Source organism: Hibiscus syriacus, unplaced genomic scaffold (genome assembly GCF_006381635.1).
Source record: "Hibiscus syriacus cultivar Baekdansim isolate YM2019G1 unplaced genomic scaffold, ASM638163v2 tig00008013_pilon, whole genome shotgun sequence".
Taxonomy (NCBI): Eukaryota; Viridiplantae; Streptophyta; class Magnoliopsida; order Malvales; family Malvaceae; genus Hibiscus; species Hibiscus syriacus.
In genome coordinates, this window is record NW_024062150.1 from 2,123,237 (window position 1) to 2,195,325 (window position 72,089).

General features: G+C 34.7%; 3 protein-coding genes, 1 long non-coding RNA gene and 2 pseudogenes across 6 annotated transcripts; 3 read left to right on the forward strand and 3 right to left on the reverse strand.

Annotated features, from left to right (window-relative positions):
* The first annotated feature begins 3,530 nt into the window (after positions 1-3,530).
* Positions 3,531-4,318, forward strand: LOC120201786. The gene is made up of 2 exons (XM_039202323.1): positions 3,531-3,688; positions 4,003-4,318. Exons 1-2 carry the CDS (start codon positions 3,565-3,567, stop codon positions 4,260-4,262), a joined length of 384 nt encoding a protein of 127 aa, XP_039058254.1. The 5' UTR covers positions 3,531-3,564; the 3' UTR covers positions 4,263-4,318.
* A 2,886-nt stretch (positions 4,319-7,204) lies between these two features.
* On the forward strand, positions 7,205-12,667 carry LOC120201916 (annotated as a pseudogene).
* A 578-nt stretch (positions 12,668-13,245) lies between these two features.
* LOC120201917 lies at positions 13,246-13,599 on the reverse strand. Its single transcript, XR_005523689.1, has 2 exons — positions 13,400-13,599; positions 13,246-13,326 (listed from the first exon to the last, which is right to left on the reverse strand). It is a non-coding gene; the product is annotated as an uncharacterized LOC120201917 (long non-coding RNA).
* A 15,712-nt stretch (positions 13,600-29,311) lies between these two features.
* Positions 29,312-32,020, reverse strand: LOC120201787 (putative vesicle-associated membrane protein 726). Of its 3 annotated transcripts, none has more exons than XM_039202326.1 (5): positions 31,755-32,020; positions 30,622-30,763; positions 30,230-30,350; positions 29,995-30,057; positions 29,312-29,455 (listed from the first exon to the last, which is right to left on the reverse strand). In XM_039202326.1, the coding sequence occupies exons 1-5, from the start codon at positions 31,828-31,830 to the stop codon at positions 29,312-29,314; spliced, it is 546 nt and encodes a 181-aa protein (XP_039058257.1). In that variant the 5' UTR covers positions 31,831-32,020. The 3 variants fall into 3 exon arrangements, with proteins under 3 accessions (XP_039058257.1, XP_039058256.1, XP_039058255.1); XM_039202325.1 differs by having other exon boundaries at positions 31,641-32,020; XM_039202324.1 differs by having other exon boundaries at positions 30,622-30,772; positions 31,626-32,020.
* Positions 32,021-56,593: 24,573 nt separating this feature from the next.
* LOC120201964 lies at positions 56,594-63,764 on the forward strand (annotated as a pseudogene).
* Positions 63,765-68,478: 4,714 nt separating this feature from the next.
* On the reverse strand, positions 68,479-70,991 carry LOC120201794 (proline-rich receptor-like protein kinase PERK8). Its single transcript, XM_039202333.1, has 3 exons — positions 70,872-70,991; positions 69,024-69,737; positions 68,479-68,537 (listed from the first exon to the last, which is right to left on the reverse strand). Exons 1-3 carry the CDS (start codon positions 70,936-70,938, stop codon positions 68,506-68,508), a joined length of 813 nt encoding a protein of 270 aa, XP_039058264.1. The 5' UTR covers positions 70,939-70,991; the 3' UTR covers positions 68,479-68,505.
* Positions 70,992-72,089: the final 1,098 nt, after the last annotated feature.

Consider the following 72,089-nt stretch of genomic DNA (forward strand, 5'->3'; position numbering starts at 1 on the left):
ACAAGTATCTCATACTGTGACAAAGAGGATGTAAATATGTTTGAGGTACAAATAATAACTAATGTGATGTGTCGAGAATCGAGATCGTATCTTTGAACGATTTTGGTATTTCAATAATGGAAGGACTTCGACTTTCTTGTATATATATACATATTCTTTTTTTGCAATATGGGTACTTTGTATTAAAAAGATACAAGGTACACCACCCCATGGATCTCATTAAAAAACCTCCCTAAACCTATTGGAGGAAAAAGAGTGTACCATGAGGTGGAAATAAAACTAAGGCCAGAACACAATTACATCAATCACTAAAGCAATCCACACCGACCATCGTAATAATTCTAGCCGTGCTACAAAGAAACACCACTGCCTGAGATAACAAAGTTCTTCGAAAGCCTCCATAACAAAGTTCTTCGAAAGCCTCCAAAACGACCCTTCCACGAAATTCCCCAATTAACCAAACAAATTACCACGAGCTGACCACATCAACCAAGAACAATAAAACACAAACTAAATAAAACAACTAACAACATCACCTTTCCACCCATCAAACCTCCACTGAAAAGAGCTAAACTGAATATAATTATTCGTGATTTTGTCCACTGAAAAGAGCAACACACATGAAACCTACTAAACCAAAACAATCGCCCACCAAAAAATAAAAAGCCCATCAAAAGACAGTATGGGCACCACTAAAAAACTGACTCCAACAACCTCCTAAAATCCCACAAAAAGAATGACATGTGGGAATCAACATGTCAGAACTCCACCAACACACCTCTTCCTCAGCTTCATCGAATCTATCTTCAACTAAACTACCTCGAAACTAACAATTGCATCGGAGCCCTCCTACAACCAAGAGGAAATCCCATCACCATCAACTGTTGTGATCATCGCTCCACCGCCGGCCAAAGTGTCAACAATGCACTTACTATCTTCTTCATGAACCACCGAAAGGAAAAAGTGGAAAAATCCCTGCCATAAAAAGTAACTGAACATCTCTCCATTACCACCGAATCACACTGCACACCCAAAAACAATATGGCTTCAACAAGACGGACTCTAAAACTCGTTTCTTCATGGATTAAACGAACAGAACTCCACTAGATCCCTAAATCAATGAAGAAATAAATGCTCCACCCTGACACAGGAATAACTATAAAAATAGCCCATATAATCCTATTGAAACTAAGCTCATACCATTCTAAAAATGAAGGGTAGCGATCTATCGAAAAGCTGACAAGGAACAATGCACCCGAAACAACTAACCTAGAATGCTAAAACACTGAAACAAATTCCTGAAACCGAACACCAACAACATATCACCCGCCCAAAACGACCTTAAAAGACCTGGAATAACGTAGAGCCCGCTTCCACACCCTCTTCGCCAAATTGCCAAAAACAAATATGATGCTTTTAGCTTTCGAAGATCTAACAAGAATAGCTTTAAATCTGAACCCCTCCCTCAACCTCCCATCTGCCCCCCAGACTGCAAAACTGGCTTTTATGCTTGCTTCTGAACCTACCAAACACAAACGAGGATCCAACACATAGACTCCTTCCACTTCTAATAACAATGAACACTAACGACACTGAACCTAACTCCAAAAATGCTTCTATAATAGAAGACAGGAGAATATTCTTACTAACTAATTTGATAGACGAAAACCGAAGCAGCTGAGCAATCAACCAGTGCGGCGGAGGCGGATGGGAGAAAACAAAGCTAACAAGGAACGTTTTCCACGTTACAATATACAATATAAACAGAAACCTTTTTTGCATTACAACATTAACATGTACTAACATATATTTTTTTCTAAAATATTCATTTTTGTATAGTATCGAATCAGATTTCAATCTATAAATTTATTTTGACAAATCCATCTTTCTTTTAGAAAATTTCTCTAGATTTGACCAAGATCTTTCCCAAAAATATCATCTATCTCATATGTACCTATAATATGTTACAAGCTCAAGAGCGGCATTAACAAATTATTAAACAGGTTGAGAGGTTGTGGACTCACAAGATTGTTTGAGCAGGGGATGTAAGGTTTCATTTCGACTGATTTTTTTATCGGGAAGTGTTTCATGTTCATCACATCAATTATTGTCGAAAATAAGTTTGTCTTGTTAGTCATTAGAAGTTTACCACTTCTAATTTGGATGTAGAGTAGTCGTCGATGAAGTTTCGACTATGAATAGATATTTTTTTATGAAAGATATGAAAGCATATAGAGGGAATGAGAGTGAAGAAAGTGGAAAGAGAGTCTCTCTATCAACCTTCCCTCATGATATAAGTATTCAGTTATAGGATGGATGGTATCAAACTTATAATGACGATAATTATTCTTAGATTAGTTTAAACAAAATGATTTTAGTTGTTTAAGTTGGTTTACTTCTAATAAATTACTCCGTTCGTCCCATTAAATATGTTTTTTTTAAAGTTGACTCATTTAAAGTGTCTTATTAAAAAAATCAACAAACAACACTTATATTTTTTTTACTCTTATATCTCACTATTTTATATCTATCAAAATAAGTATGTTAAATATGTTAATATTTTTTAGAGATAATTTTATTATTTATTCTAGTCAAATATATCATCTAAAATGATGTGTATAGTATACGGGATTAACATAACCTAATCGTGGGGCTGTTGTTATTTGAGGAGAACGAACTTCAAAGAGGATGATTTCAAAAATGATATAATATCACCTGGTACGTCGGGTCCGGAGGCACTAGAGATTTTCAAAGATCTTTACTTATGAATAGGGGTGTTCATTCGGTTAATTCGGTGGCCGAACCGACCGAAATACTATTTTCGAATTAACCGAATTTTTTTTTTCTTTAACCGTTAACCGAATCGATTTTTTTTCGAAAATATTAACCGAACCGAATAAATTTTGGTTAATTCGGTTAATTTTCGAATTAACCAAAAATTTTTAGAATTTTAGAATTTAATATTTTTTTAATTAAAATTAACAATTTACAATTAATTTAAATAATATCTAATTATAAATAATATCTAATTATAAATAATATCTAATTAATTTGATTCAAACATTTTGTATTTAGTTTTGATATTATTTTAATTAATTAATTAATATTGATTTGGGTTTTAAATGGGTTTTAAATAGATTGGGCATCTTAATATAATTATATTTAAAGGTTAATTCGGTTAATTAACTGATTTCGAACTGAATTAACTGTTAACCGAATTTCAAAAAAATCCTTAACCGTTCTCCAACCAAATTAATTCGATTACCAACCGAATTAACCGAACTAATTCGATTCGATCGATTAATTTAGTTAAAGATTATCATAGACTTACACGTAAAGCTTCAGAGTCTCGAGATTTACCGTAAATCTTTTTTGAGTGTTGTTTTTCACACGCGTACGAAACATAGTTATTTGGCGGTGGATTTCACACGTGTGAATCAGTTTCAATCACCTGCAGTGATTTCTTTGTGAACTCAGTCTTATCCTTTTTTTTCTTCCTGCTTCGGTTCTTGTTTATTTTGAGTCCTGTTTTTTTCCACCTGATCGTCTTTGTAGCTTTCGATCATGGCGTATATTTCTCGCAACGTTTTGAAAACTGATCGACGCCTCAATATTGGAAGATTCCTAATGAATTTGGGCAAATCTGCCCTTGATTCAGCCATTAACGTCTCCCTCAAAGGTTTCACTGGTTCGTTCTCTCTCTCTATCATCTGTGGATTCGCTAGAATTTCACATCAATTAAACTTTAATTGAGCTTGATTTTTTCCATTTTTGCATAAAATCACAGTGGTGACTTCTTTGTTTTTAGCCGATATCCGTGATCGAATTTACAATTATTTTTAGGTTTAAAAATCATTACAAATTGTGTGATTATAATTATGATTGTTATATATTAATATCAAAATGTTGTGATTCTAATAATCGTGATGAACAGGATAGCTTTAATTATATTGTTTTAATATGCTAATTAATTTGTTCCAATATTTGGTGCGAGAATTGCAGGTGGGAAGAAACTGTACCAAACAATTGTGCAGGAAAGGTTAAAAGATGAACGAAAGAGATTGAAATTGGAAAATGTGAAAATATCGGAGGAGGAGAGACAATTAACAAAAATGGAAGACATTAAACTACAAAGTAAGACTGTTGCAGACAAAGTTGCTGGAGGATCAAATCCATCGAAGAAGAAGATACCTCAAGGCTCAAAGGAAATGGAACTTCAGGATTCTAAAAGGAAAACAATTTTCATTCGATCTCGCTTGTAAAATCCTATGAAAGATTAAAAACGTAAATTGGTAGTTGAATTATTAATCTCGTTTTATTAAGATGTACTCTTTTATTGTACCTTTTGAAAGTTCATATTTTATTTTTATTTAAAGTTATTTTATTTACAAGATAACCCTTCCTTTTTATTTAAAAGGAAAAAAATATTAGTATCTAAACTATAATAAAAGCTTACAACTATAATGGTAAACTGGGACACATAATAAGAATATATTCCTAAAATCATTAAAAATCAATTAAGATCAACTTAAATCAATTTATTTTAGTGATTAATGAAAGAGAAAATAACTTGAGTGATTGAAATATCTTATAATATACGATTTTAACTATTTTTTTTGGGTTTTCAAAAATAACCAATGAATTCGTAATTCAATTCCGAATTCGCAACACGAAGTCAAATTCGCAACAAGAATTTACATTTCGCAGCACGAATTTACCAAATTCGCAATTCATTTTTCAAATTCGCAACTCGAATTTTAATTTCGCAACTCGAATTCGAATTTCGCAACTCGAATTCACCAATTTCGCAACTCAATTTTTGAATTCGTAACTTGAATATGGATTTCGCAACTTGAAAATCAAATTCGCAACTCGAAATTCATGTTGCGAATTTAAAAATCGAGTTGCGAAAAAGAAATTCGTGTTGCGAAAAATGTCAAATTCGAGTTGCGAATTCGATTTATGTGCTGCGAATTCGGAAACTGTGTTGCGAAATTGGCTTTCGTGTTGCAAAATTGACGAATTCAAGTTGCGAATTCGTTGGTTATTTTTGCAAATCCAAAAAAAGTTGGTTAAAATCGTATATTATAAGGCATTTTTGGGTCACTAAGTTATTTTCTCTTAATGGAATCGTTGTTATTTCTAATGGTTATGGGTTTGAGTATCGGTACTTATAGCAGAGTGATTGAACGTTTATTGTCAAATGGTTGATAATATTTATATAACTTTGTAATCACTTTAGCTTAATAAAAAAAATAAAACTTAAGATCATACAAGTATCATATAAGAAAAATGTTAAAGATTTAATCAAATAAACTCGAATAAAAGATTTGACCCTCGAACAAAACTAAAAGACCTGTTTTATCCATATGCCATAATTGATTATCGCGTCAATACCGTAAATTGTCACGTTAACATCGTGAACTGTCACGTCAATACTGTAAAATCAATTATAAAAAATATTAGTTAAAAACCCCATTAAATTTATTTTTTTGAGTTGAAAGATTATATTAATATTTTAAAAGAGTACATGGTCCTGATGCATTTTTTTTTGTTCTTGTTAGGCAAGCTCTCAAGATTGTCTACATTTAAATGTAATGTCTTCACAAAGATCTTTCTATTTGCTCTGTCTATTAAAGAACCTCCAATATCAGAAAACAAATTATCTGGTCATTTGACAGATTGTGCACCTATAAATTCCAAATGAATTTTGGGTTATAAAAACTTTCGGGTTTTAATGCTCTTCAGATGTCTAAGTTTTACTAGGCTTAAATTTAGACAAGACTCATACATTGTTATATATATATATATATATATATATATAAATTTTTCTTTTTAAAAATATTAACGATAATGTTAACATGTAATTATAAGATAATATCATATTATTATTAAAAAATGTTATATAAGTAGTTTTATTTATCTTTTAATGATAGATAATCAAAACATAATTAAAATATAACGTTCGGTATAATTTAAAAATAGGTGGATGAATAGAAATGTAGTTTTTTCCTTTTAATTTTTTAAAAAAATGTATAAATCACATATTAAATGATTGATTTTTTAATTGACCTAAATAATAACTTTGAAAATGTTATACATATATTTTAGGGAAAACCATTAAACATATAAAATTAAAAATATAAGAAAATCTTTTTTAATTAAACCAAAAAAGAAGGATGAAGAAAAGTTGATTTTGCATTTTGAACAGAAGCATATTAAGATAGCGGCAACAGTTTCCTGCCACGTATACATGGTAACTAGAATCACCGTCCACTCTGTTGACAAAAATATGTATTTACCAAACCCCAGCGTATCAAACCTTACCCAATTCACTGACACATTTGGTCATTATATTGCACGGGACCGAGAAAGATCAAAAGGATAGAAGTCTGTCTCTTCATTTCTCTTCCTCGGGACTCCCTCTGATTGGAAATAGAAATAACCCCGATGCATATGGATGTTCATTCTGTTAAAATGGTGATCGGTCGAACCGTATTAATCATAACTGAATTAATTAATTTTTTTTTCTTTAACCGTTAATCGAACCGAATTTTTTTTGAACATATTAATTGAACCGAATAAATTTCGGTTTCGAATTAACCGATTTTTTTTTAAAATTTTCTAATTTATATAAAAATTAAATATTTTTTTAATTCAAAAAAAATTTATAATTAATTTAAATAATATATAATTATAAAATAAAAATTTTAGATAAATTTTTTAATTAATTAATATTGATTTAAGTTTAAAAGTTATTGGATCTTAAATTATTAATTGAATTTTAAATAGTTTGGGCTTAGCCCATATATTATATATAATATATTTAATATTTTTTAATTAAAAAACAGTTTAAAAATAATTTAAATAATATATAATTATAAAATAAAAAATTTATATAATTTTTTAATTAATTAATATTAATTTAAGTTTAAAAGTTATTAGATCTTAAATTATTAATTGGGTTTTAAATGATTTGGGTTGAGCCCATATATTATATAATATATTTAATATTTAAAATTTAATTTCGGTTAATTCGATTAATTAACCGAATTCAAACCGAATTAAACGTTAACCGAATTTTAAAAATTTTTTTAACCGTTAACCGACCGAACTAATTCGATAACCGAATCAAATTAATCGAACTAATTTGATTCGGTCGGTTAACCGAATTAGTTCGGTTATTTGAACACCCCTACCGATGCATCCGCTAAACGCGGTTATGACGGCCAGGATGCTGTTCAACACGGCGTCCTCGTCCCCCGGAGAAGGGATTCCGTTCGGATCTCCATGGTGGTTCATCTACGCCGGCATTTCTTGCTTTTTAGTTATTTTGCGGGGATCATGTCCGGTCTTACTCTCGGACTCATGTCGCTTGGTCCCGACGAACTCGAAATTCTACAACGGAGCGGCACTTCCTCCGAGAAAAAGCAAGCTGGTAGAGAAAATATGGTTTTTAATTTTTGTTTTGGTTTTGGTTTTGATTTGGAATAGTTGTGGAGGAATGACTGGATTTAGATTGCTATTATTGTTTGATTTGGAATTTGATGATTAAGAAAATCGCTTTTGGTTTTCTTCAGCTGCTATTTTGCCAGTAGTTCAAAAACAGCATCAGCTTTTGGTGACATTGCTTCTTTGCAATGCTGCTGCTATGGAGGTAAAAACTTTTTAACAACTTTCTTCTGTTCAGTTTGGTATAAATTTGAGTGGAAATGCCATGTTTGTTTGTTTGATTGATGCTAAAAAAATTATAGTTGGATAAATTCAAAGTTTTGACCAAGCAATGTTTTGTGATTGGAATAAGATTTGCTAGAAAGCTGATCTTCTAATGCATTTAAGAAATTAAGATAAAAAATGAAATTTTTTGTTTCTAGTGAGGTCTCAATAATGACTTGATGATACTTAATGCTGTTCCTTAATCCTTACGTTACATGCAAGTATGTTGGAGCATTGTACGGGGAGATGAGTGCCAAAACCCTCACTATGTACTTTTAAGAATGGGGTTTCGTTTCTGTCAAGTAGGCATTTAGGCTCAGATTACTAAGAAGTGTTTAACCTGGAGTAGTTATTCTATTTTATAGCTAGGTCATTCCTTTTCTAAGCAATTAGTATATCATATAAAGTAAGATTTTTGGTAGTTCCCCATTATTAAATAACTAGCTGTGAAATGCAATACCTTGGTTTTTAACTGATTCATCACCTTGTCCGTAAATAGCGTGCTAGAAACTTAGAATCACTACCTTATTTATGCTTGCTATGTTGTGGAGGCTATCTATTGATAATGAAGTTGCTTCGTGACTATCAAGTATTACTTTACTTGAAATTTACCATGTATTTCATATTCTAAGGATGTTTGAGAGAAGGTTGACTTTCGTTGACAGCATTGATGTTTACTGCTTGCAGGCCCTCCCTATATACCTGGACAAGCTTTTCAATCAATATGTTGCTATCATACTTTCTGTGACTTTTGTTCTAGCTTTTGGTGAGGTAGGCTGTTCTACTTTTATTCCTTGACCAAAATTAGTTCTTTTGCTTTTCAGGTTATTCCACAAGCAATATGCTCAAGATATGGGCTTGCAGTAGGTGCAAATCTTGCAGGCCTTGTGCGGGTTTTGATGATCATTTGCTATCCAATAGCTTATCCCATTGGAAAGGTAAGTTCGAAGGCCATCAGTACACGAGTTGTACTCTTGAAATGAGAAAATTCTTAAAATTCTTGTCAAAATGGTTGGAAAGAAATTTAAGATGTATACTTTTTGAAAGTGAAATTTAAGAAAAAATTTAATGTTGAATGGAATAAAATTTTATGAAAATTTATTTAAGATTGTTTTAGGCATTATATTTTTTTTATAAAATATAAATTCATATAAATTGCTAAACACAACTAACAAAAATATTAGTGAAATTTAAGAAAATGTATTCTATGATTTGCCTGTTATAATGTTCTTGTCTTTTCTTTCCTAATTATTTTCTTTGGGGGAATATCAAGGTTCAAATGTGAGGTGGTATGGGTTTTCTCCCTATCCGAGTTTATGCAACTATTTCAGTTTGACCCTTTTCCATCTCGAAGGTGGAAGAAATCATGTAGGCAGGGGAGGGAAGAGGGAGGAGGTAGAATCAGAGAAAATGATCATTTCTTTCATTTGCTTTCCTCAATATTAGTGTAGAATGAAAGCTTCATTTTCCCCTTCCCACCCACATCTGATATAAAGAGAAGGAAGAAGGAAATGGTAGAGAAGATCTAATCTAAACATATTTCTGTTATCAAGGCTGCCAAAAAAAGTCCAAGTAAAATAAGGCACAAATATGTCTAAGATATTTTTGTATGCGACTATGTACATTATATGTAATAATAACTTGAAGCTATATGGTTGTGGTAATAAACTCTATACGTGTAGTTTCATCTAAAACCAATGCAACTTTTCTTTCTTCTTTTGTTGCTGATATGCATGTCTTCCTTATTGTCTCATGGCTGTTGTTTAATACTCAAAAATCGAGAGGTAAAAAGTTAAAAATAAAAGAAATGAAATATAACTTTATTCAGGCGGGCTTCTTGTGCCTATTGCACTAAAAAGCCCATGTAATCGCACCAGGCATAAGCCTGATTAAATGCTCCTTGCCTGAATTGGTTCGAGGCTTGAGGCGCTTTCGTTTTTTGGCTCTAAGGTGTAATGCCTAGGCGCATGCCTTGACAACAGTAGTTCCTGTTAAAGTTTGTTTTTCCATTTATGTGGTTTTAACAGACCCTTATAATTGATGAAGCACTAAAGTTGTATATATTTTCCAGATTCTTGATTGGGTGCTGGGGCATAATGAAGCACTATTTAGGCGTGCTCAACTAAAAGCCCTTGTCTCCATCCATAGCCAGGAGGTAAATCAATTTTATGTCGCTGCACATTACATGATATAATCCCATGATAGAAGTTTGCTAAATTTTGAAGAGTCCTATAAATGGCAGAAGATTACTGTTACATTCATTTCTTTTTCTTGATCTAACTATTTAGGCTGGCAAAGGAGGTGAGCTCACACATGATGAGACAACAATTATTAGTGGAGCACTAGATTTGACTGAAAAGGTATGCATCAAGAAGTAAATATTATCATTTTTTGGATAAGTGATTTTTTTTTCATTCTATAAAGCAGTTCAAAAACTGCTACATCATCAAAACAGAGGCAGAAGTGAGCTACAAAAGTAATGTTATTCCTTAGTTAAAATCTCTTTCTACAGAGGTGATGTGGTTGATGACTGTTACTGATATAGTGGTCACATGCTGTGCAAAAGTGGAAAATTATAGTTAGTATAAATTATGGTATTTACATACTTATTTTTTTCTATCATGTGGCTTCATTAAAATCAGTTCAAAACAATTTATCAATTTTCCTTGGCATCTTAAACTAATTTTTCCTGTTCTGTTATAATACTTGGACAGACTGCTGAAGAGGCTATGACACCTATAGAGTCAACTTTCTCTTTAGATGTCAATTCAAAGTTGGACTGGTAATATTTGCTCCTTAATTCATATTATAGTTTGATACAAGAAGGATTAATACATCAATCATTTTAAGTGCTAAAGTTTGTGTTTGATACAACTTATACCCTCCTCCAGATCTGTCATAAAGAAAGATTAACAAGTTAAAGCTTCCTTATTAACTGATTCCTGTTCATTAGCATGTTTATATTAATAGTTTCTATCATAAAGCCTCTATATGTGTCAATGAAGTCCAATATAACTGTCAAATCTGTTTGTTTTGTGTTGTTTCCTTAATCTTAGTTGAAATGCTAAAAGAATTTATGTAATAAATTTCTATTCATCACTCTCTATCTGATCTTCAATCTTGAATGAACTACCCCAGGGAGGCAATGGGTAAGATCCTCGCTCGTGGTCATAGCCGAGTCCCTGTCTACTTAGGGAATCCCAAAAATATTATTGGACTTCTGCTGGTATGTGTTAGACTTTAAACGTTAGATGAGGTCTCATAGCAGTCATGCATTTGGGTCTAAAGTTTTTTATGATCTTGTTGGTTATTTTGCTTATTCCACATATGTAATATTTTTTTATTGAAATTGGAATAAGGTGAAAAGTCTTCTCACTGTACGTCCTGAAACTGAGACACCAGTCAGTGCAGTTTCCATCAGGAGAATCCCAAGGTTTCTTACTTATTGATATATGCTTATTATTTTTGTGCAGGTATAAAATATCCAGCTAGTTTAGTGTTCATGTTCGGGATGTTTGACAGGGTTCCGGCTGACATGCCTCTCTATGATATTCTGAATGAGTTTCAAAAGGGCAGCAGTCATATGGCAGCTGTTGTGAAGGCAAAAGGAAAAAAATAAGAACCTTCCTCCAACCCTTGATGAACTAAAATCTGAGGAAAACAAAGTCGCCAGTGCAGATTCTCAACTGACTACTCCGCTGCTATCCAAGCTGGATGAGAAGCCAGAGAGCGTTGTTGTTGACATAGATAAGTCATAGCGAGTTACCAATACAATCAGGCAAGATGCTGCAACAAATGGACTGTCTGCCACATCAGGGGATATTGAAGATGGTGAAGTGATTGGTATTATCACACTAGAAGATGTTTTTGAAGAACTTTTGCAGGTAAATATCAGTAAAACCTCAATAAATGAATGCTGAATAAATTCATAATCTTGGTTAACGAATAAAATCCCAGTCTTCAGACCACTGTATTCAATACCTCTTCTTATAATATAACAATGTGACTTGCTTGAAATGTCTCTCCTGAAGAGACAGTTCTCTGGCTTTTGTTCGTTTTCAATCAACATATTTGTCACCTTTTGAATAATTTCTTCATTTGTAAAGGATTCCATCACTGTATTTAGTGTTCCTTATTCATATGTCATCTATCCTAGTAAAAGAAAACGATTATATATATAAGGATTGAAAATATAAATTCTATATCAATTAATTTTATCGGTAATGAAGTAAATTGTTTAAAATGATATCTTTTCTTAGTCCAAATAGCATTAAGGGGTTTACTAGCTAACCATTTTTTACTAATGCAGGAGGAGATAGTGGATGAAACCGATGAATATGTTGATGTGCATAAGAGGTATTGGACTGTTTGAACTTTATTCTCATTCAATTACACCTGAAAGAATGAAAAATAAGAACGGATGCAAATATCATCTGTTTTGCAGAATCCGAGCTGCCGCAGCTGCCGCTGCTTCATCAGTGGCACGTGCACCGTCAAGTAGGAGGCTAACTGTTCAGAAGGGAGCGGTAAGGAAACTTTAATTTTAGCACTTTCCGTCTTTTATTCGTCACAGATGGATATGCTTCATCTGTTCTGGAATCTGGAGTCGTTTGCATCATCAGAAAGTTTTGAAACATCAATTTCTAAAAATAAAAAGAGGAAAAAAGAAAAGAAAAAGGGGTTTCAGATTTATTTATAAAAATCAAAGCTTTAATAATTTCTTTTCCTTTGTGCAAACTAAACCGAAAACAGGAAAAAGAAACGAAGACATTTTTATTATTATTTGTATGGTGTTTTAAGTAATGTAATTTGATCCAGGGAGTCCAAAGCAAAGGTCAAGCCACAAAGAAAGCTGCCTAGAGTGATTCAGACTCTTCTACTAGCCTGCTGAGAACAAGTGATGAAACGAATTTATAACTTTCAGGATTGATTCCAGTGATGAGGCGTGAGTATGAGTGTCTTTAATGATTTTTATTTTTGTGCATAATGGTTTTTCTATATATATTCAGATAAAGGGAATTGTAATTATAACTCCCAAACAATCTGAAACTACTTTATTTTTCAGCTTAGGTGATGAAATATGGAGTTGAAACATGATTTTGTGAAGATGGATTTGCATTGAGTTTTTGACGAATTTTGTCTCGGGAAATGTACTATTGATTTTTTAATAGTATTGGACGACTATAAGATAATATTTGTATGGAGTTTTTTTTAGTTACTCAAGGCTCATGCCCGAGGTTTATAGGGAGAACAACACTTTAATTATTGATGTTAGATGATACATAGGAGTGAAAACCATGTTTTATACGGAAACCTTATAGGTGATATACTGCAAACCCTATATTCATAGAACACGGTTCTGATGCCATTGTTGTAATTTCTATTTATCAATTTCTCATTCTTCAACCATTAAAAAGAGAATAAATAGATAAATTAACAATAAAAGATGTTCCTTCAAAAACTTCGGACAATTTTTGCTTTCCCTAAGCTTTTAAAGATAGTAGGAAACACTTTTTGAGGATAAATTTGAAAGCAAACACCTCACATTTTACAATTACTACATCTTGTACAAATCTGTATACGTTCTACCTAAGCAAGCCATCATTTGCGCTGATTCTAACCCCCCCAAAAAAAACAATCAGTATTAGAAGAAGCCAGCAAACCTTTCAGTTGATTTACAAACCTGCAAATATACAAAGATTCTAAATATTCCAGCTAAAGTTAAACCTTCAAAACTTCACTCCTCCCAACGTAGAAGCAGCACCGTACATCTCCATATAATGTAAAACCGTGTTTTCTTCTCCTTCACAAGCCTTGAGCACCTCCGCCATAGTCGAAGCTTTGGGATCCCTGCTGATTTTGAGCACAAGGCTGCCATATTCAAGCTGATATATTTGTTCTTAATGGAACAAAGCTTCTTCATGGTATTATATAGAGGGGAAGATCAGTGCACTTGGAATCAGAAAATGACAAGGCTGGCTTAGTCCCATCAGCTTGTCTGCCTAACAAAGCAACCCTGGAAAGGGACTATCGAATGCTTTTCAACTTATCCAAATTATTGAAGGCTTTTTCCTCCTGTTTGTAAAGATAACACAACCAGACCCACCATCTGCCATGATTCCAGGATATGTTTGGATGGATTCTCCCACATGTTTCTTCCATAGTTTAGATTATTGGATTGACAACTTTCCCAAGTCACACGCTCTATTACTATTAAATGGCGTAGGATGTTATGTGAGGAGAATAAATTTTAAAATAAACGAACTTAAAAAATGTTATGCAATTAAAACATGTTATTCGTAGAAAATATCAAAAAAGTTAAACATATGATAATTTAAAAATTTTGAGGGATCGCTATCCCTGGTAACCCAATTATATGGAATATGTTCACTTGATTTGAGCCATAAATTACGCTTCTTGCAAGCCCAAATATTTGTTTTCCTGTGCTGTCGTCAAAACAAAAGATAGGAACTTCAAAATATTATTAACAGGTTACCTCGTAATTAATAAACCAAACTAATATAACTCGCATGATGGATGTTTAGATAAAATGGAAATTTAACAGTGATTGATGTAATAATTTGATTAGGGACATCGGTTCTCTTTCTTCAAGCTCAGGCATATGAAAGGACTTGCTGTATTCATCTCAAATGTTGTGGCTTATTTATAACATCTCATGTGAGAAAGTTTGCTTTAGAATTCCAGAGATTTACAAGCTGTCTCATTCATCTTCCCCTGAGTAGGGATGGAAAACGGCCGGGTTCGGGCCGGGTATTGATCCCCCGTCCCTGTTTAAAAAATTCGTACCCGTCCCCGCTTAAAAAACTGCGAGAATTTAAACGGGGATCCCCATCGGGTAATCGGGGAAAACCGCTGGGAAACGGGTATCTCCGTTTAGCATAAACGGTTATTTAAACGGGTATCGGACCGGGTATCAGGCCGGAAATATATATTTAAATTAAATATATAAATATTATATATATTTTTTAATTTAAATTTAATTTATTATTAGTATGTATATATATATAATTATTTTTAATATTTATCGGGCCGGGTAATCGGGTAATTGGGGCGGGGATTACTAAACCCGTCTTCGTTCCCGTTTAACATAAACGGTTTTTCCCCGTCCCCGTCCCCGTTTAGCATAAACGATTTTTTTCCCGTCCCCGTTTAATTCGATTTTCGAATTTTCCTGTCGGATTCGGATTTTTTTGCCATCCCTACCCTGAGAAAGAACATTATGACTGGAATTACATATATACATGCTATCACAACTAATGCTAAGCTTCCGGCTGTAATTTTGTAATGAAATGTAGGTATTTTAAGTATTTTGGTAAAGAGGATACCGACGTCACTCTCTCATTTTTCTTCATTTTAATTCAAAACTTACAAGAAGCCGCCTATTGATAGGCTGATTAAATAGCGACTATTACTTTAATTATCTTCACTTTAGATAAGATAAAGAATATTACACTTTAGATCATTGTTTTGAAAACCGGACTTAATTGGCCGGTTCAACCGGTTCAATCGGAAATCGTATGTTAGTTCGGTTCAATTTAAACCGGTTAAATCGTTATTAGTGAGCCGGTCAGAACCGTTAAATCGTTCGAACCGGACCGGCTAAAAACCGAAAAAAAACCGGAAATTTTGTTTTTAAAAAAAAAATTAAACCAAACAACGTCGTTTGTTAAACGAGCCAAGTCGAACTCTGGTATTGCTGAGCTCGACTCGAACTTGAAAACTTTAAAAATAAGCTCAACTCTACTCAAACTCACAAGTTAAAAATTATCAAGTTTAACTCAAACTCGAAATATAATATTGAAACTTAAACTCAAAAAGGCTTGAACTAAAAAAAAATTTAGAAGCTAGATTGAAGCCTAAAATTCGAGCTTGATTGAAGTAAAATAATAGTTCACTTAATGCTCACCCAAAGGCTCTATGATTTTAAATGCAAAATTACCTCTATTATTTATAGAAGTTAGTTGTGATGCTCTTCTATGTTTCTTAGCAATGTAGGATTGTTTTATTCTCATATTTTTACTCTTTAGACTTTTGGGATGCTCTTCTATGTTTCTTAGCCATGTGAGATTGTTTTTAAAAAAAAATTAAACCAAACAATATCATTTTGTTATGATTTTTTTAACCCTAAATTTATTTTTTTATTATAGTTATATAATTATAGTTATTATTTAATATGTTTTACCTTAAATATTATGTTGTAGTTAATTTGAATCATTTTGTTTCACTTGATTTTATGGTTTTTAACTTATATATGTTATGACTTGCTTTGAATATGACTTGTAATATAAAAAAATATTTTTTATTAAATATTTTTGGTATTTTTTTTTTAAATTTTTTAAATAATTATGACGTCGTCCGATTCTTCCGACCGATCAGACCGGTTTGACCAGTTGAACTAATAAACTGGTAACATGATTGGTTCGCTAACCGATCCGATTCTGAAAACCATGCTTTAGATCATTAGACGTGAGTATTACTAGCATACAATAATTAAGGCAGTAAATAAAATATTTACACGCTTTTAACCTACACTTCCTCTTAAACCCGTGAGTAATGAGTATTGTTAGCAGATCAACTGTATTTAGCTTTTAAGTCCTCGTTAGATTTGATATGAGTATGAGTTATATAAACTCGACAATTGTAAAATTGCAACTTTATTCAAGTTTATTTTCATATAGATATTTTCTCCCAAATTCCTATCCGGATACGTCAATTCGTTGAGGGATGGATTATAATGGTTAAATAAAATGTTATTTTCTCTTGAGATTTTGAGTTTGAGCAACTGTCTGTAGAGTGTGCGCATCATCATAGTTAAAAAAGATTATAAACAAATACTACATTATAAAAACACTCCGGACTATAAAAAAATATACATTATTATATCCAATTGCTAAGTAACTAATCTTCATTTATTTTCAACAATAATAACACTCTAATTGTATTCAGTTTTGCAACTGCTACAAATTAGATTTTATTGATTTTAAAATTTATTTAATAATCACTTTCTGAAATAAGAAATATTTTAAGATTGTTTTAAACCAATAGACTATTTAAAGGGACAATATATTAGAATTAAATCAATAATTAAGTTTTCATCATTCTAGAGCGTTTTAACAGTCGACAAAAATTATATCATTAAAAAATTATTATAAAGCTATAATACTTGGAAAAAATATTTGAAATTCAATAAAATAAAATATTTTTATTTTATGATTTATATTTACAATAAAATTTGAAAGTGTTATCGTTTGATTTTTTTTTTGAAAAATACAGGTGTTAAAGAAAATATTTTGTGATATGAATCATTTGGCACAATACACATATAACTCGTAATCTTCACACGATGAATTTCATAAAATATATTAAAAATAGAACTGGTCATGTAGGTTGAAAGAAAATTATATGAAACTCGTCATATGAACGTAACGAATTTTAATTATTTATCATATTTTATAAATTTTATCATTTTCTCGTAATAAATTTTCAAATGTCAATATTTCTCCAAATATTTTTTTTCCATTTGGATTATTTGGCCATCAAAGTTGGATTTAATGTCTCTAAATCCAAAGTCAAATTTAATAAAATATTAAAAGAAAGCCCACAGCCTGGGCTAACCCGTCTTTGGAGACTCAAAATATAGAAAAGGCCATACGCCGGAAACCCAAATCAAATCCCAAAACAATGTGTCTGGCTGACAAGTTCATCTCTTCTTCCCCATACCATCTCTCATTTATTTAAAATCTCACTCGTCTCTCCCCACTTCTGCCATTGAAAGAAGGAAAAAACTAAAATATCCTTTAAACATCTCCAAAATCTTCCATTTCTTTGTTTCCTCAGATCCTAAGAGCAAATGAAAGAGAAAAAACAGTTGCAGGAGCCTCCTTACCACGCCCTTCACAAGCTTCTTCCTGGGAACAGCCCTTACGTTCGAGCTAAATATGTTCAGGTATTCCTAATCTTATCGAATTATGTTTATAATTATACGCATGGATCCTTCATTTTTTCAATAAATCGTTGCACGATGCGCTGTTTATAGGCGCAGTTTGATTTGCTTTTGGTTCTGTTGTCTTGGTATTATTCATCCCGGTATTATTAAGTTAATTTATGTTTTAATATTGTTTGAAATTATTGAAGAGCCCTTGAATGTTAGATTAATTTCTGTGCAGGGTCTTGTTAGATATGGTCCCCAACAACAAGCTACATCAATGGCTAGTATAAGAGGCTCAACTAGAGCTTTTGGTGCCCCAATTTGTGATCATGAACATTATGGAGTGTAGAAGAGCATGATGTGCATGTTATGGTAGTAGTTTGCAGGATCATTTTCTCTAAGATTGTCCCAAGTCACCGGAAATTGAACCTGAATACATCAAGAGGTCATACCAGCGAGGAATCGTTCAAGAAATTCATCAAGAGGTCGTATACCAGCGAGGAATCGTTCAAGAAATTCATCAAGAGGTCGTATACCAACGAGGAATCGTTCAATTGAGACGATACCATGTGGTCGCATGTACATTTTGATTATTTGATACATCAGTAGTTGTCAACAGTACTTTGGCTAAAGTCTGGCCGTTAACAAAGTGACCCATAATTAGTGAAAGCAAATACAAGTTTACTGATTATTTAACAGTTTAACTAGTTGTAAGTTATATTATTATATTATTTATAATGTAAACGATATTAAGCATTAATTGATAGTTTAAATAAGTTTTGTATGAAAGTTAGTATTTCAACATTGATTTTTACATGAATCAAACTTATCGTGATAAGCTTTCGTCTCTGAAATCTCTTACCGTCAATTTTTGGAGTAAGCTCTTGACTAATTTAGTAATTTTTTTATTTATTATTAACTTTATGGTAATACTCTTACTAAGTATTTTTTAATCACGATTCTACTAAAACTTTGCTAAAACATTATAGGTGTGTGACTTGTTAAGTTTTGAGAGCTAATTTCATTAGCATATTATGTTCCAAACGATAAAGGACAAAACAAGTCACTAGTGGTTTACATTGTAGCCATGGTTTAGAACTTTAAATCAAAACGTAATTTCTTTAGAATTAATTGTAATAGATATTCTTTTATACGTTAAATTAATTTCTAGATTTCAAAATATTTTGATTTAATTTTTCAAAAAAAATTATCAACCTATTTATTAGTATGAGTATTTTACACTAGCTTAGATATGATACATAATATTTTGTTTTGATTAAGCTAAAGTGATTATAAAGTAGTATCTGTTATAAATACTCTCAACCATTTGATAATGAACGCTTAATCATCTTGCTACAGTTGTTGATGCTCGAATTAGTGATCTCTAGGAATAACAACGATTCTTTTAACAACTGAGGTAAGTTGCTTCGTGCATAAATGATACATAATATTTAAAACACGTTCAAACTATAAACATTATTCACATATTGTTAAGGATTGCATCACGACAAGTTTTTGCTTATCCTAAATCGGATCTGATTTGATACTAATAATGTTGAAAGTAAAAAATAATGACTGATTTTGGGGCAGCTGATTAGGTGGTCTAAGTTGGCTGCAAATTTGAACTTAGAATTGGCAAGGGAAAATTACCCAATTTATTCCCTGCACTTTAGGATATTTACAAGATTAGTCCTTAAGCTTCAACTATAATACTCTAACCCATTTAGCTTCAGAACCATCCCAAATCATTCTAGGTTTCTCCCAATACTAGAGAATTTAGAGAGTTTTATTGAGAGTTGTTTTCTCATTTTTATCAAGACAGATTTGTTATTGTTTTCTCCTTGTTAGATCGAGAGAAGTTGTAATTCCTATTTTCTCATAGTGAAATTCTTCTACTGTTGCCCGTGGTTTTTACCCTACGTTATTTAGGGGTTTTCCACGTAAAATTTGTGTCTTCTTTATCTTCATTTTATTTTCTCAAATTATTAGTTGCGATTTTGCTATATCCGATAGCCGTATTCCGCAACAATTGATATCCGAGCCAGATTTGAGTGTGTAATATTTACTTATTGTCTTTGTGGTTGTGACCAAAAGGTGGATCCTCCAACATAAGAAAGTAAGAAGATATTACCTATTCTTTAAAGGTTCCAGAGAACTATTCATGATAGTGAAATAGTGGGAGCTATCCGTAATAGAAGCTATCATAACGAAATTTGATATTGAAAAGTTCAATGGGAGAAATTTCTCATTGTGGAAATTGAAGATGAAGGCCATCCTGAGGAAACATGGTTGTCTAGCAGCTATCAGTGAAAGGCCGATAAATTTCACAGATGACAACAAATGGAATGAGATAGATGGGAATGATATGGCAAACTTTCATCTAGCATTAGCAGATGAAGTATTGTCAAGCATTGAGGAGGAGAAGACAGCTAAGGAGATATGGGATAAAAAAAATTCAGGAAATGCAAATTCTTGGGGTATGCTGATGGTGTAAAGGGGTATCGCTTGTAGGATCCCGCTGCCCGCAAAATGATCATCAACAGGGATGTTATCTTTGTAGAAGATAAACTACAAAGAAAAAAAGACAATGATAGCGCTGAAAAGTCAGAGACTACACAGATACATGTGGAAAAGGAGTTTGAACAAGGTGATTCTTCTGAAGCAGAACCAACACATGATGAACAAGAACCAGAGAGTTCTGAAGATCCAACAACTAGTCAATCAGATCATGTGAGAAGACGTCCCAATTGGCACTCAGATTATGTTATAGAAGGAAATATTGCATACTGCCTTTTAACAGAGGACGGTGAGCTATCAACATACCAGGAGGCAATAAACAGCTCAGATGTTTCACTGTAGATGATGGCCATGCAAGAAGAAATTGAAGCCCTTCATAAAAATAATACATGAGACCTTGTGCCACTACCACAAGGAATGAAGCCAATTGGTAATAAATGGGTCTTTAAAATCAACCGAAATGGTGACGATCAAGTTGAGAGGTATCATGCAAGACTGGTGGTAAAAGGATATGCTCAAAAAGAAGGTATTGATTTCAATGAAATCTTTTCTTCTGTGGTTCGACTAATAACAGTTCGAGTAGTTTTGGCAATGTGTGCTACATTGAACTTACATCTAGAGCAGCTAGATGTTAAAACATCTTTTCTTCATGGAAATCTTGAATAAGAGATTTACATGTTCCAGCCTGAAGGTTTTGAAGAAAAAGAAAAGAAGAACTTGGTTTGTAGGTTGAACAAATCTATGTACTGTCTAAAGTAGGCGCCGAGGTATTGGTATAAGAGATTTAATTCATTCATTATGTGCCTTAGATACAACAGACTTAATGTAGACCCTTGCGCTTATTTCAAGAGGTTTGGTGATAACGATTTTGTTATATTACTGTTGTATGTGGATAACATGTTGGTTGCAGAACCCAACAAAGATCATATTGAAGAATTGAAGGCACAACTGGCTAGGGAATTTGAAATGAAGGACTTGGGATCAGCAAACAAGATTCTAGGGATGTAAATTCACCGAGACAGAAGTAATAGGAAGATTTGACTTTTACAAAAGAATTACTTGAAGAAGATCTTGTCACGATTCAACATGCAAGATTGTAAGCCAATTTCTACCCCTCTTCCTATTAACTTCAAATTATCCTCCAGTATGAGTCCTAACAGTGAAGACGAGAGGATAGAGATGTCTCGAGTATCGTATGCATCAGCAGTGAGAAGTTTAATGTTCGCTATGATATGCACAAGACCAGATATTACACAAGCAGTGGGAGTGGTTAGTCGGTACATGGTGAATCCAGGCAAAGAGCATTGGAATACAACAAAGAGGTACAAGGTAGAAAGAATGATGTGAAGATATGATTGTTCCAATCAAATCTTCAAGCGGGAGATTGTTGAAAGTAAAGAATAATGGCTGATTTTGGGGTGACTGATTAGGTGGTCTAAGTTGGCTGCAAATTTGGACTTGGAATCGACAAGGGAAAATTACCCAATTTAGTCTCTGCACTTTAGGATATTTACAAGATTAGTCCTTAAGCTTCAATTATAAATACCCTAACCCATTTAGCTTCAAAACTATCTCAAATCATTCTAGCTTTCTCCCAAAATACTAGAGAATTTAGAGACTTTTATTGAGAGTTGTTTTCTCTTTTTTCTCAAGAGAGAATTGTTATTGTTTTCTCCTTGTTAGATCAAGGAGAAGTTGTTATTCCTATTTTCTCATAGTGAAATTCTTCTACCGTTACCCGTGGTTTTTACCCTATATTATTTAGGGGTTTTCCACGTAAAATTTGTGTCTTCTTTATCTTCATTTTTATTTTCTCAAATTATCAGTTACGATTTTACTCTATCCGATAGCCGTATTCCGCAACAAATAAAACCCAACACGAGCTCAAATATGATTTTGCATACCTCCGCAATTTAATTAAAACTTGAATTGAATTAATTTTAATATAAATTTTCATTTTTCACATACTTTTTAAATAAAAAAGTAATTGAATAAAATACTAATGTATTCAAGATAATATCATATATTTTTTTAAATCTATAATTCTGGTATAATATATGTTGAACTTTTACATATGTTTCTTTTATCGAAACTTAGTACAATGTATAAATAAATTAGTATTTTTGTAATTAATCCAGGTTGGACAGGGCATATTCCCTTAAATCTGACCACGAATATTAAAAAAATAAAAATTGTATCAATATTGATTGGATTACGATATTTAAAAAATAATTAAATTAAATTTTAATAACAGTCTATTTTTTTTTTATTAAATTTTATCAATATTGATTGGATTACGATATTGATAACTTAATAGCTCAATTAAAATATTTTGGAGTTCTGAGTATATATATAACTCTTACATTTTAGTTGACTTATTCACTGGTTTTACATACCAAGTTAGATTCAATCATATTCATGTGAAAATGATAAAACTATACTCAAATTTAGCTCAAATTTTTATTTCAACCAAAAATGGGAAAGATAGTTTGTACGGTATAATATTAATAAGGTATGTATCATATATGATTCTAATTATTGGCATCTCACTCAATTGTACAAAAGAACAAATATAAAAATGTTATATATAAGACTATAACATAGATGGCTAAAAACTCAAATTAGATTGCTTAAAGAAAAAATAACTACCAGTCTAAACAAAATGCATATAGTTCGGGACGAACGGATGATTTTATGTTTGATTTGAAAACTGGGTTTGAGAAATGCAAAACTCAAAGATCATCTCATTAGTTTAATAATATTTCGAAGGGGCAAATAGTATTTCTCCTTGTTAGTGTTATGTATACGAGCATGTGCTGTAAATTCAAGAATAGTTCTAGAACAGTTTGTTAGCTTCTTGTTATGAGCAGTTAAGCTGTTAATGGTTTGTTGCACAGCAGTTACATTTTCTTCTTGCTTGTATAAATAGTTACTCTCTAACTCATGAGAGATCAACTTTTCATTAATAAAAGTATTACAAAGATTTCAGTTCATTTCTTGTTTCTTAGATAGCTAAACTTCTATCTTATCATGGTATTAGAGCATCAAACTTTTCCTGTGCAGCTTTCTTCCAATGAGGAATCTTCATAGCTTCTTTAATAGACCGAGGCTCTTCATCAAAGTATTCAACATGTAGAACACGGGGTTTCCAAATGCCATCTTTGGCCCTGGTAACCATAGGATGAGCATTTTGAACCAAACTAGCCCCATGCGTATTGTTACCCGTTGTAACGACTCTATGCACATTGTCATTGTCGGCCATTTCTCCAAAAGGCGTGGCTCCAGGCGTATTGTCGTGGTCGGCCACAGCTCCAATAGGCATGCTACTCGAATTACTAGGAGTATCATGTGCCTCATTACAAACAAAATTGGGAGAAGCAAGCATGGGCTCCACAATGGCACGGGATTGTGCGGGACCAGTAGCACATGGGCTGTTTTCATTTAATGGAGTAGCACGAGCAGCACAATTTGGCCAATACCTGGGTGTTTTCTTCCACTGTTTCTTTTTCTTTCCAGTAGCTGCACGAGGTTAAGTTCTCACATCGTGTATTCTTGGCGTCATGGTTGATTTGACTGTTGATCCCGAGGATGTGTCTCCGAATACTTCCTCCCTGAGTCCTGGAACTTCTCGAGGTATGTTTGGCATTCAACACATACCAAAGCATGACACTGTTAAACTCACTGAATCCATATACCTTTTTTTGGAAGCATCAAGTGGCTTTGATAATTGATGGCTATGGGTTGCTGAGGTTCATCTCTGCCGGTTCTGTTGCACCAGATGAGTTCATCACTAATGCGTCTGGATAACGTGAAGAGAATCCAGTGTTTGCAGCTCATCGCCAGCAAGATAAATTGCTTGCTTCCTGGCTTTTAACTACTGTGAGTACAGAGGTTTTGCCTCACTTGATTGGACTTACAACTGCGATGTCAATCAGGAATACTATATCTTGTCTATTTAGTGCTCGCTCCAGTGCCAAGATTTCTTCTCTCCGGCACAGTCTTTATTCCCAGCGAAAGACTGGTTTGACGATTAGGGAATATCTTGCTAAGGTCAAGTCTATTTGTGATCTGCTAATTACTTCGGGTAGTGTGGTTACTGAGCAAGAACATGTTAATGTTGTGTTAGCTGGACTTACAGTGGAGTTTGAGTCCATTATTGCAATTGAGTCACGAGAAAATTTTTCTCTTGATGTTCTTACTGAGATGTTGTTAGACTGCGAGGCTCGACAGAATGTGTTCTTGAGAGAATACTTTTCTGCAAATCTTGTTCTTCACTCTCGAGAAGGTGGTGGTGCTGAAACTGCTTCTTGTGGAACTCAGGATGCTAATACTGGGTCATCACAGAGTCATCAATCTCGTTGATAGTCGAATGGATATCGTGGTCGAGGGCGTAATAATAATCGTCCTCAATGTCAATTGTGTGGTCGTTTTGGACATATGGTCCAAAAGTGTTATCATCATTTCGATAGAGACTACACTGGTGTGTCTGGATCTGAGTCATTGACAGAAAATGGTTCGAAGCCCACTGGTGCTGGGAATTCAGCTAAACACGAGCAATCTGGTGGACAACCATATGCTCACACTGTAACCTCCATGCCTTCTCGTTCAAGCTTTGTTCCCACTCCTTTTTACTTTCCTTCCCCGTATGCTCCTGGATATTACTCATTTCCTGGTTTCTTCCCTGGCTTTGCTTCGAATACTTCTTATGGTCCTTATGGTACATCCCCCTCTTTTTTGACACATAGCTCGGCAGCCTATGCATCCATGGTCCCAACAAACTCTGGGTACAGTTCTTTAGCATCGACCGACCCCTTGTGGTACCCCGACACTGGTGCTACACATCATGTTACAAATGATATGTCTGTGTTTCAATCAGGTACTCTTTATACAGGTGGTAATTCCTTGCTCATGGGTAATGGTGATGGTGTTCCAATTACACATGTTGGTCAAGGATTTTTGAGCTCAAATAGGAAGCCTTTAATTTTACAAAATATGTTGCACGTACCTAACATAAAGAAAAAGCTGTTGTCTGTTTCTTAGTTCACTCGTGACAATGGTGTCTTCATGGAATTTCACCCCTCTGAATGTCTTGTGAAGGATGCTTGGACTCAAGTAATTCTGCTTCGAGGGAGGCTCACGGATGACGGGCTGTATCAGCTGCTACCTTGTGAGGATCAAAGGTCACCTTGCTTGGTGAATAATGTCTCGAAGTCACCTATGTCTTTGAAATTGTGGCATCAACGTCTTGGCCATCAATCTCTTGATGTTGTTCAACGTGTTTTAAAGTCGTGTAGTCTTGTTTTCAATAAAACTGAAGCCATGAATGTTTGTTCTGCTTGTATGCAAGGGAAATCACATAAGTTACCCTTTTGTACATCATTGACAGAATATAATGAGCCTTTTCAACTTGTTGTCTCTGACGTCTGGGGACCAGCTCCTGTATGCTCCACTGACGATTTTCTTTATTATGTTTCTTTTGTTGATATTTGTAGCCGTTATACCTAGATGTACCTCTTAAAACGTAAATCTGAGATGGCTCAGTGCTTTCTTGATTTTGCGAAATTGGTTGAAGTACAATTCGGATATAAAATTAAAGCACTGCAGACTGATTGTGGTGGGGAGTATCAACCACTTCGAAAATGGTTCTGTGCCAATAGAGTGCAACATCGCCTCTCGTGCCCTGGTACCTCGGAACAGAATGGTAAGGCTGAGAGGAAACATAGGCACATTGTTGAAACAGGATTGACAATATTAGCTCAGGCCTTTTTACCTCAGAAATTTTGGAGCTATGCCTTTGTTTCTGCTGTTTATCTTATCAATTGGTTACCCACACCTGTTTTGCATGGCAAGTCTCCCTTTGAAGCTCTGCATCGTGTCTTGCCAGAATATTTCTTTCTCAGGGTGTTTGGTTGTGCTTGCTATCCTTGCTTGCATTTGTTTAATCGTCATAAGCTGGATTTCAGGTCAAAAAAGTGCGTGTTTCTAGGATATAGCACTTCTCATAAGGGGTATAAGTGTCTTGATGATTCTGGCAGAGTAATAATTTCGAGGCACGTTGTATTTGATGAAAATGTTTTTCCTTATGCAGTGTGTAATATTCCAAATATTGCTTCAGATATTGGTGTCTCCACGAGCGTTATTCCTCTTGTCTCCCCTGTACAGACACGACAAGTCCCATTAACGTGTGCTCCACCAGTGCCTGCTCTATTAAGTGAGAACAATCCATGTGCCTCTCCATCAACGCATGACTCATCAAATAGTCAAAGGCATAATGCGCATGGGTGTCAAAACATTGGGACCATACCTTTTGACATGGTCGAGGGTCAAGTATTGGATGAACGTGATTTTGGTAATGCGAATGAAGGCACTTTTAACGTTGTTGGGTCAGGTGCGCATAGGACCATTGCTTTTGAAAACACGCATGGGATCACGCTGCTAACTTGTGACAATGCACATGCTCCAACGGCTCCACCAACACATGTCGTGCATGCTCCAAAGGCTCCACCAACACATGTCGCGCATGCTCGAATGGCTCCACCAACACATGTCACCCCTACTCCACTAAGTTCAACGCATGATCCAGAGAATTCAATACATGTGCATGATTTTTTGAATACAAACAATGCTCCACTAGTTTCAATGCCTGCTCCATTCTTCACGGGTGCGCATGGGGCCTTTTCATTTGAAAATATGCCAGCATGTGCACATGAGTCCATTTCTTTTTATAATATGCCAAATTGTGCTGCTCGTGCTGCTCCATTAAATGAAAACAACCCATGTGCTGCTGGTCCCACACAATCCCGTGCCATTGTGGAGCCCATGCTTGCTTCTCCCAATTTTGTTTGTAATGAGGCACATGATACTCCTAGTAATTCGAGTAGCACGCCTATTGGAGTTGTGGCCGACCACGACAATACGCCTGGAGCCACGCCTTTTGGAGCAATGACCGACAATGACAATGTGCATAGAGTCGTTACAACGGGTAATAATGCGCATGGGGCTAGTTTGGTTCAAAATGCTCATCCTATGGTTACTAGGGCCAAAGATGGCATTCGAAAACCCCGTGTTCTGCATGTTGAATACTTTGATGAAGAGTCTCGGTCCATTAAAGAAGCTATGAAGATTCCTCATTGGAAGAAAGCTGCACAGGAAGAGTTTGATGCTTTGATTGCAAATAACACGTGGTCTCTGGTCCCTCTTCCTAGAGATCGTGTACCTGTTCACTGCAAGTGGATTTTTAAGGTGAAACGTAATGTTGATGGCTCAGTGTCTCGATACAAGGCTCGTCTTGTTGTGAAGGGATTTCTTCAACGACCTGGGATTGATTTTCATGAGGTTTTTAGTCCAGTTGTGAAACCTGTAACGATACGAGTGATTCTTACTCTTGCATTGACAAGAGGTTGGTTGTTGCGTCAAGTAGATATTAATAATGCCTTTTTAAATGGGGCTTTGATTGAAGAGGTTTACATGACTCAGCCTCTTGGTTTTGTGCAAGCTGGTGATGGTTTAGTTTGCAAGCTACATAAAGCAATTTATGGCTTGAAGCAAGCTCCTCGGGCCTGGTTTGAGAGCCTTCGAGAGTATCTGGTCTCTGAAAGGTTCGTTTTGTCTAAATCTGATTCATCTTTGTTTGTTCGAAAGTCAGCTAGTAGTGTTGTCTACATGCTTGTATATGTAGATGGTATCATCTTGACAGGGAGTGATGCTAGTGAGGTACAATGTGTTATTGAAAAGTTGCATGCTCGATTTTCTTTAAAAGATCTTGGCTCTCTTAACTTTTTCCTTGGCATTGAGGTGTGTTCTGATGACAATGGTCTTGTTTTGACTCAACAAAAATATATTCATGAGCTGTTGCTTAAGCATGGTTTTGATGATGTCAAGAGCCTTCCTACTCCCATGGTCTCCAATTGTAAGTTGTCAGTTGCTGCTGGTGATCCCATTGAAGATGTAGCCCAATACAGAAGCATTGTAGGAGCTCTTCAGTACATAGTAGTCACTCGGCCAGATATTGCTTTTGCAATAAACAAAGTCTTCCAGTTCATGCAGTCACCTCGCAATAGCCATTTTCAGGCTGTTAAGAGGATTTTACGTTATCTTCAAGGAACGGCTGATTATGGTCTCCGTTTTACAGCATCATCTTGTATGTCTCTGACTGGTTTTGCGGATGCAAATTAGGGGTCTGATCCTGATGATAGGCGTTCCACGACTGATACTATATTTTCTTTGGTGGAAATATCATTTCCTGGAGCTCACGCAAGCAGCAAGTTGTTTCTCGTTCCACGGCTGAAGCTGAGTATAGGAGTGTTGCTTATGCCGCTGCTGACCTTGTTTGGATTGAGTCATTACTACAAGAGTTGTGCGTGGTTCCACATGGCAAAGCTACCCTGTGGTGTGATAATTCCAGCAATGTTGCGGTCTGTGCCAATCCTGTTCAGCATTCGAAGTTCAAGCATGTTGAGCTTGACTTGTTTTTTGTACGAGAAATGGTTGTTGATGGTCGTTTACAGGTTAATGAGGTTCCAGCTTATGAGCAAGTGGCGGATGTTTTGACAAAGCCACTGTCTTCTGCCTCTTTTCTCAAGCACAGAAAAAGACTCTTGGTAACACAGCTAAGAGGGCTTCCTGCAGGTTTACAAAGTGGGAATAACAAGGGGAATATTGAAGTCAAGAAGTTTGCTGCAGAAACTGAGGCAAATACTGAAGAAGTTAATAAAGCAGGGTGAATGTTAGTGTTATGTATACGAGCATGTGCTGTAAATTCTAGAATAGTTCTAGAACAATTTGTTAGCTTCTTGTTATGAGCAGTTAAGCTGTTAATGGTTTGTTGCACAACAATTACATTTTCTTCTTGCTTGTATAAATAACTACTCTCTAACTCATGAGAGATCAGCTTTTCATTAATAAAAGTATTACAAAGATTTTAGTTCATTTCTTGTTTCTTAGATAGCTAAACTGCTATCTTATCACTCCTTTACAAGATAAAGAAGAAAATGTATCTACAGTAAGTAAGAAGTTGAAACTATCTTATCCTATACAGACGGCCGAGATGGACTAAATAAATGAAGGAATGGATATGGATCAATCTATCACAAGTGGAGACAACAACCCCGGTGAGAGCAGGACAGATTTTTAACATTTGAAGCCAGGGCAGATTGACAGCACAATGATAAGAACCAAGACAAAGACTATGCCCAAAACAATCAATTTCATCTTCATGTTCTCTAACCACATCTTCCTTTTTATCTTTGTTCCTTGCTGCCTAAAATCTTGTGCCTACAATTCAGGATCAAATGACATGCTTCATTTTGTGCATTTTAGGTATGTCAAGTTAAATGCATCATACAGTGCATGGTGTAAAGAGACCATCCAAGAAAAAGAAAAAAATAGACATAATGACAAAAAATACCCCTAACATTTTCTAAAATAATCAATTTGATCTATATTATTTTCTTGGAGCATTTTGATCCCAACGATTCATTTTAGAGCAAAAAGATACCTTTTTAAATGGAAACATTTAGTCAAACAAACGGTCAATATTTCAAAATAGGGGATTTCCCCCTAAAATGAAACGTTATGGGCCAAAATGCTCAAGAAAAAGAATAAGGACTAAGGTGTCTATTTAATCAAATGTTAGAGCCTTTTTGTTCTAAAATGAAATGTTGGATTAAAATGTTTCAAAAAAAGAAGAATAGAAGTCAAAGTGAATATTTAATCAAATGTTGGGACATTTTTTTTTTATCATTATGGCATTTGATAAAGGAAACAGCTTTGCGAAAATACAACCCATGAAATGCAGTTTGAATAGGAGTAACCTGTGAGCGAAGGCTTTCAGTTTTATCCACCAGTAGCTCGATCTTCTCACCACGGTCAAGGACCTGAAAAGGACGAATTTTAGAAAGGAAAGAAAACAAAAATGGCACAAGCAATATCTCTGAAAGTATCATTCTATTTTTATAGCCCTTGCAAATTGTGATAACTTGCTATGCATTTTGCCATATTTTAACGTTAATAACATCTAGAACACCAGCAGAGTCAGAAGGTTATTACCTTCTCAATATTTTCCATCATAACACCCTTGACTTCAGAAACTTGAGCCTTCACTTTAGCAAGTTTGCTAATTTCCTCAGGATGTTCCATACAATACTTCATGTGCTCCTTCAGTTTGGACCTATCATGTACAAAGAGCTAAGTATGCAACCAGCGACGAACACATAATTTTATGTTAGGGGGCAAAATTCTAAAATTTTAGGAGGAATAAACTTATAAAATTCTAGGGTGAAAGCAAATCCTCAATAGAAAATAAAAAGAAAATATATAAAATGTATGATCGTTTGAAATTTCCAGGGGACCAACTGCCCGGGCCTCCCCCTCGATCAATTCCTGTATGCCACCGATAACTAAAATGGAAATTTGTATGAGAATAAACATAGAAAGAATACCTAAATTCCTTATTCAGGCTCTTGGTAGTAGCATTTGCAGCCTTCCCTCCACCGTATCTCCTGCTGAAGTCTTCCTTAACTCTTTCCAGAAATGCAATTGGAATTTGCCTGCCAGCAGATTCAACTGCAACCACACAGTAGGCTGCACCACCAAATGTATTAGCACAAATCGAGTATGAAAATAAGCAATCATTTCTTGATTAATTTCCTACTCAAGGTACGTTCAAGAATTGAAACCACAAGTCAGCATCCAGATCAATGATATCTCCCTTTTTCTTTGCATAAATCGACAGTTTTAAAACTAAAATCAGTATTCTCGTATTTGTATTTGCATGAGCATGCACCCACAAAGAAGCTAGAAAAAACTGCTGCAGGCAGCTGCAATTGTAAATGAGACAGTGGCCTGGATATGTCTAATCAAGAGGTACGATTGGAAGGTGTGACCCTTGATGGAAAAGATGAACATGACAATACACGTAACTAACAATGTATAAAAAGATGCAAATGAACCAATAGTATTCTATTGCAATCTGCGTTACGAATGTGTATGTTGGGGACGTTAAACTTAAAAATAACTATGTTTTTAAACTGTAAACGTGGTGATCTTGAAAAATTACGATGTGTTGCCGCGCCGGAATTTAATAGTACTATAATGCAAATAGTGGACGAATATGCACAAATTATAAATAAAATGCTTGAAAATCAAGCAAATCAACATTCAAAGATCGTACAAAAGAGAATCCAAAAAGTAGAAATGAAAAACAACAAAAACACTTCATAAAACAAAATAAAGACCAAATCCAAAAATTGGCAATAACAAGAACGCATGTCGATATTCGTATTCGAATCATTAAATAATCAATCAAAAAGAAGAAGAAAAAAACAAGAGAATACGATCATCACACCGATTTGAGAGAAAAAAATGTCAAAACCAATCAGATAACACGAAGCAAATTGCAACCAATACAAAAACGGAAAAAAAAGAATGTAGAAAAGAGAAGGGAAATAAAGACTCTTACTGAATCCATTTTCAACGAGGTAATTGAAGGTGTGGCCATCGCAATTGTAGGTAAACTTGTTGTTGGTAGTGGGGAGCTTCTGGAGACATTGACCGGCAATGGTCGTGAAGTTACCGGTGAACTCAGTGTATTCAGCGAGGATAACCGTGCCACGAGCCACGAAGCTGTAGATCAACGTCTGCTGCCCCATCTTTGAAAAGTAAAGCCTAACCCTAGAATTTTGAGAACCAAAACTTCAACACCCAAAGTATAGAAAATGAAGATAGAGAGAAGGGAGAGAGAGATGGAAGAGTGGATGGGATTGGACAAGAAAATAGGATAATTGAAGAAATGCTGAATTTGCGGTAAATGTAGTTAATTTGCGAGTACTAATTCTTTCACTTTTTGAAACAAAAAATTAAAATGAATAACTATATATATATATATATATATATTTGATTATACATTTATAATCAGAAATGGGAGAGGGGTAGAGGTCGAGGCGATGGTTAAGAAATCATGCAATGAATGATAGATTAGAGAGATTCACGCGGTTTTTCTTTTGAATGTTTTTCTGCAACAGACTTTCAAACCGCGGACTGGGCCTGAACCTGGGCTGTTACCAATTTGAGTATTCTTCAATTATGTGTTTGATAATATATTTTTTAAATTATTAATTAATTAATTAATTAAAATATGATTACAGATAATCGCATCATGTTATTAAAATTGAAACAGTCGTTTGATGTGTCATGGTATAATAATTTTTTTTTGAATGGTAAAGAGAACAGACTAACTAATGTTTAGTCTTGAAATATGGAGGAGCAAGTACATCTCTTTCCAGCAAAGGAATCAAAACAGAAGGAGCGGTCTGAAGAACAATCATGGTACTTCGAGAGTGATCAGCAAGTTTAGCAAGCATATCGACAGGTTTGTTAGCTTCCCGCGGCACCCAGTTAAAACTGATCAGCCAATCGTTTCCCATCAATTTGTTGATAGAACGAACAAAGGGAATTGAGCTTGTAGATGCATGGGGGTATTGGATGAGTCTAAGAGCGTCCATACTATCGTATTGAATCTGAAAGTTCGTGATGCCATTTTTCCAAGCAAAACGAAGACCTGTAAGAAGCCAACAGTTTTGTTAAACCCCATAATCCAGCTACCTCCGCTGTCTCGGATAAGGCACCGACGTAAGCAAGTCCAGTGGAAGAGGAGATACCACCATCGACATTTAAACAAAAGGAGTGCAATGTAGAAGGCTGCCATTGAATTGGCTCCGTCGGAAGGAGATTGGAAGGAGTCGAGAGTAATGGGGAGTCATTTTAGTAACGGGCCCAAGCAATGCTTCGACTCAAAATAGTCTCCGGTTGATCATAGCGAGAGTTGAAAACCCAATCGTTCCTGTTCTTCCAAATATGCCATAAAGTTGAAATGAAAATGAGCTGCCAAGGGATGGGGGAAATCACCTGAGTTGTCTTGCAAAACATGTTCTCCGAAAGCCACCCCAGAAGCGGTTGAGAGTTGAAAGAGTGGGTAAGAGTCGGAGTTACGTGCTACGCCCAGATGGCTTGTGCAAATCTGTAATCCCGAAAGGCATGAAGAATGGATTCCTCATGCTCGTGACAGCAAGGACAAAGCAGATTATTGCCAATGGATCGACGACTACGTTCAAGGTTAGTCATCAGTCGATTCTTGTGAGTCAAGCAAAGAAAGAGACGAAGGCGTTGGGGAAGAGGCAAAGACCATATTTTCTTCCACATCAGCTGCTTACAATCCCAAGACTGCTCAGCTAAGGTCGTGTGAGCCGGTTTGATGGAGAAGGAATGTTTGCTGTCATGTCTCCAAACGCAAGAGTCAGCAATGTCCGTAGAGCTCAGACATTTTACTCCCACGATGTGTAAAATGATCTCACGGTGAAAGAACAAAGAGAGCTTAAGAGTGTCCCAATTTTCATCACTAGAAATAAAATCCTTGAAAGAAAGATCCAAAGGGCTTGTGTTTTGAGGGATGAGGTGGTCGCGCAAAGGGCCTTGATTTGAAATCTGTCATAACCGTTTTTAGGTGGAACAACTAAATATTATTTTAAAAATAATTATGACTTTTAATTTTAAAAAATGGGTGATTTTGAATTAAATTGGATAGGAGTCGCCATCAACCTTTGGATTAAATAGGTTGAATACCTAAAAACGTATTTAAAAAACAATTTTAAGAAAAATCATTTTTTAAGACAAAAGTTGATCTGCGTTTACCAAAGATTCGATTAAAACGGGTTCGGGAGTCGGTTACGCGTGGGGAAAGATTAGCACCCCACAGTGCCCAAAATTGGTACTGTGTCGCTTACATATCGTCGTAAATGGTGGAAATTATGAATCGAATATAAAATTAAAATATGATCTATTTATTGAAATTTAATTAATTTTCTTCAGATTAATAACACAATTCAAATATAAAATTGGGCATCTTATAAAATGAAATAAATAAATAAAGTCAAACAAAATAAAATAAGCGCTAGTAATATATATATAAATATACAAGAGTAAATTATTATTATTATTATTATTATTATATATGAATAATATGATATAATATATACAAACAACAGAGACCAAATAATAATAAGAATAAAGATAATAAACGTACATATATGATAAAAATAAAAGTAACAATAATCAAATTATGTGAGGATTAAATAAGAAAAGAAAAAAAACAATAAGTATCAGATAAATAGTATACAATGTGTCATACGACTGTAATAATTAAAATATATACTTAACAAAGATAAAAATGCATATAATGTATTTACATATATGTAATAACATAAGACACCTTTAATAAACATAATAGTGCACACGTGTGTATATATATATATATATATATAAAGGTAAAATGAAAAGAATAAAATAGTAATATATAGACTAAAATAAATGCAATGTGCAAGCTATCAAATGGGAATGATGCGTGAATTAAGGTAGGATTAAACTAGAAATCAAATAAAATTAATTAGCGAAAAATGGTAAAATGCAACCAAAGTCTTAGGGGAACTTTAAAAGATGCCTTCAAGATGTATGGAAAGTGAATCAATTCATTTAATATAAAAAAATAAAAAAAAGGAAACGAAAATAAAATTGGAAATGAAATTAAAGTTATAGTATTTAATATAAACACATAGTCATACTATATAAATAACATATACTTATATACTAAATATATCCAAATATTAAAGGTAATAAATATACATGGACCACCATTAGCATAAGCCATTGGTGTGTGAACCTAACTCCACTTGACTCCAAATCGTGGGTTACGTAAACCTTTTGGCAATTTAGTGGGTGCTTTATAAATTATTTTGAGTGGATGCTTTATAAACTATGTTTAGTGGGTGATTTATAAATTAATTTAGGGTTTAATAAAGAAAATATCTATCTTTTATGCTACTTCCTTCAATGCTCATCTCTAACTTCCTCTCTCTCTTTCGTTTAACAAAAAAAAAAACAGGGGCCAAAGCCATGGCCACCATATTTTCCAACTTCGACAATAGAAATCCGGCCGCCATGAAGATAAAATCGGCCATCCGCCCGACACAGGTAAACGAATCGACCTCATAGAACCTCGATTTTATTACATGCAATATGTTTTTTTCAATTTCGAAAATAAAAAAATAAAACAATAAAAAATACCTCAAAACAAATATGAGTTTTATTGCTTCCTTGTAGATCTCGACCCCTTCTCTTGTTACAATTTTGTTCGGGTTTTATAGCCCGATTTCTATGTTACAGATTTTCTGTTCTCACCGAAGCCCTTTCTAATCTGTCTTCTCTTTTTTTTTCTTGTTCTTCTGTTCGCCCCCTCTCGAATCTCTCTGATATTCTCTCTATTTTCTCTGTTCGAAACCCCTATACCGAATACTCCCCTTTTTCTGATTCCAAAGCTCTCTGTCATTTTATGGTTACGTCAATGATTTGGTGATGACTTTGGTTGTAGTAGGTTGAATCCTGTATTTTTCGTGGTTTAGGTAAAGTTTGGTGGGATTTGCTTTTGACTTTTATTGATGATTTGGTGTAGGTTTGTCTCCAACGGCAGTGCTTGAGCGGCGGCTGGAGTGATGACTTAGTGATGGCTCAGCTCAATTGATGTCTCGGCTCGGCCATGGTAGCTCATCGGTGGCTCGGTGGCAGCAGCTGGCACACTTAAGGTTTTAAGCCCTAATCTCTGGAACGATCTGGAACGTTGGATGGGTCCAGATCCAAGGGTTGAGATTGATGTGGCGTTGGGCAAAAGATGATGAAACTCTATTGGGTTTGGGTACTGGGCTTCAGTCGGGACAAATCCGGGTCAGATCCTAGGCCTGAACCGAGTTTGTAGTGGGCTGCTGGGTTTTGTATTTGATTTGTAATTGGGTTTGGCCTGCACAAAAATGTAATATTAATGTTAATAATAATAATAACAACAACATATTAATATTTTTTAGACTTGTCAAAAATAGATGTCCACAGCTGCCCCTCTTTGCACATTCTTGTGTTAACAAGAATAGAGCAAACACGAAAATGACAACCAGTTTTTGTCCGGTCTTTTTTTTACTTTGAGACTTGATATATTAGGGAACAAATGTAATTGGACTTCCTGGAATTGGGCCTTTGTCTTCTTCTTGGTTTAAAGATTTTAGCTTGAAAATTCTTCCGGAAAGTAATTCCTTGATTGAGCTATGTTGTACTAAATTGAGATATAACCCCCTATTATTGCAGATGACTCATTTTCTGTGAAACTAAGTAAATCCACTCGAACATGATATCCTTCATCATGAAGTTGAAATCGTGGATGGCTCTTTCGATGTGAAGTTGAGCTTTGAATTGGATATCCTTCATTGTGAAGTTGAAATCCAATTTTACGTAAGTGGTGTTGTTTCGCGTCCAATATCCTTCACTGTGAAGTTGAAATTGACTCTGAATAAAACTGGTTTTTCATTGTTGTGTCATAGATGACTCCTTCATTGTGAAGTTTGGTCAATCGTTTGGGTACAATATCATTCGTTGTGAAGTTGAAATCGTGAATGGCTCATTCGCCGTGAAGTTGAGCTTTAAATTGGGTATCCTTCATCGTGAAGTTGAAATCCAAGGGTTGCATTGCTGCTTGTGGGCACGATATCCTTCGTCATGAAGTTGAAATCGTGGATGGCTCCTTCGTTGTGATGTTGAGCTTTGAGTTGGATATCATTCGTCGTGAAGTTGAAATCCAATCTTGTGTAAGTTGTAATTTTTCGAGTCCAATATCCCTCGCCATGAAGTTGAAATTGGCTCTGAATAAAACTGGAAAGCTCATTCGCTGTGAATTGGATATCCTTCGTTGTGAAGTTTAAATCCAATCTAGAGATGGATGTTACTTGTAGGTTCGATATCATTCGTCGTGAAATTGAAATCGTGGATGGCTCATTCGTTGTGAAGTTGAGCCTTGAATCGGTTATCCTTCGTTGTGAAGTTGAAATCCAAAAGATAAACGTTGCTGGTGGGCACGATATCATTCGTCGTGAAGTTGAAATCGTGGATTACCCTTTCGTTGTGAAGTTGAGCCTTGAATTGGATATCCTTCATCGTGAAGTTGAAATCCAATCTAAAGATAACTGTGGGCACGATATCCTTCTTCGTGAAGTTAAAATCATGGATGACCCCTTCATTGTGAAGTTGAGCCTTGAATTGGATATCCTTTGTCGTGAAGTTGAAATCCAATCTAAAGATAAATGTGGGCACGATATCATTCGTCGCGAAGTTGAAATCGTGGATGGCCCCTTCGTTGTAAAGTTGATACTTGAATTGGATATCCTTCGTTGTAAAGTTGAGCCTTGAATTGGATATCCTTCATCGTGAAGTTGAAATCCAATCTAAAGATAAATGTGGGCATGATATCATTCTTCATGAAGTTGAAATCGTGGATGGCCCTTTTATCGTGAAGTTGAGCCTCGAATTGGATATCCTTCGTCGTGAATTTGAAATCCAAGAATTTTTTTTAGTTGGATATCATTCGTTGTGAAGTTGAAATCTAGTCTTGAGTAAATGGTGTCGCTTCGAGTCCAATATTCTTCGCTGTGAAGTTGAAACTGACTTTGAATGAAACTGGAAAGTTGTTTATTGAGTCCAATATTCTTCGTTGTGAAGTTGAAATTGGCTTTGAAAGCTGCAAAAAATTATGTGTGCAAAAAATGATGAATGTGATGCTCTTAAGTATGTCTAAGATGCATGCAACATGAATTAGCTCTTGTTTTATCTCTTGGGTGGAGTCTCGTGCTTTGTCTACTTGTTCCTGCATGTGGAGGAAAGACTTTCAGAAGATCTGATAATCCACACCAGGATATTGAATTTCCAAAGATGCCCCGATATTCGATATTGAATCTCAAAAGATGCCCCATCATTTGATGATTCAAAAATGCCCTCATCGTTCCTCATCTATTACTTGAGCAGTGATTCTAAGCATAAACTTTATGTCTGAGAGTCACATGTCAAATACCAAGATCCACTCTAGAGAGATTGTCTTGTTTGAAAAGTGTTTTTCTTCTTCTTTTATTTTCGAGATCTGAAAATATCAATTAGAAGAGTTTTGAAAAATGTTTGATCAAAAAGTTTTGAAAATATTTCCCCTTTCTCGATTTCATAATTGAGACGAATCATAAAACTAGTGTTCATTGGACATCAAAGAATTAATTACACTGTTAATCCTTCAATAAATTATAGCTATTTAACAAGTGTCAAGATCAAAGCTATCTTTGGAAAATGGTTAAGTAAGGAAGGGATAAAAGAGTCTCAGGTTATTGTGTTTGGTCAATGATTTAGCCTTCTTATTTCTTTGATGTTCACTGATCTGATGGGGTAGCTTGTATGCTCATCTACTGGAAGTGTTCTTCGGCTCCCAGCTCTCATGATCACACTCGTATTGTGCAATGTCTTAACAAGGAATTTGTGTGATCGCCTCAGCTGCACAATTTTTATATTCGAGCCGCCTTTTCAGGTTTTCAACTCAAATTCCCCTTTGGTTTCAAAACGTCATTCAAAATTTACGTCTTGAACCCCCCTTTGCTATTTTTCTCTATCATGCATTAAAATTTTTAGAAAATCTTTTGCAAATAAAGATTAATCCTGATGTGCGAGATGAAATATGAAGATAGTCTCTTCTGTTTAGAAATTCATGTATGATTATAAGGGACTTTTTAAGGCACGTAATGTAGGCCATGATTCATGGTTATGAAAGAAAAGGATAAATAGGCCCAAACAAACGTTTCAGGGTATTGAACCAATGATAAATTCATTTTGATACCTTCAATCCTGTCTTACTCAATTTGAATATGTTCGTATGTGTCTCTCTTGATGCTCTATGATCTTCGAGTGAAGTGATTCTGGAATAATTGTGCTTGATCAATCTCATAGTTTGAAGTTTGATACGACATTTCACTCGATTATTGTCCCTTTTTGTTTGCTTTTTCTTTTTTCTTTTTTTTCTTTGCTTTTTTTTCTTTTTCTTTTTTGCTCTTTGTTGCTCTTTTTTATTCTCTTTGCTTTAATTTTTTTCTTTTCACTCTGATTGGATCTTCGCACTTGACATTTGGTTCACTTTTTGGTATCTCCTCTAGATTGATGTCTTCACTCATGTGAGCAGGTTTCTTCCACCTTGCCCCCCAGTGTGGAGGGTGATCCTTGGTTAGGGTTGAATTAGAAGAAAAAAATATTATAGGCTCAAAAGGGGACAACAAGGGATATATATATATGCATGTATGGATAAATGAAACAAAGTCGTTCATCATCTCATACACAAAAGTCCTCATAGAAGCAGTATTTCAGGGGGATAGATTTTTAGGATTAATTATATTCACATGAAAAATGTAATTAATGCATGATAGAATTATTTCGAAGTAATTCTCATTTTCTGCTTCTTGTTCCCAACATGTCTCAATGTTTAGGCTCCCTGCGAGATGCCCCAAGTTGTGTCTTAGAAGAATGTTCAAATGAACAACTCAATGCCTTAGGTTTTATTGGAAAAATGTTGGTTTTACGTCTAAAAAGACGATGGTGTGACTTTATTGACTCAAAGGTATGAGTATGATTCTTTGTATCTTCATGAATTATTCTGGATAAAGAATCGAGGGATTTTTTTGTTTTAGATAGGATAAGAAATGTTTGATCTTGCCATATGTCAAAAATCTATAATTATTGAAGAATTAAAAGAATCCTTAATTCATTCTATATTCAAAGAGCTAAAGATTAAAATTTGTTCAATTATTCCACCTTAGAAGGTAACATAAATTCAATCATCTAAAAGATTAAGCAAATATGAAAGATCAAAAACGTGTTCAAACAAAACAATGCTCTCAGTGCAAATGGTAGATGCAATGGCCCCTTCTTCGATTTTCCATGCCCCTGAATCCATCAGGTTTTGGATCTTGCGTTTCAATGCCTTACAATTCTTAGAGGAATATTTGGAGCTTCCTATGTGGTAATTGCACACAGCTTCAATATCGTATCCCTTAGGATATGTGGACTCTTTTTTCAGATTATCCTGGCAGGCTTAGTCCTACAATCAGCTGATCAGGCTCCCACTGTACTGATTTTAGTTTTTTTTCTTTAATTGTTAAAATCTTGCTTCCATGTGGTGTCATGTGGTTAAGACCACTTCACTGAATCCTCAATGAAGAAATTTTATGTTTATGAAAATGCTTAAAAATGAAATGTAGATGCAAAATGAAAAAATGCATGAAATTTTCGAGGCATTGATCCAAAAACATGTATGTTATCATAAATAATCTTTATCGAGACAAAAGTGTTTTATCTTTTAAGAGACAAAAATATCAAAGGTATATTCTGACTAAATCCTCTAGACTCTGAACGACTTCTAACAGGTTGACTAGTCCTTTGCCTTTGTCTGTTATCGGTTGAATACCCTGTCGAACAACTCCGACTTCTCTAGCTGAACCGTGCAAGTGTTGAACTATTTTTTGTACTTGTTACAAAAAGTCTCGAATGACTGTATCTATGGCTTTCATCTTTTGTTGAACATGTTCCCGACGAATACATCATTGAAGCCCTCCATCGAAAGGAATTATCTGAAGTTCATTTGCTTGTTTCTTGAATATGTCAATAATGATGTAACATCCTTAATACCGGGTTAGTGACCAAATTGTAATATTTCAGAATTTGGTGATTAAAGTGTAATAGTTGAAAAGTTCAGTGATTTATTTGAAAATATTACCTTGAAGATGCTAGTAATTATAAAAGGTATTTAAGGGCAAAATGGTCATTTAACCAAGAGATGAATTAAATAATGATATATATATGGATAAGGATGAGAGATTTTTCCAGAAATCTCTTCTCTCTTTTTCTTCTTCATCTTCTTCTTCCTCCCGTGAAAGCTCCAAGGCAAAGGTAAGATTCCTTGTAGCTGATTATTTGTTAATTTTAAGAGTGGGTTTTGATCCTTAGGTAACATTTAAGCTTAGGTTGTCCTAAAATCAAAAGATGAAGAAGTTATGAAAGATTAAAGAAAATGAGTTTTTAAAGGAAATGTTGGAAAAGAGTTAATAAGTGAATTTTGAGAAGGAATTTGACTTGTTATCAATAAAAATAAGAGATTTATGAAGTTAGAAAGGATTTATAACAAAGTTGAAAATTTAATAAGATTCTTAATTTTAAGAATCATGATGAGATATGGAAGATAAATATGGTTTATATGGATATAAGTTGGTTTAAGTAATGGTAATTGAGTTTAAGGACATGATAGGGGCTTAAAATAGAAGAATTGAATGAAGAGTTGAATAATTTCGTGCTTAAAATGGAATTTCTGGGTTATGTGCATCGATGCATATTGAATATGCATCGATGCACTCTCAAATAAACAAACATCGAATGCAAGTAGTGCATCGATGCATAAGTAGTGCATCGATGCACCCCCTTAAAATACAAACATCGAATGTATTTTATACACCGATGCACAAGTAGTGCATCGATGCATCGTTAGTGAATGCATCGATACACTGTGCAGTGCATCGATGCATACCTTTATTAAAAGATGAAATTGGTTTTTCTCTTAGCCTAAGGAGTGATAGTTTCGAATATATCAATTAGTATACTGATAAGTATAAATGTATTATTATGTAGATATCGAATGAAAGCTTGTTCCGGAACAAACTAAGGATTAGGATTGATTCGAAGCAAACGAGGCCCAGGTGAGTGTACACAAGTTAGTTTATGATGTTTAATGGAAATAAGACTTGCGACGAGTCTATTTCCTATATTAGAATGTATGAATTTATGATCATATGTATATGTTTGATTTGAGTATATATTATATAAATTACAGTAGGTGTTAAATGATTTGTGTGAATACATGTAGTGTGATCAGTTATAGGATCTAATATGAATGATCTATATGATTGCATGGGAAGTGAAATAAGTTATATGATGGATGACCATACATGTTACAGGGTATAGGTGATTAATTATGAGAATCAGTATAATATATTTATGACTACATGAGATGGGTGATGAGTTAAATGAGACCAGACTATAGAGTAATATGAGAATATTTAAGAGAATAATATATAAATCATAAGATAATAAATTAAGAGACTTTATGAAAATGGTATATATATAAATTAGAGGGCATGAGCATAAAGATGATACGAACCTATAGGATAAACACTATAGGAAAAAGTGATATGCTTAAAAGAAAACTATGATATAGAAGTTATAAAATAAAGAACTATAAAACCTTATGAGAAGGTTATAGGAGGTATATAGAACTAAATTAAATGGATATAATAATTCAGGATTAAATAATGTGAGATAAGTGATAAGGGTTATATGTTATTGTACATGTTAGAATAATAAATCATGTAAGCTGATACAAAGGGAAAATGAGATAAAGATAAATAGCTTTTACCGATAGGATTGATATAAGATTATATGCTGGTGTGATAACATGTACAAGGGAACTAAGTTATATGATATGGATCCATGTGAGTATAAGTAATGTGATTGCATAAACTATATATATATTTATATGATTTGGTATATGCCATTTGATTCCTGGGTATACATGTAGATAAAATATGTGGATATAAGCTATGCAAAAGTGAACTATGTGACTAGATGTATATGAAATCTAAGTGATATGACTTATAGGTATTTCTATTATAATGTTACATGATATGTATGTATGTTAAATGAATTATGTGATGGTGTAAGAAATGATATGAATTATATAGGCGAAAATATGTATATGTTATGAGATAAGACATATGATTATGAGTTATGTGAAAAGCTATGTGATACGTGATATGTGAAAGTGAATTACATGTTTATGTGAATATTTGAAATGAAATAAATGATAATGCCCATGTTATGTGTCATGAGAGCTAGGGGGTATAGTTGGCATGCCAAGAGTCGAGGGTCTACGAGGTCCTTCGGGATATATGTATATTCTTTGGAACATTTATGAGGTCTTTGAGACACATACTTGGTCATTGGTATATGTATATGATTCTTAAGGAATTTCTATGTGGTCCTTATGGACATTATATGGCACTACGGTGCATTTCTACGCGGCACTTCGGTGCAATTCTACGTGGCACTATGGTGCATTTCTACGCGGCACTTCGGTGCATTTATATGAGCTGTGGTGACAACATTAGTGCACAACCTCCATAGACTCACATATCTATAGTTCTCACAAGTGTACCATGGGCTAATCAAAGAGATAACATAAATACAATATATATATAATGTATGTGCTTTTGGTTACAGGAATTATGATTTATGGGTGTTTCTTGGTGAAATGATATATGTGTGATATGATATACATAAATGATAAGTACAAGATCAGGTGATAAATAATTGGATGATAATGATAGAAATAGTTATAATAATATATATGATAATGCTAAGAAAGTAGATGATGATATATGTACATGAGTGTATCTGTTATATAAAAAGGTGTGTGATTTTGTATGAAATTGTTATGTAATTTTGTATGAAATTGTTATATGATTTTGTATGATAAGTTAGTATTAAATGTTCATGTTGGTTTGTTATATGGAATGTTTTATGATTTCTATTCTATGTTTTATTTGCCTCACTAAGTCATCGACTTAGCGTGTGATTGTTTCACATGTAGGTTCGAGAAGAATATAGATAGCGTTGGGGAGCAAGACAGGTCAGTATCTCATTTACAAAGTTCAGATCAGAAAATATATGTATTTGGCATGTAAATAAAAATTTGAATTCGATATCGAATTGGTTTTGTAAAATCATATGATACTAATTTATGTAAATTAGTCAATTGTATTTAGTAAAAGTTTTAAAATTATTCACTATTTTGTTCAAGTAAAGGTTTTGAAAAGTCAATGTGACATCTCGGACTCGTAGCTGGGTCGAGTACGGGTTGGGGGTGTTACAAATGACCTTCAATTGCAGCTATCGTTTTGCTCTTGTTGTCTTTGAAGGGACTCTCCAGGTCAGTAACATTTTTCTCATCTTTCCCCTGCAACCTTTACCAACCTATGTTTGGAAAGTTAACTTTTGATTTACTTGAATGTGACACATAATTGCCTTGCAGATTGTTCTCTTTTTCCTTCTAAGTCTTTTCAGACCATAGCTAAACTTTTACGTTTTTCATCTCTTGTATTACGACTCTTTCTCCATTAATGCAAACTATTTACATTTAACGAACATATTTTTGTGGATCAACACCTCTTTTGAATGATGTAAATGATAAAAATAAAATGAAAAAGAACAAAAATGGAAGGAAAAAAGTTAGTGAGATAAGGATAATATAAAAAATAATGAAAATAAAAAGTCCTTACCCGGACATGATCTCTATCCCGCAAGTTGGTTTTGAACAAGTCCTAACCGCATAAATTTCTAGTTCACATGATCTGAACAGAAAATAAAGTAGGAAATAATCTCAAAACAACCTAGGGTTTAAAGTGAGGTTTTAGGGTAGGCTCTAATTACCAGTAGTCTCTCGGTTTAGGTTATAAAAAAGGGTACCCGAGTTCTCCTTTTTGGTGTCCCTTGGGCTTGCTAGACCCTCAATCTTCACCCATTATAGGCTTAAATGGATCGAGTTCAATTCGAGGGGATACATTCCCTTATGCCCATACGGAGAATAAATTCACAGGAAGACATAAGGTATATGAATCCCGAATGTTACTTGCTAGGCCCATACGGAGAATAAATTCTCACGAATGCATCACTTTCACCCCCACTTAATAAGGGTTCAGATCTCGAGTATAGAGCTTATGTTATGCAAATGCACGTGATGTATGTGAGGAGGAACATTCAACCCTTTGACTCAAAAGGAAAACGAAACCATTCGATAAAAGCTTGGACATATCTGAAAGCAAAAAATCAAAATGTTAGTATAACAAAAAATGAAGCAATTACAAACTTCAATAAATGAATCATAAATTAACTAAAAACTCGAACTCATAATTTCCATCACAACGACAATGTGTAAACGACTTACAGCTTGACTCTCTAAAAAGTCTCCAACAGAGTTGCCAAGCTGTCGAAACTGTTTTTAAAACAATATTTAATTGTTCCACCTAAAAACGGTTAAGACAGAATCCAATCATCATGAAGAAAATCAACATCATCACCTCTACCAATTGACCAAACCATGTTACCCCGAAGGACTTCCCAAGTAGAAGCAATCATACGCCACAAGGGGGGTGCACACACGTCTTTTCACCGAAAGCGGGAAAATATCTCGAATCTCATATTTTTCGTGAACAAAGGTAACCCAGAATGTATTTAATCTAGTGATAATAGAATGGTCAAGCTTAAGAATGAAAGCAAGATTGTAATCATTTAAGCGACGAAGGCCAAGACCTCCACGTTAAATTGGTTGACAAACAAATTCCCAGTTTAAAAGAGAAAACTTTGGGGAATTGTTGGTCGATCCCCAAATAAATATCTGAATGAGAGCTTCGATTTCATTGAAAACTTTCTTAGGGAGAATCATGGTTTGCATAAAATACACAGGGATTGCCGATATGACAGATTTGGCTAACGTTAGTCTTTCAGCCATTGATAAAGAACAAACAGTCCATCCCGTAAGACGACTTTTGATTTTTTTTCAATAATAAAGTCAAAATCATAACAAAGTAGGCGTTGATGGATGACCATATGAAAGAAGAAAATATGAGTTTTGTGTTTGCTAACTCTATGCCCAGAACATTGACCAAACACGAAGAGAATCTCATTGATGTTTCTTGCTTGATCCATATCACCTTTAGCGTGTAAGATCAAGCCATCTTCAAAGAACAAATGTGTTGAAAACATTTTGATATTTCGATATAACAAATTAAGTTAAATGAATTTTAAGATTTTCCAAAATGATTTTCTAAGTATATTCGATACAATTATTCGAATATCAAAACATTACTCAAAATATTTCAAAAATCATTTTTAATCCTTATTTAAGTGTAAAATTAAGTTTTAATCTTAAAAACAATTTCAAAATAATCTTTCAAAGTATTTCGAACCATTTCAAAGCCAAAAATTCCAGATTGCTCAGAGGGAACCGATTCCCCCCCAAGGGGGTACCGATTCCCCCCTTAATGGTTTGGCTCCGAGATTTCCAGAATGCTCGGAGGGAACCGATTCCCCCATAGGGGGTACCGATTCTCCCCTGTTCAACGGTCGAAATATTTGAATTTTACACTTAGGGAACCGATTCCCCATAGGGGGTACCGATTCCCCCCACAAACTGTTTTATTAATTTTTTTCACACTAAAACGGCTATATGATCTTCACTAATCATCCCCAATGTTCAGAAGAGATTCAAGGTGTATTTAAACAAGTTCTGAAGCCCTTGATCAATAAGAAATCATAGAGAAACAAGAGAGAAAGCATCAAACACCAAGTTTGTGCAAATCAAGCCAATTTTCCTTTCAATATTCATTTTGCTTTCAAGAACACCATTTGTGCTCATTTGTAATTATCTTTGAGTGTTCTTTTCTTGTTCTAGAATTATGCAAACATCTTACCTTGTGAGGTTTTCTTGTAAGTTTGCAAATTTGTAATCTTCTCTTTGGGAAAAAGAGTGTTCTCAAGAGTTGGGGTATACTCTTGAGGGATTTGTAAGGTTATCTCTTTGGCCTCAAAAGAAAGAACAAATTAGTGAATTTGTTGGAAAATCCTTAGTGTGGATAGCTAAGGTAGTGGACGTAGACTTTGTTTGAGAAAGTCGAACCACTGTAAATCGCTGTGCAATTACTTTCAATTTTTCTGCAAAAGCTTCCACGAAATTTTTAATTGCCAATTCACCCCCCTCTTGGCCGATTCCGTCGATTGATTAACTCAACAATTGGCATCAGAGCCTAACTCATTTGAAGGTTTAATCCCCTCTTGAGTCGATTCGGGAAGAGTTATATTGATTATTAAAGTCATCAATGGCCTCCGCTTCAAACTTCGACTCCGGTCTCGATTCGATGCCCGTCAACAAGCCTCTTTTCTTCAATGGAGCTAATTATGCCTATTGGAAGAATAGAATGATGTACTTCATTCAAGCAAGTGACATGGGAGCATGGAATGCTGTAGAAGAAGGATACATCAAACCTCTCACTCATCCAAGGTTGTGGAGTGAATGAGAGACAAGAATGTTCCAGCTCAACTCCAAAGCCATCCATATTATTTTTTGTGCTCTTGGACCAGATGAATACGGAAGAGTTTCATCGTGTATAACCGCCAAAGAAATATGGGACAAGCTTCAAGTCATACATGAAGGTACAGATGAGGTAAAGAAATCAAAAATTAGTATTCTAACGCATAGCTATGAAAATTTCAGGATGAAACCAAATGAAGACATCAAAGCTATGACGGATAGATTTTCAACGATTGTCAATGGTCTCAAATCATATGGAGAGATCATCTCAAATGAAAAGCTTGTGAGGAAGTTAGTCTACTCCCTCCCAAAATCATGGCAATCAAAGAAGACGGCAATCATCGAGTCTAAGGACCTATCGTCCTTAACTCTTGAAGAACTTATCGGTTCACTCCTCACTCATGAGATGATGCTTTAAGATGAGGTGGACCTTGATAAAGTTGAAGAGACACCAAAGGAAAATGAGAAGAAGAAAAATATTGGAGTTGCTCTCAAATCCACAAAAGATGAGAGTGATTCTAATAATGATGATGATGACGAGGAAATGGCATTGTTTGCCAAACGGTTCAGAAAAATGATGAGATCTTACCAAGGAAGAAAATTCAAACGAAACGAAGGCCTCAAAAATGAACCAAAGAGAAGGACCCAATCATTTGCTATGAATGCAAAAGCCGGGCATGTCAAATATGATTGCCCATAATTGAAGAAAAATGGTCAATCAAAGAATAAGCACAAGGCTCATGTGGTTACATGGAGCGATGAAGAAAGTTTCGATGAAGAGGAACAAGAAGTAGCAAACTTGTACTTGATGGCATTCGGGGAAGATTCTAAGGTAACCTCTAACTCATCCGATTTTGATGATTTATCTTATGATGAGTTATTTGAGGAGTACAATGGGTTGGCTTCGGATTATGAGAAATTGTTTTTAAAATATAAAAATGATGTTTCAAACTTGAAAAATGAAAACAAACTCATATCCAAAACCAACAACGATCTTGAAAGTAAAATCAAAGATTTGCAAACCAAACTAGAAGAGTTTGAAAAGAAAAATTTAGATTTGCAAAATTTACTTTCAAAGATCAATGATGATCATCAAAAGAAAATTGATGATCTTAAAACTTCTTTTGATAAAGTTGGAACAAAACATTTTGAAAAAGGTGGAAATTCAAAATCCAACTTTGTTAGAAAAAGTTTTAGAAACTGCAATCATAGAGGTCCCCAAAGAACCTCTAATGGAAAAATCATTAGAAGTATGTGGGTTCCTAAAGAACTCATTACTACTAAAGATAAAAATATCCTACACAAATGGATACCTAAGGGGACTAGGATTTTGGAAACTAATGAATATGGACCCAAAAGAATTTGGGTACCAAAAATCAAAAATTAATCTATGTTTGTAGGGAAATGAGCATTGCTACAAGGTACGGGAAACAAATTCAAATTCATGGTACCTTGATAGTGGATGCTCAAGACATATGACCAGAGACAAAAGCCGGTTCATTGAGCTTAAAGCCAAAAATGGAGGAGAAGTGACTTTTGGAGACAATTCAAAAGGTCACATTGAAGGTATTGGTACAATAGGTAATACCTCTTCCATACAAATTAAGAATGTTTTATATGTGAATGGATTAAAGCATAATCTATTGAGTATTAGTCAATTATGCGATAAAGGATTCAATTTCTTATTTGAAATTAATGGTTGTAAAGTCATTGACATTGCATCTAATCGGATTATGCTTGTTGGTCATAAAATAGGAAACATTTACATGGTGCATTTAGATTCTATTGATATGACTAATTTATGCCTAGTTGCTAAGGATGAGCATGATAGTTGGTTATGGCATAGGAGACTAGGTCATGCTAGTATGAGTGTTTTGCAATGGTTAATTCAAGGAGACTTAGTAAGAGGGTTGCCTAAGCTTAAATTTGATAATGATAAAATCTGTGATGCTTGTGCTAAAGGAAAACAAAAACGAGTTTATTTTAAATCTATTAATGATGTATCAACTAGTAGAGTATTACAACTGATCCATTTAGATCTTTTTGGGCCAACTAGAACTACTAGCTTGGGAGGAAAACAATATGCATTTGTCTTGGTAGATGACTATTCTAGATACACTTGGGTTCTATTCTTAAGTACTAAAGATGAAGCATTAGAACATTTCATCACATTTTCAAAAATAATCCAAAATGAAAAAGGTTACTCTATAATAGTGTTAGGAGTGATCATGGAACTGAATTTGAAAATCTTGGATTTATTGAGTTTTGTAATTCTAATGGTATTAGCCATAATTTTTCAGCACCTAGAACCCCTCAACAAAATGGAGTTGTTGAGAGGAAAAATCGAACTTTAGAAGAAATGGCTAGAACCATGCTTTGTGAAAATAATTTGCCAAAATTTTTGGGCGGAAGCCACAAATACCGCTTGTTATGTTGTAAATCGAGTAATGATTAGGCCAATTTTAAAGAAAACTCCATATGAAATTCTCAAAAATAAAAAGACTAACATTAGCTATTTTCATCATTTTGGATGTAAATGTTTTGTTTTAAACAACGGTAAAGAAAACCTTGGCAAATTTGATGCTAAAAGTGATGAATGAATTTTTCTGGGTTATTCCTTAAATTCTAAAGCTTATCGTGTATTTAATAAAAGAACTTTAGTTGTAGAAGAGTCTATACATGTTGTTTTCGATGATAATCCCCTTCCGAGGAAGGATTCTTCTGTTAATGATGATGTAGGTATTGTACAAGCAAATGACGTTAGACATGACGTTGGAGAATCATCATCAAAGGAAGAAACAAAGATGAGGAAACTCATGATCCCCTCGAGAATCCAACCATTGAAGAAAGGGAAGTATCTTTTCCAAGAGAGTACAACTATGTCAAGGATGGTGAAATTATAGGTGATCCATCAAAAGGGGTAACTACTCGATCTTCTCTTAGAAATATCTGTAATTATGTTGCATTTATTTCATGCATAGAGCCTAAGAACATCAAAGAAGCATTAAAAGATGAACATTGGATTATGGCTATGCAAGAAGAATTAAATCAATTTGAGAGAAGTAAAGTATGGACATTAGTTGAAAGGCCTAGTAATAAATCTACTGTAGGTACTAGATGGGTTTTTAGAAATAAACTTGATGAAAGTGGTAATATAGTGAGGAACAAGGCTAGACTTGTTGCTCAAGGCTACACTCAAGAAGAAGGCATAGACTATGATGAAACATACGCTCCCGTAGCTAGGATGGAAGCAATTAGAATGTTATTAGCATTTGCATGTTTCAATGAATTTAAATTATATCAAATGGATGTTAAAAGTGCATTTTTAAATGGTTTTATAAAGGAAGAAGTGTACGTGGAACAACCTCCAGGTTTTGAAGATTCAAATTTTCCGGATCATGTTTTAAAATTGACAAAAGCTCTTTATGGTTTAAAACAAGCTCCTAGAGCTTGGTATGAAAGATTATCAAATTTTTAATTGAAAAAGGTTTTTCAAAAGGAAAGGTTGACACTACATTGTTTTAAAGAGAAAAGGTAAAGATTATTAGTAGTTCAAATTTATGTTGATGATATAATATTTGGTTCTACTAATGATGTTCTTTGCCAAGAATTTTCTAAGCTAATGCAAAGTGAGTTCGAGATGAGCATGATGGGGGAGCTCTCATTTTTCTTGGGACTCCAAATCAAGCAAAGAAAATATGGCATCTTCATTAATCAAGCTAAGTACGTCAAAGATATGCTCAAGAAGTTTGGACTGGAAAATAGGAAACCTCATGACACTCCAATGAGCTCTTCAACAAAGCTTGACTTAGATGAAGGAGGTAAATGTGTAGATATTAAATTATATAGGTCAATGATTGGCTCTTTGCTTTATCTAACCGCAAGTAGACCGGATATTATGTTTAGTGTTTGCTTGTGTGCTAGGTTTCAATCATGTCCTAAAGAATCACATTTACTAGCTGTTAAGAGAATCTTTAGATACCTTAAGGACACTCCTAGTTTAGGACTTTGGTATCCTAGAGACTCTAGCTTTAGCTTGCATGCCTTTTCTGATGCGGATTATGGAGGATACAAATTAGATAGGAAAAGCACCTCCGGTACTTGCCAATTCCTTGGAAATATGCTGATTTCTTGGTTTTCAAAGAAACAAAATTGTGTTGCATTATCTACTACTGAAGCGGAATACATTTCAGCCGGTAGTTGTTGTGCACAAGTTTTATGGATGAAACAACAACTTTTTGATTATGGAATTGAAGTAGGTATCATTCCTATCAAGTGTGACAATACTAGTGCTATTTGTCTCACTAAAAATCTCATCCAACACTCTAGAACTAAGCACATTGAAATAAGACATCACTTCATTAGAGACCATGTCACTAAGGAAGATGTAGTTCTAGAATATGTTGATACTTTGCATCAATTAGCGGATATCTTTACAAAACCCTTAGACAAGGAAAGGTTTTGGACACTTAGAAGAGAATTAGGTTTAACTAACCTATCTTCACTTAGTGTTTAAAATAATTTAGCACTTTTAATAAATACTGAAAAATGCTTATAATAATAATTTTTGATTGCATTCTTGCTATTAGTTAGGGGGAGTTTATGATTCTTAGTGAAAATTAATTTTATGTTCAAATAATGTTTAAAGATTAATTTAATTGTTTGAACATAATTATTTTTCAATATATGAGTTGCCTATACCACTAGAGAAGATTAATTTAGCATTTTATGTGCTTAAAAGTCGGATTTTAGCATTTTGGTGCAGAGGGAATCGATCCCCCCATGAGGGAACCGATTCCCCCTTTGAAGGGGAACCGATTCCCCCCACACAGGGGAATCGATACCCCCCTGGGGTTCTGTTAAAATCGGGCAAGAACACCCAAAACCCCAAAACCTATTCCACCGTTTCTCTCCCTCAAACACTCAAATCTCCATTCTTGCCTCAAATCATTGATTTTAATCGGAAATCACTTTAAATATCATCTCCTAAACTTGCAATCATCATTAAAATCGTGCAAACAACATCTAAATCCCCTCAATCTTCATCTTTCAAGGTAAATTTTTCTAAACTCTCTATTTCATTGATTTTGAACATATGATTAGTTTTAATTAGTTCTAGGTTGAAATAGTGATCGGGCATTGATTGTTTAGTGATTAGAAACTAGATGTTACAACTAATTTCATCAAAAACACAAAAAAATTTCAAAAATTTTAAATTTTCGAAATTAAAAAAAATATATATATATACTGTTGTTTTTCAAATCATTGTGTTTTGATTAAATTATGTTATTGTTATGAAAACTATACATATATTGTTTCTCAAAACCATATTTTTTAAAAGTTTTTTCAAAAACTTTGCCCATTAGGATTGATTTAGAGAACCTTGAAATATTGAGGACTCAATTGAGTTTTGGGATTAATTGAATTGCATACATTTGTTTTTAAAATTGCAGGTTATCCAATCTATTCCGATTTCCTTCACCATGTCTAATCCTAAACATGCTAGGTCTTCATCTAGTCGTTCACACCGACAACCAAATCCACCTCCAAATCCTCCACCTATTCTAATTTCTAATCCTAATCCTATTGATCCTAATTTGACTATTCAAAATTCGTGTTTCAATCATCCTGGTCCTAGAAATCATCGTTTTTGGTATTATCAATATTTCGACTCTTACAAAATCCGGGAATAACGTATTCCTTCTCATCAAGCTATGTTAGCTATCAATTTTAAATATCTTCCTCTTTTACAAGAGTGGAAATTTGATAAACTCTTTGACCTTGAACCCATCGTTTACCATCAACTTGTTCGTATTTTCTATTTTAATGCCGTTTGTGTTAAAGACCAAACTGAAACCGAAACTATAGGAATTCGTTCCTACCTTCTAGGACAATTCTTATATATTGACTCAGCTTACATAGCCAATACATTCGGATTAGATAATGAAGGGATTTCAAATGAAAAACAAGTTTTAGGATCTCGTTATAAAAGAAGGGATAGTGCAAGTGTCCTAGACCTTCATGAACGTTTTCTTCATCTAATGATTTCTTGGTGGTTTTGACCATCTGGAGGTCGTTATTATACTCTTAGAGCCTTAGATCTTTGGTGGTTACATTGTTTCGAAAACAATATTAAAATCAACCTACCTCAGATTATTTTTGCTGAAATTGTTGAAACCGTAAATCTTGTTCCTAATAAAAAAAACTCTGTTCATCTCTTGTTTACGGTTGTATTTTGAGTAATCTGTTTTCCAAAGCTGGGCTTAGAGTCGGTCTAGATGCCGTTTTTCCTCTTAAGAAACAAATTAACCTTCTTTCCTTAACGAGAGCGGGATGGATTAAGGATAAGGAAACCGGGGAATGGGTTCGATCTTCTGCAACTACTCCGGGAGCTAGTTCTTCACAAGCTCCACCCAAAGCTGACGAAGATCTCGAGCTTGAGCAACTAATGCGAGACATCGATGAAGCTGAAGCTGAACCTGAGCAGGCCGATGAGCAGCCCGAAGAGCAAGCACAACAATCGACTCAAATGCCTCCATATTTTCAATCTTTTATGGAGACATTTGATTACCGATATGCGACCATGGATTCGCGCTTTATTTCTATAGAGTCCCATTTATCCACAATGGGAGCTCAACAATTAGAAATTCTTCGAGAAATGCGTGCAAATAATGAAGCAACCAACGCACGTATTAATGACCTCACTAACGAAATGGCCGCTATGCGAGCTCGTTTTCCTCCTCCTAATCCGGATATATGATTAAATGTTTTACTTTGTTTTCCAAACTTATTGTTTTAACATTTTGAATATTTTGGGATGTTTTGAATTTGAGGATTGTGAATTTGTTTGGATTTATGGATGGTTTGAACTTATATGTTTGGTGTGATTTATTTATTATTGCATCATTTACATCATTATTAGCAATATGACCAATTTTGCCATATCACATTATTTATGAATATTGATTACGGAACTAATGGCTAACGTTTCTCTAAATTGTGATCTTAGCAGCTTATGCATACATATACCTAATCAATTGGCTTAATATTTTTCACGTTTATTTGAATCTTTTTGATTTAACAAAAAGGGGGAGAAGTGTGTTTTAAGTGTGTTTTTAAAATGATAAATGGGAGAAGTGTTAAAGTAAGGGGGAGTAATTTCAAAACTTTGATTTCAAAATCTTAAAATTACTAAAATGTTTTGTTATATCAAAAAGGGGGAGATTGTTGAAAACATTTTGATATTTTGATATAACAAATTAAGTTAAATGAATTTTAAGATTTTCCAAAATGATTTTCTAAGTATATTCGATATAATTATTCGAATATCAAAACATTACTCAAAATATTTCAAAAATCATTTTTAATCCTTACTTAAGTGTAAAATTAAGTTTTAATCTTAAAAACAATTTCAAAATAATCTTTCAAAGTATTTCGAACCATTTCAAAGCCAAAAATTCCAGATTGCTCAGAGGGAACCGATTCCCCCCCAAGGGGGTACCGATTCCCCCTTTAATGGTTTGGCTCCGAGATTTCCAGAATGCTCGGAGGGAACCGATTCCCCCATAGGGGGTACCGATTCCCCCCTGTTCAACGGTCGAAATATTTAAATTTTACACTTAGGGAACCGATTCCCCATAGGGGGTACCGATTCCCCCCACAAACTGTTTTATTAATTGTTTTTCACACTAAAACGGCTATATGATCTTCACTAATCATCCCCAACGTTCAGAAGAGATTCAAGGTGTATTTAAACAAGTTCTGAAGCCCTTGATCAATAAGAAATCATAGAGAAACAAGAGAGAAAGCATCAAACACCAAGTTTGTGCAAATCAAGCCAATTTTCCTTTCAATATTCATTTTGCTTTCAAGAACACCATTTGTGCTCATTTGTAATTATCTTTGAGTGTTCTTTTCTTGTTCTAGAATTGTGCAAACATCTTACCTTGTGAGGTTTTCTTGTAAGTTTGCAAATTTGTAATCTTCTCTTTGGGAAAAAGAGTGTTCTTAAGAGTTGGGGTATACTCTTGAGGGATTTGTAAGGTTATCTCTTTGGCCTCAAAAGAAAGAACAAATTAGTGAATTTGTTGGAAAATCCTTAGTGTGGATAGCTAAGGTAGTGGACGTAGACTTTGTTTGAGAAAGTCGAACCATTGTAAATCGTTGTGCAATTACTTTCAATTTTTCTGCAAAAGCTTCCACGAAATTTTTAATTGCCAATTCACCCCCTCTTGGCCGATTCCGTCGATCGATTAACTCAACAAAATGTGATAGACGTACCATTTTGTTTGAAACGAAAAGGAGTCCAGGAGCCCTGCGCGACGTAATGGTGGATTAGATACCCCATACATGAGACCTCCTTGCGAACACCTCTATCGGGAAAGAACATATGCGTAAGACTACTATTCCATTGAATTTGCATGCTTGAAGAGGAGATTCAATTCATGATGATTCGACGAATGCCTTCTGGGAAACCAACTTTGATCATAGAATCTGAGATAAAATCCCATCATAGTTTATCGAAGCTTTCTCAAGGTCTACTTTGATTGTCATCTAACCTTTTTTTCTTTTGGAAGTTTGCATAGTGTGGATAGTCTCTTGATTTAAAATGATATTCTCCATGATCGATCTGCTCGAGAAGAAACTTATTTGATTTGGGTAATAAGACTAGGAAAAGCGGCTTTAAGTGGTTCACGACAGTTTTAGTGAACAATTTGTACAGAACCGTACAAAGACTAATAGACTAAAAATCAATTAAGGATTATGAGCTATCACCTTTAAATGAGAACCAAAATAATCTTGTTTAGATCCGCCTCAATTGAATCGCCACGGAATATACCTTGAATAAAATTACAAATCGACGGACCCACCCATTTCCACTTGTTAGAGTTTGACTCGAATTCAAAGTGACAAAAATTAATTAATATATAAATATCGGTAAAGTAGGAAACCCATTTTGATTAAAAGTAGAAAACTTTATTAAATTAGATTTATACTTTATTTAGTTTTCCTTTGTAATCAAGTATATATCCCTATAAATAGATAATAAGGGTCAGTGTTAGATATCAAGTTCTTTTCTTTCACCAAAATCTTCTTTTATTTTCTTCATTCATATTAGTAAAATTCTTCTCCTCTGCTCGTAGTTTTTCCCTTTTGTGTTTTTCACGTAAATCTTGGTGTTCTTTGTTTTTCCTTTTTAATTGTGTTTATTTGTTTACCGATAATCATCGTTTCGATAATATAACAAATTAGTATCAGAGCTTCGGGTTCAAGATTATGGCAACAATGAAGTATGATATTCCGCTGTTGGATCGAAACATTAGATTCTCGCTATGACAGGTAAATATTTGAGATGTTCTTGCACAGTTAGATCTCGATGATTCAGTAGAAGGATTTGATGAGAAGCTGGAAACATAATGGATGAATGAGGAAAAGCATAAGGATCGTAAAACTCTTTCTCATATTTGTTTACACTTATCAAATCAAATTTTACAGGATGCGGTGAAAGAAAAAGCAATTGCATCTTTGTGGACGAAATTGGAGCAACTTTGCACGCAAAAATCACTGACCAGCAAGTTGCACCTAAAGAAGCATCTTTATTCGCTCAAGTTAGCGGAAGGTTCGTCTCTTGAAGAGCACCTGACCACATAGGACTAATCCTCCTATGTTCCCTGCCTCATTCTTAATCGTCTTTCAGAGATACAATCTTGTACAGTCACGAAACACTTACTCTTGAAGAAGTTTACAATGGTCTGCACTCATTTTACAAGATAAAATATCTTGTATCTGGTTCGGAGCCCCAGGCAGATGATCTCGTGATGCATGAATCGACTAGCTCAAACACTGGGAGAAAATGTGAGCGTTCTTCTGATAATATTAGAAGGGGTAGATCAAAATCTTCTAACCAATATAAAACTTGTCACTATTGTGAAAAGAAAGATTATGTTAAATTGGAGTGTTACAAGTTGCAAAATAAAAGCAAAAGAGAAGCTGAAGAGCATAACTCTGAGAAATCTGGTGTGGTCGATATAGTAGAGGAGTATGATGACGGAGAACTCCTAGTTGCGGCTGATGACAACTTTATAACAAGTGATGAGTGGATATTTGACTCTGGTAATAGTTTTCATATGAGTCATAACCGTGACTGGTTTGCAACGTATGAAGCTGTTTCTACAGGTGATGTATTTTCTAGTTTTTGGAAATAGGCTATTGTTTTCCTTGATAGCACAAGTGCGGTATGAAGATCTTCTCTGAGTATATTTTTATATTATTTTATGATTATGTGTAGAAAGCACCGATTGACCCTTTCACCCCAGGAAGTTGAAAGCCATCTACATCTCAAGGAGTTCTACTGGGAGGAATGAGGTATTTTATCCGACTTAGCTACACTCATTTCTTAGTGCTTATGTACCCTGATGGTGGCAAATCATGTTATAGGAGTGGTATTATATCCAGGGGTTTCAGAGGCGAGTTTAGTCAATGGCAAATTGTTCCTGGAACTTGTAACACTTCACCTGTTATGGCTAATCATTTTTCTGTAAAGCTCTTCCCTTCAACTTATTTACTTGTTTGTGGCATATTCTCTATATTAGATTAATTGATTTATTTGTAGAGAATGATCCAAAACCAAATTATGTATATAAAATAAGATTGGTCAACATATGGTTTTAGGAATATCATTTGAATGTATGATATATGCATTGAACTAGAATTTATGTTTCAGTAAGACAAATCGACATTTTCATTAAAGGAGGTTTCAAGGCTATATTTGAAATTTATAAGACGATATTCTTTTATATTTTAAATCTAGCACCAACCAGTGTGGTTGCTCTGCACCGTTAAATTATTCGATATTATCTTATTAATAGATTTCTGATGCATTTCAACTTAATTTCTTGAAACAAATATGGCCACCAGCGAGATAATGGATTAAAAATAAATCATTGGATGTTAAGAAATGTTAAACCAGAATTTCTTCTTCTTGATGGTTTGGTTTATTTCTGATACTGTAGATATTTATATCTCGTGATGTAGGGAAAAAGAAGTATGCACTGTTTTAGCTCCCGGACAGCATGAAGGATTAGGGTAAGAAGAAAATCCTGCCAAGCAATAATACAATCACTTTAATAGAAATTTGATATCTGTACATATTTTTTTAGCTCAAAGAAACAAATATCATGTTTTTATTAACTGGTTGAAATATGAGATTAACCTTCAGTGGGTGTACAACTTTGCCTTCATTTTTTATTATGTCCTTTCTTCATTCCGTTCTTTCTTGTTTATTTCACTTTATCATCATACCAGAGGGCAGTAGATGATACCTATTCAACTAACTCCAAAATTTGTATGTCATTAATTTTAGGCGTTAATATCCTTAATGAGAATCCAGAACTGCAGGCTTCGATAATAGTGGAATTTGAGTACCTCGGAAAATTCTATTGGAACTTGACACCAAATAATATCTGGTTTGGTTTCTGTGTCATTACCCTAGCATTTTATCTCGCTAAAACTAAAAGTTGATTTCTTGGTCATTAATCGACTGTGAAATTGCTTTCAGTTTGCTGCTAATTTATATCAAGCCTGCTATTTTGATTTCTGAACTTATTTCTTTGTAAACCGATCTTGTGTGAAAATGCTAAATACTACACGGTTGACAAGCAAACTTTTGTGGAATTGGGATTGAGAGTGAACAGATACACTTTTAGGGAGTGTCCTTCATGCAGGCTTATTTGTGTATCTGAAGTGTCTTATTTATTTATTGAAAAATTATAAAGCTTCCTGCAAACTTTCTGGAGCTTGCCTAGATTTAATCAAAAAATATCTTTCATTCTCTTTTTGAAGTTCGCAAGGGAATTTATTACTACTGTAGAGTGTAAGTGTAATGTTTGTAGTATGCTTTCATGGGAAAACTAGTGATGACGGTATTTCATCATGGGGATGGAATCTGAATGGCCAGCATTCTACATACCATGCTTTGTTTCCTCGAGCATGAACAATATACGATGGTACTATTCAAACTTTCTTTGTTTTGCACATCTGTTTACTTGTCTTTGAATCTTGTTTTGAACAATCTGTTACTTTTTCAGGTGAACCAGATCCTGAACTAAAGGTGTCCTGTCGACAAATATCGCCCTTCATACCACATAATTATAGGGATAGTAGTCTTCCAAAAGCTGTTTTTGCATACACAGTTCGTTTATCTAACATTTTAATTTCAAGAACTTGTTGGCTTGTTAGTTGTTACAACCAATTTGTTAGTCTTTTGCGCATATTTATAATTTCGATAACGGGTTGTTTCTAAGACTATTTCATGGCCTGTCTGTTCACTTCCTATATGGCCATTACTTGATCTATTGCAGTTGGTGAACACTGGAAAAGAAAGGGAAAAAGTCAGCCTGCTCTTTACGTGGGCGGTAGGTCATTTTCTGTTTCCGAACTTGTCTAATTTTACTCAAATATATAGTAAGACGGGTCCTTGGATGTTCAGTAATCAATGTTTGTTTCTATAGAATTCAATCGGTGGAATTTCACACTTATCAGGAGAGCATGTCAATGAACCATTCATGCGAGTATCTTTTGTGTATGTCCTTCCCATTTTAGGCCTTTGCACTTCGGAAATTATATTAACTTTCTTCCCTTTTATTTGATAGAGGTGAAGATGGAGTTTCTGTCGTACTACTTCATCACAAGCAAGTGATTACGTCAGCATCACTCTTAATTTTTCAAAAATATAATTGGGTGACCAAAACGGAATTGCAAGAATAGGTGGGTAGCTAAATACATAGTTTACCCATATTTCTTTTAACAACCAAAAATCTTAAGCAGTTGGTATCGAATTTGGCAGATCAACTTTTAGCTTATTTTTACTTTATAGTACGGCTAGATTATTCTGAAGGATTCCTTGTGAATATTCTTATCATGCTCCTGAAACATCTTGTTTTTTCTTCTCACAATTTCATACCCTGAGACCTTAATATTTGGAGGACATTAAAATACCACAAGACAAGGCTTTCAGCGTTCTTAACTCCATTTTTGTCAAGTTTTCGTTCCTCTCTGAAGAAATATTATAAACTTCATGTTTCTAACTTTTTTCATGTCAATGCCACGCCAAGTAGGATAATGGAACAAATTATGTTTGATGAAATGGTATTATGTATTACATAATTGGTAAATGATATTGTCAGAGTTAACAAGTTGGGGGGAGTGGATGACATTTGTAAACAAAACTGATTGTACGGCACTGCTTCTATTTGAAGTATAGGCATCTGTTAGTCATTAACATATATTCTAAAGGATTGAAAATTACAAGAGAAGGAAAATAAGAAATAGGATTTTGAAAAAACTAGCTTGATTATTCCCTCAAGCTTGTTCAGTATTTATACCAAGTGAAAGAGCATTCAATAAAGAAAATAACTCTATGTTGACCCTAATTTAATACAAACTATTACTATTACTATTCCTAAAATATACCCCAAATAAAGTGGTAGATATTAACTTATATTCTAACGGTATCACATGAACCATCTCTCTATTATCTCCTTCTTTGTTTGTATTTTCCTTTGATGCTTAATATATGTGCATAAATAATTTGTATATATTGCTTAAATAATTATTAGATTTTAAATGTTTCTAAGAATTATGAGCCGTTTCACAGGACTGCTAAGGGGAACCCTCCTGTTACTTTTGCGGTTGCTGCTTCTGAAACATAGAATGTCAATGTAACAGTTCTACCCTGTTTTGGTCTTACTGACGGAAGCTTTGTAACAGCAAAGAAGATGTGGGGCAAAATGATGGAGGTAATGATTTTGTGTAAAGGGCTGTCTGCCTTTCTTTTCATTTCATCAATATTCTTATCTGTAAATTTATTTATGGAATTCAGTGGCCTTGGATGCTTATCCTCAATTTAAAGAATAAAATCTTGCTTCATGATTTTTTAATAGGATCAATGCACTCTTTTGTCTATGCTATGTTGTTCCAACTTCTCATTTTTCCATAAGTACCCTTGTCCTACATTTGTGCCTGAAAATTGGATATAGGGATATGACCTCTAAGGGTCCTCCAAATACATGAAAAAACTAAGAATAATCTGACCACATTCGTGTCAGATACATACTAGTATGCGACACTGACAAGTGACACCCTAGTGGAAGTGATATTAGACACTGTGCATTTGTTGACTGTCAGATAATTGAATTGTTGTTTACTATATGAACTATGAAGGATGGACAGTTTCATCGTGAAAATTTCAATTGTGAACCAAGCATGCCTTCATCACCTGGAGAGGCACTTTGTGCTGCAGTTTCAGCTTCTGCCTGGGTGGAACCCCATGGAAAGTGCACCATTGCAGTTGCTCTTGCTTGGTCTTCTCCAAAAATAAATTTTTTAAAAGGATGCTCATACCATGGTAAAGATCCTATTCTCTTCACACATTAATGCATGCATATTATCTGTTTGTCATGTTCGATAAGACCTAGGACTGGATTTTTGTGGTATTGTACTTTAAAGTAAGCTAAGCCACAACTAGAATCTAAGGCCACAAGAAATTCAGAACTTTCAGCTGTGAGAAACAGTAATTAGTGTCGACCTAAGATTTCTGTTTTTCTTTTCATAACTTTTTTACAAATCATTGTTGGAATCATGCTTTCCATAATAGATTTCTGTTTTTCTTTTCATAACTTTTTTAGGGACCCCAAATTTCTATTAACTTCGTATTTGTACCTAAGACCTATAGCATTCTGATTTCTCATAGATTACAAGTGTTGGGAAGAAGAGATCGAGAAATGGCAAAGCCCTATCCTCAACGACAGAAGGCTGCCAGAATGGTAACATGCAGTGCAGCCTTTTATTTTTGACATCAACCTTATATTCCCTTCCATTATTTTACTTTATTGTTTGCCCATCAAAGATGAATCTTGGCATGAAAGGAAAAAAAAAACTTTCATCTTGGTCATATGGTAACTAGATGTACGGAGAAGGGTGCATTTCATGTAATACTTTTTGTAAATGGCTTATATAATTCCTTCCCATTGCTGATGCTATGCTGGTTCTAAAATAGAGCAGTGAAAATTATTCATGAACACAAGTTTCACAAGTTTCTCTCTCCCTATTCCGTAGAGGGAAAATGAATGAAGGAAATTGGGAGGTGGAAGAGGAGGTAAAGGTGGAACTGATGAAGATCATTCATCTCCGACTCTCTTGGGGTTTTCTTCCCTTTAGTAAAATTGATTTAGTATTTGAAGCGTCATAATCATGTTCTGCAGATTCTGTCTCGGAAAACACAGCATTTATTGTTTTATTTATCTGATATTGTCATTTGATTTTTATGGACACTTTAGTCACAAATATATATTCATTTATCATGTTAATTAGCTAATCTTTGTCTTTTATTTGCAGGTACAAATTCACACTTTTTAATGAGCTCTACTTTTTGGTTGCTGGTGGAACAGTTTGGATAGGTACACATGCTAATTCCCCAGCCCTTTGCATGTTGGTTTAAGCTTATACTAAAGTTTAGCCTGCTGTAACTTGCGGTCTCTTGTGTACCTGAAAAAACCTCTTGGTCAGTAACGCTAGATAACTATTTACACACTTTGTACATTCTTCCTTGCCATCTTCAGATGCGAAAAGTGATCAAGATCAACCAATGAAAGTAGAAGCAAAGATGTAAAAGCAGCTGAAGCTGAAATGAATTGTAGGCATAGTACAGTGTTTGAACATACCAGTATCAGTGGCAGTAATGGTTCTGCAGGTGTTGAGTTAAAACAGAATGGTGATTCAACTATTCCTCGGAAAAAAAAGAACCAACAGACAGTTCTCACATCACTTGAAATCGCAGGATCAAATTGATGGAGGTGAAGATGTTGGTAGGTTCCTGTACTTGGAAGGAACTCAATATTCAATGTGACTTTGCGAAAGCTGTTTTATTCGAGGATGGAAGGAAAGTGAAGTTTCTCGCAGAGGGTAAATATGGAATTCGTAAGGTTAGAGGAGCTGTTCGCCTGTTCCTCATGATCTGGGGACTCATGATCCTTGGAATGAAATGAATCATATATCATACATGATACAAGCAAATGGAAGGGTTTGAATTCCAAGTTTGTGCTTCAAGTGTACAGAGATTTTGCTGCCGCGGGGGATATGGCATTTGGAATTGAAGTTTGGCCAGCTGTACGCACTGCAATGGAATACATGGAACAATTTGTTAGAGATGATGATGGCCTCATTGAAAATGATGGATTTCCTGATCAGACATATGATGCATGGACTGTTCACGGCGTAAGTGCTTACTGTGGTTGTTTATGGCTTGCTGCGCTCCAATCTGCTGCTGCAATGGCCCAGCAGGTAGGCGACAAGTTCTTTGCCAAAACGTGCAAAAGTAAATTTTTTAGTGCAAATCAACATTTGAAAAGAAACTACATTCCTCATCCTTTGACTTATCTTCATCACGGATTCCCTCGCCACTACCCTAGGCTTTCAACTTTGCCTTGGAAGTCTTGTTCTTCTTGACTCCAAATTCTCTGATGGATTAGGCGATTGTCAAGTCTTTAGACAACTCCTTGACTTCCCTTCGCTCCAACACTTTCTTCGTCTATGACTTCAATCCGAATATGAATGTGAAGAACACATATTCTTCAGTCAAACTCGAGACTCTGAGCATGAGCTTTCTGAATCGACTCACATACTCCTTAAGTGTTCCTTTATGCTTGATACGCCTCAACTTGGACCACGCCTCAATCCTGACATATTGTGAGCGAACTTGCTCACTCTCCACCCTCAGTTTGACAGTTTTATCTTTCGCTATCGCATTTGGTCTCTTCCTATGCTTGACTGCTTTAACACCTGCAATCTCATCACATCTCGATCCTGGATTAACTACTTTGGAACTTGTAGTCGTACCACCTTCTGGCCTAGCAGCATTGACATCTGCAATGACGCCGAGTCTCTTTTTGGGTTTGGTTGACTTAACATCTGAAGTCGCACCTTGTCTTTCTCTTGGCTTGTCCGTATTGGCACTCGCAATCGATCCAAGTCTTTTTCTTGGCTTGGATGTTTTCTCACTTGTAGTTGCACCATTTCCTTTCTTGACGGTATTGACACTCGCAATCGCGCTAAGTCTTGATACTCCTCCTTCTAGCTTGTTTATTCCCCTGATAATGGCAGTAAGGTGACTCTTCTCAAGATATCCTCTAATCAAATGAGGATCATCATAGAAGTAGCACTTCAACTTTTCCTTGCTTACTTTTTTCTTCACACCGAACTTAGCCTTGTCATTCTTTCCCGATGGATTTCCTTGGCTCGAATAGTCGATGGCTCACATTGGCCATTCAAAGAGATTCCTTTATCATCTCTTAGCTACACCTCTTCCCGGCCTCCCTCACTATTGCCACTATTCCTAGGCATGGACCTGGATGACACAAAGCTAGTTGGCTTGTCTCCCGTAAGTTCGGTCAGCTTTTCGGTTACAGCTATGGCATCCAAAAGTCTCTGGGCATTTCCTTGCTCTCTCCCGAGCATCATCCCTGGTCTGAGTCCCTCCAAGAAGGTCTTGAGCACGCCCCATTCACTCATTTCTCCTTCGCATATGAGCAGCTCCTTCTTGAGCTCATCCACCTCGTTTCTCAAAGCTATCACCTCGGCTTCATGAGTATTACTCCCTCGATTCATCTCCAACTCGTTGAGAAACTGTTGTGTCTCGTCCTTAAACTTGTCCTCCATGGACTCCATTTTGTCAAGACAGGATTCCACAACACCCTAGGTCTTCTTGGTCTCTTCCTCAGCTTTTTCAAGTCTTATGACCCTCATTTCCAACGAAGTTGAGATCTCCTCCTTCTCCTTGCTTAGAGCCAACATCTCGACCCTAATAGAATCACATACTTGAGTCATCTTCTCTTCGAGCTGATTAAGAATCTCTTGAACAACGTCCTTGATCGAGTACAAAGACTCTTCCAAACTAGTGACCCTCTTTTCTGTTGAAGAACCAGTATCCCTTAGATAACCTATCCAAGATTTACAATCATTACATCGACCATACAAATCCTCAATGGGTTATGTCCACTTTTGTTTTCCACTATGACTCTCCATGCCTTTTCGTGTGGAAACTCCTCTTTTACTTCCCATCTCAAACACTTCTTTGCCACTAACTAATTCAATCATCCTTGATTAGCTCGAATACAAATCCTTGTCAACTTGGCTACAAAAGCAAATTGACTTAACAATAAGTAAACTTAACTTACTCGATTTACCACCTTCCACCAAACATGGACAAAACGATCGTTGTCTGCCCACAACAACTCGCTCTGATACCATTTGTCACGTCCTCATAACCTTCAAGCCCACACTGTCGTAATATCAAAGTTAAGGTTTGACGGAACGTGCGACCTTAGAAGCTTCTAGAATGCGGAAGCTTTAACACTAACGTGGCTACTCCAAGCCATCAAAATTGGACAATGGTGTGGAAGTGCAAACACAAATGTGACTACTCCTAGCCACCAAAGAGACAACAAGCACAAAGAGAATAAAGAACACAAGAATTAGAGTAAATACCTCAGAGTTTTATTACTCTCTCCCAAGAGAATGGATGGATGAATGAATGAATGAATACAAATGAGCATGTGATGCTCTCTATTTATAGTTGAGCTCCCTCTCAATCAATGGCCTAGATCGATTTATATCAACAACTAAGATCTGCCCAATCAATACAAGATCCCCTAAATCAAGAAAACCCAACTCAATCCTATCTAATTACATCTATTAGTAGGATTATTTTCTTGGATAGTTGTTCACACTGGATATAGTAAGATTTCCCCACAATATCTTCTTGATTTGTTGTCTCTTGCCATATTTATCGTAATCATCTTCGAATATGATGTCACTTTCTTTTTATGCACAGCAAATGTGAACGGGCTTCACAGCATCCTCCAAGTGGTGGGCCAAGTCTGGTGGCCTTGGCAATCCCACACTCTGCATAGAACTTCTTTAGCATACACTTTCGCCAATGTCCCAGACCCAAATATCACGGCCCGTGACAATTTCTTCAGTCTACAGGTTCAAAAAGGTAAAATCTAATAAGAATAACAATAATGGCTATGATAATAAATAAAATATGGAACACGTGGATACTACAAAGCACCTTTTTTTGTAAAAGCTTTTTCCAATTGAAATCAAGTTTCTCGTTCACCTCCAATCCATAATTTCGAGCATCCTAAACAGGAAAGAAAAATACACTTATCAAACTTGAAACCAATTGGCGTGTCAGAAACCTTAGAGTACTTCATGTCCAATAAAACATAACAAATGTTTAAAGAAAGAATGTAACACCAAAAGGCTGAGAAAGATCAACAAAACAACTAAATCAGAACAATTAACAACAATGTAACATGGTTTGCATGATGAAGTTTCTACTTTTTCAGTCCCATCTTTATTTCTTAAACAAAATGAGAATTAGAGCAATATCAAGACAGAACGGAATTATCATGAGGATTGGTGCAACAGTATATATTATTCCCAGTTGGAGAGGTCCATAGCCTGCAGAAATGTAGTCAAAGGGTCAACTTATATGCTATAAAACAAAACTAAGTTCATAGATATATGAGCATTCTGATGATTTGGAAGGCCAAAAGCCAAAATTCATAATGTTCTCCAGCCATCACTTATGAAGTTACTGAAAAAAATCATCGAATAGGCTTAGACGCTTGAATCTCGTATGATTGATAATCAAACCTCTTGATGTACCAAGATAGTCAAAAAGACAGAATTTAATACTACTAAGGTTCAAGTTATTAGTTTCCATATTTACAATTTCTGGCCAAATTAAAAAGACATCCAAAATCTCTCGATGCTGAAAATTCGTCATAAACTATAAATTAAAATTTAACTGATTGAACTAGAGGAAAAATAAATTAATTAAACAAAAACCTGAACACCATCGACGGAGGATTGAGAGCGAAAAAATTGATGATTTGAACTATCGAGGAAGTAAATGGATCCAGTAGAATCAGCCTAGGATAATGAAATCATAAAAAATAAAACCGAATCACATAAATGAATTAATTACAAGCAGATCTAAATTATATTCAAAGAAATTAAAAGAGAAAGAGAACGAACAGTAGGAAAAGCGAAGAAATGCAATGATATTAAGAAAACAGAGAAAATCTTCATTGTGACAGAAGGAATGGTAATGAGAAAAGGAAGAGAGTACGATCTGTGTGGTGGTTTCGCGATCACGGGACAGGGAAGGAAGGAAGGAAGGAAGGAAGGAGGGACGAAATTAAACAAGGAAGAGGACGAGCTAGCCATTTTCGGTTTTGATCTTCAAAACTGAAGTTGTTTGCTTTGAGGAAATGATTGGGTTGGGCTTTTCTTGGGCCAAAATTTGAAAAAGTTTGTTTAATTGAAGTCTAAAACATGCACATTATATTAGTAGTACATGATTAACTTAAAGGTAAACTACACTAATCATTAATTTTTTAGGATGCTTTTACTTTGATCATTAAATTTTTTTAAAAAAATTATTGGAGTTCTGATCATTAAGAAATATTTTCATTCGGACAATTGGGTCGTTAAATCACTAACATAGTTGATGTGATACACTAAATTTTTTTTAAAAATCTTACCGGTCATTCTCCTATTTTCACTGTCATTTCTCTCGTTATTCGATCATTCTATCTTTTTTTCCTCGTCTCTGCAGTACTCGATCTAGATTATTGGATCACTCAATCGAATATCGATGATTATAAAAAATTGTTATTGAAATTATTTTCTATATGCTCCTATTTAGTACTTGTAATGATATTGTTGTTCATACAAATTATAAAGATTAAGAGCTCATACACGCTTTTTGGGATTTAAGATTAATGTAGCTGAAACAATGATATTTTTTATATTTTAATTTAATTTTGAAGTTGTTTTGGAAGGTTCGTAAGTAAATGTAGATTAAACTTGTGGTGTACTAATAAAATATATCATTTTAGCTTTGATTAACATAAAATTATGAAATCGACATTAAGTTTCGAGATTAATTTCAAACAACTCTTCTTTATTAAAAAAAAAGGGAAAGAATCCTAATTCCAAACCGGATAAGCCTAATAGAATCTATACCATGCAATTTCTCTTTTACTTGCAAAATTTATGTTTTTGTGATGGTATCATGATGGAAAATTAACATTCTTTATTTTTTTTTAAAAAATCCAAGATTGAGAGGAAAGAAAAGTATTGTAGCTGCCAAGAGGATAACCCTATCTTCACCCCATTAATCATACTCAAAATGGCAACCATCGTAGCCTGTTCGTACAACAAAATCAATCGACCAAAATTAGTAAGATGTTGAACAAACGATATACAATCATATCACTTTGTTGTCATTAAGCATGAAATAATTATGTAACTTTTTTTAGTGTAAATTGCACGTAAACTATCTGTTTTAGTACTTAAATTCTCAATTTTTTCAAAATCATACCTAAAGTTTAGTTTTCGTATAATTTTTGTACCTCTGTTCAAAATTAAACGTTAAATTTTGAAAACAAATAATAGTTTAGGTACTAAACAAGTTAAATTTTTAACAGTAGGGTACTAAAATGAAATAAAAACTAAGCATTAGGTATAATTTTTAAAAAATTAAAAGTTTAGGTACTAAATGCGTAGTTTGCCCCCTAATTGTTATAAGATAAATTGAGTGACTAGATTGTTACTTTTTCAAATATGATCACCAAATTATAAACTCGCTAATAATACAATGACCATTTAAGAAAAATCATTCGAAAAACTTACTTGGATCAATTACGACAAGTATGGCAGTGCCTCCAAATTCACATGTACCACCACCAGATTTGGTTCTTTGCCAGTAGCTATTAAAAGCATAAGAAGCATGTGCATATAACGTGTCCGGGTGAAAGCATGAGCCATTTGGTTGAATCGGATCACAATCCGCTCCGGTCCCACACGCATAGTTCATAGCTTCTTGGATAATCGGGTCAGGCACCGACGGCTTAGCCACACACCATAAGGCCGTGGCCGGAGCCACATTGGGAGTCGGTGGAACCGTCGGTGGAGGGTACACTATCGGTGGTAGAAAAACTGGTGGGCTTGGATCAAACCCGATTGGAGATGGGATATAGACTGGTGGGCTCATGACACCGGCCGGTGGACTGGGCTCGTAAAAGGGTGGGCTGAATACAGATCCCGATGGGCTTGGGATGTAAGTTGTTGTAGGTGTTGTTTGTGGTGTGCTCGGGGTGGTCGAGAATTCGGGTGGGCTCGGAACAGTCCCGTATGAGCCTTCCGGTGGGCCTAGACCCGGAGGAGAATTGGGTAGAGAATCAAAAGGTGGCAAAGAAAGGGGTGAGCTTACACCATATGGTTGAGTATTGGAAGCATCAGTGGGTTGTTCTATCACTAAACTCATGAGTTTACTCATTAGCTGCAATTTCTTTGTACTTCTTCCATGTTTTGGATCTTTGACTACCTCCATTGATTTTCTTGCATCTATCAATACCAAAAAAACAAAGAGATTTACAATTAATCATCTTAATGCAAAGAGACTCCATTGATTTTCTTGCATCTATCAATACCAGCAGAAACTTAATGGCAAAGGAAACTCATATATTCTATATCCAGGTAACCTTTTGACTTGCCATCACACCAAAGAATCAAGAGTTGATGGCACATCAGCAAAAACATTTGATTAAAATAAATAAGTCATAACGTCAAGGAATATTTCCTTAACGTTTGATTAAATAATTATTTCGATTTATATTTGTTGAAGTATTTTGACTCGCGAAGCTTTATTTTAAAAAAAATCATAACATTACTAAATAGTCATTTTAACTCTTATTCTTTTTGAAGTATTGTGGTTCCAATGTATCATTTTAAGGTAAAAAGACCCCTATTTGACCGTTTGTTGGTTAATTATTTTCATCCACGAAAAAAATATTTTTACCCTAAAATAAAACCTTGAGAGACAAAATGCTTAAAAAAAATAGGGATCAAAGTGATTTTTTTAATAAAAATTAATTTTTTTTATCACTACCAATAAATAAACAAAAGTTGATGGCACATCAGCAAAAACAATTGATTAAAATAAATAAGGCATAATGTCAAGGAATGCCTTAACAATAATTATTTTGATTTATATTTGTTGAAGTATTTCGACTTGTGAAGCTTCATTTTAGAATAACAAGTCCCTAACATTTGACTAAATAGTTACTTTAACTCTTAATTTTTTTTGAAGTATTTTGGCTCCAAAAGATCATTTTAAGGTGAAAATACCCTTTGGAACGTTGATCGTTTGTTGGTTAACGGTTTTCATCCACGAAAAAACATTTTTACCCCAAAATAAAACCTTAGGAGGTAAAATGCTAAAAAAATAGGGGTCAAAGTGATTTTTTAGTAAAATGTTAGGCTTTTTTTGTCATTATACCAATAAATAAACAAAAGTTGATAGAAACCGAACTCTTAATGTTGAAGAAATTTCACACTTCCATTATTGCATTCCATGTAATCCAGTTTGCATTAAGAACATGAAAATTTTGATGTGGAAACGATTAAAATAACAAAATGATAATCTTATTTATATGTATATATAATCTACCAAAAACAGTGTGGCAGAGGCGAGATTACCGCAGTGAATGAACAAAGTGGCTGCCATTGTTGAATAAACAAGGAGCATGCAAAACCTGATTTCCATGAACGAGCTTCAGCAATGAAGAAACAAATATTATGAATAAAAAAAGGAACCCTCAAAGGCTAAGCTGTTTAAAGGGAAGAAGAGAGACGTATTTAAAGGCAAGGAAAGGAGACAAGTGACTTGGTTAGCCATTAAAGGTGTGATTCCGGAGGTGCTCTCAGAAATGTAAATTTGAAGAGAGAGTGTGTAAAAGGTTTAACTACGCGGTCCGTTATTGGAATAGATATCGTTATATATTGGTAAAAGTGTTGTCTGAAATTGTTATTACAATATCATAATATCCGTAATGATCGTAATTGTACCCGTTTTATCTGCAATCTCGATAAACGTAACTGAAAATACGATGGTAATCGTAATTTAAATCGTTGGATATAACAAAAGATGATTTTAATAAATGTTGGTGATCATTGATCTGGGTTAAAGAAATCATTTCCATTTTTAATGTTGCTCATGCAAGGCATATATGCTTGCTTCACATCGGAAGATAATTAAAGTTAGGTTTTTTGTTTCCCTTTTGTGTTGCTTGCTTTCTACTCAAAGCTCTCACTTTCTCCTTCTTTCTCCCGATCAAATCACTTGGTTTTTGCTTTTATTGGAATATTTGTGCATGATGGAGGGAAAACTCTTCGAGTTTGATTAAACAAAATCAAGCAGAGCTTTTTATTCGGTACAAGTTATTGTCGGAGAAGGAATTTACTGAGGTAAACCTTCACACTTCAGTCTTGGAAAACTTCTAATGCAACGATATAGAAATATTCATCCCTTTTAACATAAGCAAATATTGATGGTAGATATCCAGTCAAGTCCCAAAACCGACAAATCTGTTGTAAATGGAAAAGGCCGCACAAAAATTTGATTAAGATCAATGTGGATGGGGCCTTTTCGGATTCAACCAATACTGCTGCCATTGGGGTAGTATCTAGAGATCATAATGGTAAGGTCTTAGGGGGGAATGTGCAGATAAATTGACCCTCCCTTCACAACGGAGTCAACCGGGGTCATAGCAATCACACATGGAATTAATTTTGCCATTGAAAATGATTGGGTAAACGATGTCGTTGAAGGAGACACAATTAATATAATAAACAGACAGGTCAATCAGAAGCAGGATGTCTCAACCATTGGATTGCTACTCAACAAAACCCAAGCGA

Bases quoted from the DNA above. Each gene is read 5' to 3' on its own strand.
- LOC120201786 (XM_039202323.1), top strand. From the start codon at position 3,565: ATGGCGTATATTTCTCGCAACGTTTTGAAAACTGATCGACGCCTCAAT. The intron at 3,689-4,002 runs GTTCGTTCTCTC...CGAGAATTGCAG, and splicing joins CTCCCTCAAAGGTTTCACTG to GTGGGAAGAAACTGTACCAA.
- LOC120201787 (XM_039202324.1), bottom strand. From the start codon at position 31,830: ATGGGGCAGCAGACGTTGATCTACAGCTTCGTGGCTCGTGGCACGGTT. The intron at 30,773-31,625 runs TCCCTTCTCTTT...CTAATACATTTG, and splicing joins ATTCAGTAAGAGTCTTTATT to GTGGTGCAGCCTACTGTGTG. The intron at 30,351-30,621 runs GTATTCTTTCTA...TGTACATGATAG, and splicing joins AGCCTGAATAAGGAATTTAG to GTCCAAACTGAAGGAGCACA.
- LOC120201794 (XM_039202333.1), bottom strand. From the start codon at position 70,938: ATGGAAATCAGGTTTTGCATGCTCCTTGTTTATTCAACAATGGCAGCC. The intron at 69,738-70,871 runs GTAATCTCGCCT...TGGTATTGATAG, and splicing joins CACTTTGTTCATTCACTGCG to ATGCAAGAAAATCAATGGAG. The intron at 68,538-69,023 runs GTAAGTTTTTCG...TTGTACGAACAG, and splicing joins ACTTGTCGTAATTGATCCAA to GCTACGATGGTTGCCATTTT.